This window comes from Sceloporus occidentalis, unplaced genomic scaffold, assembly GCF_023333645.1.
Source record: "Sceloporus occidentalis isolate IW3139 unplaced genomic scaffold, rSceOcc1.0.p SCAF_118, whole genome shotgun sequence".
NCBI lineage: Eukaryota > Metazoa > Chordata > Lepidosauria > Squamata > Phrynosomatidae > Sceloporus > Sceloporus occidentalis.
The window spans coordinates 2,948,529-3,020,617 of NW_028317098.1; the positions used below are offsets into that span (position 1 = coordinate 2,948,529).

General features: G+C 42.6%; 1 protein-coding gene and 1 non-coding gene across 2 annotated transcripts; both read left to right on the plus strand.

The window, feature by feature from the left end:
• The first annotated feature begins 13,974 nt into the window (after positions 1–13,974).
• On the plus strand, positions 13,975–18,053 carry LOC149282368 (uncharacterized). Its single transcript, XM_089498327.1, has 7 exons — positions 13,975–14,215; positions 14,658–14,733; positions 14,986–15,054; positions 15,654–15,743; positions 16,579–16,699; positions 17,335–17,456; positions 17,988–18,053. The coding sequence occupies exons 1-6, from the start codon at positions 13,975–13,977 to the stop codon at positions 17,395–17,397; spliced, it is 660 nt and encodes a 219-aa protein (XP_089354453.1). The 3' UTR covers positions 17,398–17,456; positions 17,988–18,053.
• A 2,873-nt stretch (positions 18,054–20,926) lies between these two features.
• Positions 20,927–21,112, plus strand: LOC149282369 (U2 spliceosomal RNA). Its single transcript, XR_016277974.1, has one exon. It is a non-coding gene; the product is annotated as a U2 spliceosomal RNA (small nuclear RNA).
• The last annotated feature ends 50,977 nt before the right edge of the window (positions 21,113–72,089 follow it).

Consider the following 72,089-nt stretch of genomic DNA (forward strand, 5'->3'; position numbering starts at 1 on the left):
CTGGCCCGCTTCTAATAAGAAACCCTGGTATACATAAGATCTTCGGGAAATGAAGCGGACTAGCGCGCAGCTGCCAGAGACACCATTCTTTCTATGCTGCACATATTGTGTCTGCAGAGTCACGCCCAGCAGAGCTGTTCAGGGTGGTGAGGGAGTTGACTCAGCTTCCTCTCACTCTGAACCCTATCTTAGTACCAACTAAGGCCTGCTGTGACGATTTTAACAACTTTTTCGCAGATAAAATCTCTCGGATAAGGGCTGATCTTGACACCGGCATTACAACAGAAACAATGGGAGAGGCATCCAGAGCTTCCGTGGACTTTATTGAACTGGATCACTTTGAGTTTGTACATACTGAGGAAGTGGACAAGCTTCTTGGAAGTGTTAGGCAGACGACATGCTCTTTCGATCCCTGTCCTTCTTGGCTGACCGCCCACATCATTATTACAACTTATAATTAATGCATCCTTCAGGAAGGGTAAATTTCCATCTAATTTGAAATTGGCAATTGTTAAACCTTTACTTAAGAAACCCTCCCTGGCCCCCCTGGTGAGAAATAACTATAGACCGGTCTCCTTGTTGCCATTCTTAAGTAAGGTGATCAAGAGAGCAGTCACCTTCCAACTCCAAGCAGTCTTGGATGAAACCGATTATCTAGACCCATTTCAAACTGGCTTTAGAGTGGGATACGGAGACTGCCATGGTCGCTTTAGTCTATGATCTCCATCTGGGCATTGACAGGGGAAGTGTGACCCTGTTGGTGCTCTTGTACATCTCAGCGGCTTTCGATACCATTGACCACGGTATCCTTCTGGAACGCCTGGGGGAGTTGGGCATCGGGGGCATTGCACTCCAGTGGTTCCATTCCTACCTCTAGGGCAGATTCCAGATGGTGCAGTTGGGGGACACTTGCTCCTCTAAGAGGGAACTAACATCTGGTGTCCCTCAGGGAGCTATTTTGTACCCCACTTTGTTGAACATTTACATGAAACCGCTGGGAGACATCATCCGGAGACACGGGGCGCGGTGTTATCAGTATGCTGATGACACCCAAATATGTTTCTCTGTGTCTCCGACTGGTGAAGTGACTAAGGATGGCCTGCGTGGAGTCGGTAATGGGCTGGATGAGGGAAAACAATCTCAGTCTGAATCCAGAGAAAACGGAAGTACTTGTGATAGGCTCCCCAGGCTCGGGGAAGGAAATTTGTCCACCTGTCCCTAATAGACAAAGTTTGCAGTTTAGGAGTACTTCTGGACTTGTACCTGCAGTTGACATCTCAAGTAGATGCGATGGCCAGAGGTGCTTGCTATCAACTTCGGCTGATACGCCAACTGCGACCCTACTTGGGCCAAAGGGACCTTGAAACAGTGATACATGCTCTGGTAACCTCTCGTCTAGATTTCTGTAATGTGCTCTACATGGGGCTACCTTTGTATCAAGTCTGAAAGCTTCAGTTAGTACAAAATATGGCAGCCAGTGAAGAGCTTTCATCTTAGGTGTTATATGGTCAAACCTAAATGCAGCCAGACTGGTCACCGGTGCATCTAGTTTGTCCATATAACACCTAAGCTGAAAGCTCTTCACTGGCTGCCTATTCGTTTCCGGGCACAATACAAGGTGTTGGTTATTACCTATAAAGCCCTAAATGGCTTGGGCCCGAGTTATTTGAGGGACCACATCTCTCTCTATGAGCCACCCCACACCCTCAGAACATCTGGTAAGAACTTATTGGAAACACCATCTTCCAAATATGTTTCCTCATCTCAAAGGGCCTTTGCAATAATGGCCCTGTGGATCTGGAATAGTCTTCCCGAGGAGCTCTGTCTCATGAGCCCCTTGGAAACATTTAAAAAGAGACTTAAAACTGTACTCTTTTGTCAAGCTCCCCCCCCCCCCCCAGGAGTGAAGACCAATTTGCCTGTTGACAACGATATTCTGTCTTGCCCCTGGCTGCTGATGCTGATGGATTGTTGTATTGCATAATGTAATGTTGATTTAATATTTTTTTTGCCTTTTTATAGAGTGTTGTATGTATTGATTTTAGTAGTCTGTAACCCCGCTTTGATCCTCGGGAGAGGTTGGGAAACACAAATAAATTATTATTGTTATTATTATTATTAAAGTTGTTGTTTGAGCCTTGCATGTGGGACTCTGGAGACCTGGGTTCACACCTTAATTCTGCCATGGAAACCCACCGGTTGACCTTAGTTGAGCCACATGATCTCAGAGGCAAGCAATGGCAACCCCCCTGAGAAAAATATTGCCAAGAAAACCCACGCTTACATGGTTAGTGGCTTTATATATCTATGTATATATGGGTGTATACATATGTGTGTGTGTGTGTGTGTGTGTGTACAGTGCCCCCGCTCCATATGTGGACACACCACATGTGGCTTCCTGTTTACGTGGAAGCCACCTTGCCATTAAATGAACGGTGTACATGACTGCAGCACACGCACATGGCATGCCACTGCAAGCCCCATTCTATCCAATGGGGCTCAAGCTTATGTGGGATTTGCCTCATGTGGGGGGGGGGTCCGGAATGGATCCCCCGCGTAAGCAAGGCTCCACTGTATATGTTTGTAAATATGTATATATATGGCTGTGTGTATGTGTATATATGTGTGTGTTTGTATATGTATATATGTGTGTGTGTGTATATATATATATATATATATATGGTGTGTGTGTGAGTGCGTATATCTATGTGTGTGTATATATTGAATGAATGGATGGATAGAATTTATGAAATACCTTTTCTTAAAAACGGATGCAATCTCTTTCCTGAAAAGGCAAGGCCTGTTCTGCCCAGCTGCCTCTCCCTTAAACCAAAGAAAGTAATCCCAGAACAGTCCTTTTCCTTTCCCCTTTTTCCTCCTCCTCTCTTTCGCTTCCATTGGCTGACAGCCAAGAATCCTGACATTCCTCCAGGCCTCCAGGCGGCGCTGTTTCCTCCGCCTCCCTCTTTCCCAGCGGCTGAAATAAGCCTTTTTGGGAAGCAGGGGAGGAGGGTAGTCCTTTGAAGCAGAGAGAGCGGAGGGAGGGGCTGCAGTCCTTCGCTTCATATCGTTGTATTCCGTTCTCACAGCTTTTCTTCTCCTGTTGTCTCTCCTTCCTCATCGTCTCTCTCTGGCTTTTCTTCGCGAACGAAGATTCAGGGAGGACTCATGATCTCTCGCTTTCTTCAAGCGCCTTGATGACTGAAAAGGCCGATCCGAGAGAAACAAGTCCGGTTGCAGAAAGCACAGCAGAAGGTCTCCTTGGGTGATGTTTCCAAGTTGTGGGTCTTTCTGCGTTGTCGTTCCTTTCGGCATGAGTTTTCGAAGAAGGCTGCCGCATTGTGGATCGTGCATCTCCATGCCTCCCGATGTGAGGCCAGGGAGGACCATTGTTGGTGATGGATTGGGCCAAGCCTGAGATGTTGTTTCAGAGAGTCCTTGTGTCTCTTCTTTGGGGCGCCCCTCTTACACTGACCCCAGGACAGAGTATTATTTTTTTTGGGGGGGGGGCAATGGTCCTCCATCCTAGAAGTGTGTCCTGCCCAACAGAACAAGATGCAAAAAGGAAGAGATGGGCAGAATATCATAATGAAAAGAGACAACATAATGAAAAGGAGAATGGCAGACCATCCAGAAGTGGAGCCTTTGCCTCCAGATAACAACAGAAAGAATGGACCCTGAAGGGCTTACAAAGCTTCTGCAGCCAAAACACAGGGAAGATAATAAGCATCACTAACAATCAAGAACAACCTCTGTGAAGATATTATAGTATAAAGCACTATACAGAGAGTGGTGGCTGCCCATGAACCCCTTCTTTTGGACGCTCTTTCAAGATACAGTGAGACCAGAGCCTGCCCTGAGTACTCCGCCCACTAGGGCACACTGCCTGCCCTCTGGCCCCAGCAGCACCTTCTCCCCATAACCCTCTCCAGGACCCTGAGCCAAACCCTCCCTGCCCTTCCAGCCTTGCCTCGCAGGGGGACCCTTTGGGCTTCAGGGAGTCTTTGGGGTCCTGCTCTTTTCCCAATGGTCCTAAATTTGCATGGCCCCTCCCCTGGCCCCTCCCACCACCCTTTGTGTTCCAAAGGACCATCCTCCCTTGCTTTCCATAGGGTTCATTTCAGCCGCTGGGAGGGAAGGAGGGAGGGAGACAGCGCCACCATCTGGCCGTAGCGCTGGAATTACAATTTAAAAATTACATTTTCTCCTCGCTCCCAATTGGTCCCATATTTGCATAGCCCCTCCCCCAGCCCCGCCTTCCATGAGGTCTCTGCCTCTGGAAAGGAGAGAGGGGAGAAGCGGTATATTTGAGGCTGGAAGGAGGGAAACAGCGCCACCTGGAGGCAAGGAGGAATGGCAGGATCCCTGGCTGTCAATCAATGGAAGTGAAATAGAGGAGGAAAAAGAAATGATATTAAGTGCCTCAAAAAGGACTGTTCTGGAATGACCTTCTTGGGTTTAAGTTTTTAAGTATCACTTTTTAAGAACATATATTTTATAAATTCCATCCATCCATCCAATATATCCCCCACAGATACACACACGCACACACACACACACTTATATATATATATATATATATATATACACACATACATACACAAAGAGATATACAGTTGGCCCTTGTTAAACAGGATTTTTTTATAGACGGATTCAAGCATCTACGGCTTGAAAATGTTCCAAAAAAGTTTAAATTTCAAATCTCAAACCTTGATTTTCCATTTTTTAATAAAGTGCACCATTTTCTATGTCATTATATTTAGTGGGACGAACATCCACGGATTTTGTTATCCACGGGGATCTTGGAACTAAACCCCAGTGGATAACAAGAGTCCGCTGTGTGTGTATATATTTACATACACACATACTTATAACCACATTTATATACATATGTGCACACAAATATATACATACAAACACACACACACATACACACATATACAATGGGGCAAAAAGTATTTAGTCAGCCACCAACTGTGCAAGTTCCCCGACGTAAAAAGATGAGAGAGGCCTGTCATTGACATCATAGGTAGACTTCAACTATGAGAGACAACATGAAAAAACAAATCCACACAATCACAATGTCTTGATTTGGAAAGAATTTATTTGCAGATTATGGTGGAAAATAAGTTTTTGGCCAATATCAAAAGTTCATCTCAATACTTCGTTTTATTTCCTTCAAGCGATAATTTGACCTGTATATTATTAGTCCAACTACCAAAGGTACCCTAAAGGTTCATACTTTCTTCCCTGGCCACCCAGAGACCCCTCACCTTGAGAGGTCTTTCCAGGACAGAAGGAGACCTTGGCCTGGCCCCAGCCCTCCCTCTTCCTCCTCCACCTACTGCTCCCTCTCCAGCGTCAGAAGCTCCTTTCAACCACAGACCTCTCCACGGCTCCTGACACACTATTCCTCTGAACCTCGGTCACTGTTTGTGTCTGTTCCATGGCTGCTGGGAGGGAGGCAGGGTCTCAATCTCCAGGGAAGGAAACATCGCCACCTGCTGGCCATGGCAATGGAATTGCAAGACAGGCTGAAGAAATTACATTTTCTCCTCTCTCCTCACTGGTCCCAAATTTGCATGGCCCCTCCCCTGGTCCCTCCCACCCCTCTCTGCCCTCTCCCCGCCTTCCATTGGCTCTCTCTGTCTCTGGGAGTTATCTCAGCCTTGAGTCTGGGAGGAAGGAGGAGGGAAGCAGCGCCACCTGGAGGCAGGGAGGCTCTGCGCAGGAGAAATAAGGCAGCCTCATGGAGATTGATTATTCCCCAGAGTTGACCTCCCTTTTGTTGTCCCTTTCCTTTGCATCCTTTCCAGAGAATATACAGAACTGTAAATAATGCATATAGACAGATGGCATATATATATATATATATATATATATATATGGCTACTAACAGTGTAAGCATGAGTTGTCTTGGTTCTTTTGCTCTGGTGCCACAGCAAACTACACTTCCTAGAAATCCTCAGAATTGAGGCATGGCAGTTAAAGTGGTGTCAAACTGGATTCTTTTTGCATTGTGGATACAGCTTCAAATTGGATTATTTCTGTTGTGTGCTTTGGATCACAGCTCCCCAAAACCATATTCAGTTCTCCCCCGACACTCCTATCTCTTAGAGATTATATATATGAGCTCTTACTGTCCGGAGATTCCTCCTAATGTTTAGGTGGAGCCTCTTTTCCTGTAGTTTGCATCCTTTGTTCTGGGTCCTATTCTTTGGAGGGCTATCTGCAGATACCTTTGTAAGACTGTGTTTCTGGTCCCTGAATACCTGAGCTTCCCATTATATCTCTCTCTCTCCGTTCTGCTGTCATCTGTTGTCTTCTCAAAGACTTGTTTTGTGCCTTTTGCCTTTCTTTATTCATCAGTATTGCACAAACATTATTGGAGTAATTTAATTCCTTTTTAATGCACATTTTCTGATTTTAATTGTACTTTTTTTATATATTGTGAAGCCACTCTGAGTCCCAGTTCTTGGAAAACAGCAGGATAGAAATAAATGTAATAATAATAATAATAATAAATACTGCAGAAATAATCCTGTTTGAGACCCCTTTAACAGTCCTGGCTCATTGCTAGGGAACCCTGGGAAACTATGGCGGGTTACAGACCGCCCTCAAGCTGCCGTTTTCCCGCCGCCGTAATTTGCTGCGGAGGGAAGCCCCAGCGGCCAGACCGCGAGGCTTCCCGGTGCAGTGAAAAATGGCGCTCCTTTTCAAAACGCGGAAGTGGCGCCATGAGGGGCGAAGCGCGCCCTCGCGGCGTCCCTTCCACCACAACACGTCTGGACGCTATGTGTCCAAGACGTCAAAATGGCGGCGCCCATGTGGATGGGCACCGCCATTTACGACATGCTCTGCGCATACTAGGATGAAGGGCCGTGAGGAAGATAAGACCGTTCCTAACCCTAATACGGCCCTTCTTAACCCTAGTGCGCACGGAGCGCATACTTTATGGCGGTCTGTAACTCACCTACAGTTTGCTGTGGCCACAGAGCTCTCTCACAGAGAAGGCCCAATGTTTCACCAAACTACATTTCCCAGAATGCCCTAGCATTGAGCCAGGGCACTTAAATCATCAAACTGGATGATTTCTGCCATCTATTTTGGACCACAGCTCCTTGAAACCCTATTCAGTTCTTTACAGCTCCAATCTCTAGGAGACAGACACATATATGAACTTGAGCCACTAACAAAGGAAAGCAAATACGATAAAATAGGCAGCACTGAAACCTGGTCAGATGAGTCTTATGAAGGGAAAGGAGTAATAGAGGGGTATAACCTTGCAAAGAGGAATAGGCCAAAAAGGAAAGGAGGAGGAATAGCTTTATATTCATCAGGGATGTTGACACCTGAGAAAAGATCCAGGACTTAAATCCTGGAAGCCGGATGGAGAGCATCTGGATATAGATTAAAGGGAAAGAAGCAAGAGGGATGTTATTGTGGGAGTCTACTAAAGAGCCCCAAGTCAGACGGAGGAATTGGAGGATGGCTTTCTAGAACAGATGACCATAGACTCAGAAAGGAGAGATGTAGAAGTGAGGATGGGAGACTTCAACTATCCTGATATTTGCTGCAAGTCAGACTCAGCCAAATCCTCACTTGCCTTGGAGACCATTTCATTGTCCAAAAGGAGGAAGAGGCAACAAGGGAATCAGCCGTTTCAGATCTGGGATTTGTAGTTTTGTGAGATGCTTAGCCTTCTCTGAGAGCTCTAGAACCAGAGCCTATGACCCTAAAAAGGATTCTATTCTAGTCTATTCTGGTGCCATAGCAAACTCCACAGAGACCTCCTAAAACAAAAGACAGCTCTTTGCCCATAAGGAAACCATACTTGCTCATAGGGAATCATAGACGGATCTCTTCCGCAAGGTCTTTCCAGACTAAGTCCACCTCTATTTACCTGCCTCCCCCTACTACTCCCCTACTTTCCCCCTACTTTTCCTCTCCTCTTTCTTACAAATTTCTTACAAATCCTCTATTGATTTTAATTGTTATTTTATACTATTGTTTTAATGTTCTCTGGTTTAATCTCTTTTTAATATTACTATGTTTTTATACTGCGGAGGGATAGTGGTTTTAGAGCTTTTAACTGTATCTCATTTTATTGTTGCAATCTGCTTGGATTCCAAGTGATTAAGCAGAATATAAATGACAATTATTATTATTATTATTATTATTATTATTATTATTATTATTGTAGGAGAGCAATTTCCCATACAGAATCATTGGAGAATACTTTCCCAAAAGGAATTGACTGAAATGATTGACATGCCATTTGAAGTGGTGCAAACCCTGCGCATGACTGAGCAACTGTTGCAACGCCCATCATCCACAGAAAGCTCCTCCTTACTCTTGAGGAACTCCTCCAAAGTCCATTGTCCAAGGATGGCCTCTAAAAGAACAGAGAGGAGAACCAAGAGAAAGGGAATGGTTGGGGCCATTGCTCTGCTGATTTCTTCACTCCAACATGATACAAAAAGACCAAGAGGCAATGCTCAGCTGAGAGCCTGCAAACAATTACAAATGAAAGCTTTAATGCTTCTCAGCATTCAGAGTGGAAAACACACCCTAAAAATCCATGCTGACTTAGCTGGCTGCCAGAGGCCCCTCTCCTTGGGACATCTTTCCAGGACAGAGTGAGACCTTGCCTGGCCCTAGCCCTCTCTCCTCCTCCTCGACCTCCGCTCCCCCTCAGACCCCAGAAGCCTCCTTTGCCCAGGGCCCTCTCCACGGCCCCCAAGCCACACCCTCCCTGCCCTCACAGCCTGGCCTCCAGGGGGACTCTGGGGCCCAGGAGAGACTTTGGGGCTATTCTCACATCCGATTGGTCTAAAATTTGCATGGCACCGCCCTAGACCATGCCTACTAGTCCTCTGAGCCAAGGCTGGCTGGTTCTCTCTGGAGTGCTGGGCTTGAGAGAGTGACACAGCGCCACCTCCTGGCCATGGCATTGGAATTACAATACCGGCTGAAGAAATGATATTTTCTCCTCTCTCCCCATTGGTCCTAAGTTTGCATGGCCCCGCCCTTGGCTCCTCCCACCCCTCTCTGCCCTCTCCCCGCCTTCCATTGGGTCTCTGTCTCTGGGAGGGAGGCGGGGCCTCAGTCTTGAGTCTGGGAGGAAGAAGGAGGGAAGCAGCGCCACCTGGAGGCAGGGAGGCTCTGTGCAGAAGAAATAAGGCAGCTTCATGGAGATTGGTTGATGACTCCCAGGAGTTCACCTCCCTTATGCGCTTCCTTTTCCGTTGCATCCTTTCTAGAGAAAACACAGAATTGGAAAACAAACACTTTACCTACAACAAACAACTGGTTTCTTAAGTGACAAGAAATGGCTGAAATGGAGACTTTAACAAATCTGATTCATGGAAAATCAGGAGAAGACATCAATCAGGAATGGGAATTAGTCAATAAATATTGCAAAAACAGGTGCAAATAGAATGGAAACCGAATGATGAAATAACAGGATCAGAGAAACTAAGGAAACCATAGGGAATACTACCTCCCACCCTGAACCCTTTATTAGAACCAATTATAGCCTGCTGTGATGCTTTTAATGACTTTTTTGCCAATAAAATCTCTCAGATAAGGGCTGATCTCAACGCTGGCTTTTTGTCAGAATCAATAGAAGAGGTATCCAGTGACTCTGGAAACAGGATTAAACTGGATCGCTTTGAGTTTGTAAGTACCAATGACGTGGACAAGCTCCTTGGCTGTGTAAAGAGGACTACAAGCCCTCTCAACCCTTGCCCTTCTTGGTTGACCGTTCAGGGAGGAGATGCAATAAAAACTTCACTACATCTGATCATCAATGCCTCTCTTCAGGAGGGCATATGTCCATCTGCCTTAAAACAGGCAATAGTGAAACCACTCCTAAAGAAACCCTCCCTAGATCCCCTGCTGATGAGTAACTATAGACCGGTCTCTCGATTACCATTTTTGAGCAAGGTGATAGAGAGGGCAGCCGCCTTCCAAACCCAAGCCGTCTTGGACAAAACCGATTATCTGGATCCATTTCAAACTGGCTTCCGGGTGGGATACGGAGTTGAGACTGCCACGGTCGCCTTAGTCCATGATCTTCGTCTGGGCATCGACAGGGGAAGTGTGACCTTGTGGGTGTTCTTGGACATCTCTGCAGCCTTCAGTACTATCAACCATGGTATCCTTCTGGAAGGCCTGGGAGAGTTGGTTATCGAGGACAATACTGAGCTCCAGTGGCTCTGATCCTACCTCTCAGGAATGTTCCAGGCGTTGAGGCTGGGGAACAGTTGCTGTCGTAAAAGAGAGCTGGCATCTGGTGTCCCTCAAGGCGACATCCTGTCCCCCATGCTGTTTAACATTTACATGAAGCCGCTGGGTCAGATCATCCTGAAACATGGGGCACGGTGTTATCAGTACGCTGATGACACCCAGATCTATCTCTCCATGTCTCCGACTGATACAGTGACTAAGGAAGGCATCTCTCCGCTGGATGCCTGCCTGGGGTCAGTAATGGACTGGATGAGGGAAAACAAACTCAGGTTGAATCCAGAGAAAACAGAGGTACTCGTGATAGGTACCCCAAGTCTGGGCAGAGAAATTTGCCATCAGTCCTGGACGGGGTCACACTTCCCCTAAAGGACAAAGTTCGCAGCTTGAAGTCTATTTGCTGGAAGTCAGAGTCAACCAAAACCTCAAGGTCTAGCAAATTCCTCACTTGCCTTGGAGACCATTTCATTGTCCAAAAGGAGGAAGAGGCAACAAGGGAACCAGCCGTTTCAGATCTGGGATTTGTAGTTTTGTGAGATGCTTAGCCTTCTCTGTCAGAGAGAGAGAGAGCTCTAGAACCAGTCTATGGCCCTAACAAGGATTATATTCTGTTCTATTCACAGCAAACTCTACAGGGACCTCTTAAAACCAAACAGTCCTTTGCCCATACTTTCCCATAGGGAATGATTGGAGTATATTTACCCATAGAGAATAATAGGAGAACACATGCCCATAGGGAATCATTGGAGAATACCTGCTGTAGGGAATTGATTGAAATGATTGACATATGCCTTTTGAAGTGGTGCAATGTGTCAAAAAAGAAGTGTTTATAAGGGGAGAATGAAAAAATCCAAACTAGTTTAAACTTAAGTGCGAATGAGCCCTAGGTCTGTCTTCCTAAGTGTGCGACTGCCATCATCCTCAGAGGCATCTTTTCCTCCCTTTTGGAACTCCTGCAAAGTCCATTATTGCCCAAGGGTCTCTGAAGACCTATTTCACACACAACAGCAGCCCAGAACATCAAAAAAAGGCCTTGGATAACATCTGCTCCATCTCAGTTTCAAGCAACATTTCATCAGAAGTTGTAATACCCATTACATGACCTTGGAGTATATCTTATCTTCAGATTTAAAATGCATGCTGATCTCTCTGGCTCCCCAGAGACCCCTCTGCTTGGGACATCCTTCCAGGCCACAGTGAGACCTTGCGCTAATGCGAACCCTGCCTCCACCTGCCTTGACCTCTGCTCCCCTTCCAGCCCCAGAAACCTCCTTCTCCCATGGACCTCTCCACGAACCCAAATCACGCCCTCCCTTCCCTCACAGCCTCCCCTCCAGGAGGACTCTTCAGTCCCTGGAGAGGTTTTGGGGCTCTCCTCCCATCCCATTGATCCAAGATTTGCATGTCCCCGCCCTCGACTCCACCCCCATTCCTCTCAGCCAAGGTTTGCTGCTTCTCTCCGGAGAGTCGGCCTTGAGGGAAGAAACAGTGCCACCACCTGGCCATGCCACTGGAATTACAAGACCGGCTGAGGAAATTACATTTTCTCCTCTCTCCCTATTTGTCCCAAATTTGCATGGCCCCGCCCTTGGCCCCTCCCACCCCTCTCTGCCCTCTCCCCGCCTTCCATTGGGTCTCTGTCTCTATGGCCAAATATTCTCCTATTATTCCCAATGGGCAAATATTCTCCAATGATTCCCTAGGGGCAAATATTCTCCAATGATTCCCTTTGGGCAAATATTCTCCAATGATTCCCTTTGGGCAAATATTCTATTCCCTTTGGGCAGATATTCTCCTAATTCCCTATGGGCAGATATTCCCCTATTATTCCCTATGGGCAAATATTCCCCTATTATTCCCTATGGGCAAATATTCTTCAATTATTCCCTATGGGCAAATGTTCTCCTGTTCAGCCTCAGCCCATGAGAGGCAAATAAGGCGGTGGCTCCTTTAAGAGGCAAGCGCTGCTCTTTCTGATAATGGAGTCTTCTGGGCCCTGAGGCCTAGTGCCCCTGGCGGCATACTTCCAGCCTTAACTGTCTGATAAAGGAGCAGTTTTGTGGCCAAGTTACAAAGTGAGCCTTCTTCCTTTAACTAAAATGGCTTCCAGGGCTCTCTTCCCTGCTAAAGCTATGGAAGCCCACTCTGAGAGGCCTTGCCCAAGTCACACTCTCTCAGCCTCAGGGGAAGGCAAGGGCAGACCCGCTCTGAAGGAAGCTAAGGCCTGGAGGCCTCAGGCCTGGCATGAATAAGTCCAAAGTGTGACACACAACAACAACAAAGCCCGGAATGGGGACTCTTTGGGAAGCCAAAATGTATAGGAATTGTGGGGTTTTATCACACAAAAGGGATTGAGTGATTGTACTAGGAAGATGGTTTATATTTATATTTCATATTCATATTTTATAATAATTTAGATTGTTACCTAGATTCATGTGAAGAAGTGGAGTTTTCAAAATTTTGTTTTTTGCTGCTTCTATAAGCATGAGGATAATAATAATAATAATAATAATAATAATAATAGTTTATTTATAGCCCTCCCAATCCCAGGGAATCCGGGCGATTTACAGCAATAAAAATACAAAGAATACAGTAAAATAAAATACAAAAAATACAATACAATACAATACAATACAATAAAAGAGAGTGACGTGAGTTACAGAATTCATACTTAGACCTGATGGAACTGGGCCTGTCTTGAGGATAAATGGGATAATATATATATTTAATAATAATTATACACACACACACATATATACACACACAGTATATATATTCTTTTCCATCACAAAACACAAACACAACAAATGAGTAAGAAAAAGATACTGCGATTTTCTCCTGGACATCTTCTGTGTATTTATATAATTGCCATACATTCCCAATTTTATGTCCTGCCAAAATTTCCCTTTTTTGTTTCCTCCTTTGAAGGCGGTTATAAATAAATAAATAAATAAATACTAATTTTATTCATGTATAAATGCATCTGAGGATGTAGACTTGAGCCTATGAAAGTTCATGCTGCCAATCTCTTTCAGTGAGTCTCAAAGGTGCTGCAAGATCTCCTCAATGCAGACTGATTCTGTTTATTTGTTTAATATTTATAGTATTATATTTATTATATTGATTCTATAGACCCACACAGCTATATTTTTCCAGGTTAGTGGCACAATAGTAGTGTTCCCATACGGAAAACTACAGATAATTAATGAAATGAAAGGATATTTTAAATACTGTTTTTAAATTCTGTTTTTAACCTTCTTTTATTGTCTATCTTCCTTTTTAATCTGTGCTGGTCTATGGCCATAATAAAGCTCCTATTCCATAGTTAATGTACCTTTAGTGGTTGTATAAAAGGGAGAATTTCAGCAGATGTTGCTGGTTCTCTGGTTGCATTGCATGACAAGCAACATCTGAAATTTTGTCATTTACACAACCATTAAAGGTACAGCTGCTCTCTCCAGTTTTAAATCCGGTAATCTTACAGAATGGTGCTTTATTAGACCTAGTCTAGGCCATGAGAAGAATTCATCCCATGGAACCCAGTTGATGAGGATACCACTGTAAGTAAAATGCGTTGTCGTCTTTGGTCTATACATTAGATACTCTAGAAAGAGAATTTCAACTCCTTTGTCAGCAAGAGGTGGGTGAAGCAGCTCTCTGAGAGATGTATAAATATCATGCCCCTTTCTCCCCAGAAAAGAAGCAGCTGTCTCTCATCTTGCAGCAATGGGTAAAGATAAGAAGAAAGACAGCAAAAAGGGAGCGAAGTCTTTGCCTCCGCCAGCACATGATGCTGCTCTTGACGCTGGCAGTTCCATACAGACCATTCTGCCAGCTGCAAATCAAGCGGATGAACAACTGGCAGCTCCCTTGGTTGCCAAGGAAGAACCAAGGGAGCCAGAAGTGCTTCGAGTCCCAGGACCCATTGAGTATGAGGAGCCTGTCCTCACAACTTCATTGTTGAAAGGTAATCTAAGAGGTTAATAGAAAACAGGGCTGGTTTCACTACGACTGGTTTGTGTGATTCCAGTTTGATGTGTCATTTATACTCATACCTCCAGCACTTCCAATTATTTGGGACAATTCCAAATTATAATGATTAATACTTATGATTAATGTAGCAATTAGTAATAATTACTTATTAATCGTTATTAATTCAGGGGTTCTTAACCTGTGGTTTTTGGACAGGTTTCAGGGGGTTTGGCAATAGGTGGCATAAAAGTGTTTTTTCCCTTCAATTTACTTCCTAATGCTTTTAATTTTCCCTTCACAGTGAATTTTAAGGTAAAAAAATAATACTTTCAGGTACTTTCTTTGTTTCAGACTAGTTTATACTAATCGTAATTAGTTTTATTTCTTCACTGCTTTATCACATGTTGGTTTTCATCTTTTGTTTGCTTTCCTTGTAGCTATGAAGGTGAAAAAGTTCATGGATTATATGAGGGAGAAGGAACAGCATGTTTTCAAGGGGGCAATGTTTATAAGGTGGGTAGATTTAATGTTTGGCTTCATGAGCTTCAAAGCACACAATGTGGCAGGCCCCTCTCATCCCCTGACATTGAATGTGGACCCAGAGGGTTGCTTTTCCTGACCCTTTCCCACTGATCTCTTGTCCCATCCCATGCCCAAGTCTTAAGCCACATCCACACACACCCCTGCCTCAAAAAGGATTATTTTGTAGGTATTAAAACACCTTTATTGGTAGATATAGTGATGAACTTCTATTTAATTTTGAAGGGCATGTTTTCGGAGTGCCTCATGCACGGACGAGGAACTTACACTTGGGCTGATGGAGTTAAGTATGAGGTAACACATTGTTAAATGGATCATCATTACAACTCTTTGTAGTGAGGGCCAAAGTTATGAAACCTCTACCTTGCCAGTACCTGCGCTGGACTCTCAGGGCATAGATGGCTTCCTAATTATGATGTCTGACTGTCTAAGAATGACATGCTGGATAACACATCATGCATCTGATGAAGGGAATCTAATTTCCAGAGGAAATAAGAAATCCTTTGTTCTGGCAGTGAATCTCTTCTTCGCGTACGAAATGGTGGCGCCCATCCACACGGGGGCCGCCATTTTGACGTTGTGGACGCATAGTGTCCGGACGTTGCACTGTGGAACTGACGCCGCAAGTGCGCGACTACCGCCTCACGGCACCACTTCCAGGGCGCAGAAAGAAGTGCCATTTGGGCGGTTCTTTTCTGCTGCGTCCGAAAACCGCGCGGTTTGGCCGCTGCGGTTCCCAGATGCAGCAACCCGGCAGCGCTGGCAGACCGCCACTTTTAGGCGGTCTGTAACCCGCCGGAGTTTCAGTAATAATTATACATTTGATCTGTTTTTTAAATGCTGAGGCGTTAAATGCTTAGGTGTTAAAAGTATGCATATAATTTGATTTTCAGGGCACCATTTACTGCATACAACAGGGAAAGTTCTTTTTGGTATGAAGGTGACTTTGTGTACAATGTAAAAAGTGGATGGGGAATAAGATGGTAAGTTTTCCAGTTTGTCTGGTTCAACAAGAATTTGAATATGCTCCTATCGGAAACTTGGAGATTTTCAATTTCATACGTCTGTATTGATGGCATCCTTTCTCCGAGAAGGTCTGAGTGGTATGGTGCCTTTTTGCTAGGGAGCAGTCCTCTCTTTGAAGTGTAGCCAGAAGACATTCCCTTTTTGAAAGCCTTCTTTTCAATAGCCTTCTAGTCTCGCTCTGATTTAAAGATAAGAATCATAAGGAGGGAGAATTTGCCCATCCTAAACATATAATACATAAAGCAGGATTAGACTTGGAGGAAGGAGGCATGAAAATTGGAGGAATGACCATCAACAATTTAAAACATAGAGGGGACACCATACTACTAGTAGAAAATAGCAGACATGGGACAATTGCAGAAGAAAGTCAAGAAAGAAAGTGCAAAAGCAGATTTACAGTTGAACATTCAGGGGAATGAGTAACAGTGTTGTGTTTTGTTGGTTGCTGTTGTTTCAGTTCATGTCTCTAGTTTATGTGCTTTTATGAGTAAACTCAATAAAAATATTGGCCAAAAAGGTCTTTTTTGGAATGCAACTCCTGGAAGCTCCTAGTTAGCAGGGGTTTAATATAGCCAACATCATTAATAGCTATTTATAAACTCAGTCTCATTATCTTTGAATGTTCCCACTCTCCTTTTAAAGCCATTCATAACAGGCAATTTTATGGGACTGAAGTCCACAATTTCATATAGAAAACATTTGGGTCTCTTTTGAAACCCTGTCTTCTGCCATTGGCAATATCTACTTGATTGCTGCATAATTAATTTCCTTGTTCATTTGATTCTCTAATAGTTATAGATCTGGGAATATCTATGAAGGCCAGTGGGAGAGGGATATCCGTCATGGAGAAAGGCGGATGAGGTGGCTGACGACTAACCAGGAATATACTGGGAAATGGGTTAATGGGATACAGGTATGGCATGATCAAGTGTTTGAGTTGTGTTGATTTTGAAACCATAGGCTAAAATAAATCAGTCTCAAACCTGCTGCTAGATCCCTTCCTCCTTTATTTTTTATGTTGATCTTTTATGTAAGAATTTTATTTACCAAGCACTGAAAAGTGACTTTTTGAACTACAACAACTCCCAGTGACCTGCTGCAGTAAAAAGGGGGTTTTAAGATTAGTGGCCTAATAATAATGCCCCAAGTTAACACTACTGTCTTTAATGAAACAACACCATCACTGTTTAAACTTAGACATGGGCAGACTTCAGAACAGAAAGGACTTGATTTCAAAAACTGAAATCCATTGGTCAGAGTTAGGCGCATGTTTGGAAACAGGGATGAGGAAACAGTGGCCTTCCACCATCATCCTTCACCAGTGTTTTAACTGGCTAAGGTTAATTCAACAGGATGGAGCAAGCTTGTTTTCTTCTGCTCCAAAGAGTAGGACCTGAACTAGTGGACTCAAATAGCAAAATATTTTGACTAATTAAAAAAGAGAAGAATTTCTTGACATTAAGAACTGCTGAACAGTTGCTGCTATTTTTGTTTCTTTGTAGTGAGAATTTGTACCGTTGATTTCTTTCTTTGTTTTCCACTGCATAGAGAGCATCAAGGTTGTTGATGGTCCAGGAGATTCATCTACATTGGGATCAAATATCGAAATAGACATTTCAATGTTATTGGCTATATTTCCAGAAAAGGACAGGGAAGAAGAAATCAAGCAGGTATGCAGTGTTTATATTGAGCTGATATTGGTTTTCTTACTCGCCAGGGAAAAGAAGCGAGATAAGGAAAAATACAGTTAAGGTGCTAAAGGAATAAAAAGATATAAAACTGGCTGTATTTAGCCATGAGTGGGCAAAGCTCAACCCCTGAGTCCTTTTTTTTATTTTGCACACTGGGAATCCTCCTTCCCAGAGTTTTAAATCTTGGGCCTATTTATTTCAAGGATTTATATCTTACCTTTCTCCCACAATGGGATTCAAGCTTAGAGTTAACCACTCACACTCCCCAAAACAGGGACGTAGCTAGGATTTTAGGAAGGAGGGAGGGGTTCCAGACCAAATGCCACCATTATAATGGGGCTTGGGCATGGCGGTGTAGCAGCACACACCATTCATTTTTCTAATGGAAGGGGGGGATCCGGACCCCAAGAACCCCCCCCCTTGGCTACGTCCCTGGCCAAAAGCCTCTATGAGGCACAGACGCAAGATCTAGGCCAAAGCAGTAACATAAGCTCTTGACTTTTATACTAGGCTTGATTAATGCAGAGGTTTCATACTGCTGGACAATCTCAGAGGTTTATGTTGCACACTACTACCTTCTTCTGTGCCTGAAGATATTGCCAAGACCGGAGCACATCCCATCCCAAGCACCTTGCACTGATCCCAGCCTTGACCTGTGATATTCTTAGCTCAAAGCCCAGTGTCCTCTCTGATCTGAGATCTACTTGGCTAGTAAGAGAAACATGAGTCTGATTCCATGTTTTTGCCCTTCCATCTTTCCCCCCCAGACAGAATATGCTGTACTGAGATATATCTCAGAACTGAGATGGATCTACACCATTTACAGCAGTTTAGGATACGACCATTTGCTTGACAACACCTTCCTGATAACGAAGCTTCAGTTATGGCGATTTTTAAAGGTTCCATAATTGCAACCTTACGCTTGCTGACATGGATAGGATCCTGAATGGTTTGTATCTCTAACGTAATTCACTGAGTTATGAATAATGAGCTATATGCAATTAATTTCTTTTGTAACAAATTTCTTCCAAGCTCTGCCCATATCTTCAGACTCTGTTCTACACAAATCTGCAAAGTTTCTTTATTGCTGTTGTTGTTTGCGTTTAAGTCAACTCCAGCTTATGGTGACCCTGTGAATGAGAGACCTCTGATACCTTGTCAACAACTGCCTTTCTCAGGTTTTGCAAACTCAGGGTTATAGCTTCCTTTTTGGAATGAATCTACATGTAGTAGCGGCTTCCTCCTTTCCTACTGTCTTGCATTTTGCCAATTATTGTCTTTTCCAGTGAGTCACACGAACACATCATATGTCCAGTTTATCACAACCTTAGTTTAGTCATCTTTGCTTCTAGTGATCTGATGTCTGGTTCTGCTAAATCTAATCCTGCTTTCTGTATGATCTGTTCTGTAGGGTGATAAAATGAAGCCTTGTCTGACTCTCTTGCCAATTGGAGACCATTCTGTTTCTCCATATTGTGTTCTGACAGTGGCCTGTTGCCCAGAGTATAGATTAAGCATCAGGATGATTAGATGTTGTGGCACTCCCTTTTTAGAGTGAACCATAATTTTCCATCAAAGGCTTTGCTATAATCAGAGCATATCTTGAGCCACCGCCACTATGCAAAATCAGCTACAGTTTTGGTAGAGGGAACCATTATACAGTAAATCTGGAAATGATGTTTCATTTTCTCTTTTCCTTTCTCTCTCACCCACCCTCCGCCTTTCCTCTTCTTCTTCCTTTTTGGTGGGCATGCTAATACATTTGCAGCAGAGTCTCCCTGGATAGGAGGTAGCGCTGTTCCTCCTCTCCCTCCTCCCAGGATGAAGGTGGCGGACACTTTGGGGGAAGGGGGAGCAAGGGTTAATGGAGTATAAGGCATGATGGGAGGGGCCTGGGGTGGGGCCATGCAAATCTGGGACCAATGGGAAGGGAGAACTCCGAAGTGGCACTGCGGGCCAAAGGATTCCCCTGGGAGGGTCTCCCTCAGGGACTGTGGAGGAGACCATGGCCAGAGAGCACTGCTAGGGCTGGGTGGAGGCTTCAGGTCAGGCTCAGGTCTCGCTGGAGGCTGGAAGGGCATTGGAAGGAGTGGGTCCGGAGGCAGAGGAAGCGTTCTGCACATTGCTCAACGACATGGAGGAAGAGGAATCCCTAAACTGGGAGATTCAGAGGCTGCTGCAACCATCATCCATGCATATCGTCTTCTCACCTGCCCTGACAAGACTGTAAAATCTATTGCTTTAGGCTCCCTAAAAGAAGTCATCCAAAAACGCATTGCTAGGTCACCAAAGGGAACCCCCCAGAGGTCCAGAGGTTCTCCCACAAAACAAGACATCTGTTAGAAAGTTCATTGAAAGAACTCCTAAGGGAGAAACATACCATCACGCTTCTGAGCAAGCCTGACCAGGGCAAGGTCTTTGAGGTGACATCACAGTGGGACTCAAGTAACCACTTTATTCCACGCGGAGATTTCACCTGTTTTGCCGACTGGTGTTTTGTTCACCGAGCTCGCCTGAATGTTGTGCCTCTCAATGGCGCCATTAAAACTGGCAACCACGATAAATGTTGCCGTCATTGTGGTCATCCAAATGAGATGCTTCCACATGTGCTCTGCAACTGCCCTCCACACTCGACAGCCTGGAAACATCGGCACGATGCTTTCATGAATTGACTGGCTAAAGCTATCCCAGCTTCAATGGGCACCATCTCTCTCAATCGAACTGTGCCTGGGACAGACAGCCAACTGAGACCTGACATAGTAATCACAGATGAAGGCCACAAGAAGATTACTATTGTGGATGTCACCATCCCCTTTGAAAACAGGAAGCCAGCCATGAGGGAGGGCAGAGAACGGAAATATCAAAAGTACACCCCTCTGGCTGAGGTCCTGAGACAAAAGGGGTACGAGATCTCTGTCCATGCATTGCTTGTTGGAGCCCTGGGTGCCTGGGATCCAGCAAATGAACCTGTGTTGAGAGTCTGTGGAGTGGGAAAGCGCTATGCAAAATTCATGCGCAAGCTAACGGTGTCAGACACCATTAGATGGTCCAGAGACATTTACATTGAGCACATTTTGGGCCATCGTCAGTATGAGGAACCAGCTGCGATTTTGGTAGAAAAGGAACGGTGAGGTTTCAGTCTTCTTTTCTCCCTTCCCCTTTCTCCTTCCCCTTCTCTCCCTTCTCCTTCCTTTCTTTTTCTTTTATGGTATGCAACTGTTTGAATATATTAGTGATTGCCATTGGTGATTTACAGTAAAGGATATATATTTAGGTCTCCTTAGTATGCTCTATTTTATTTTAAAACTGTATTAATAATTTAACACATCCTAGGAATGAAATTTGCTTTATATCTAATTTCTTTATATATTATCATACTACTATGTATTTTTATTTGCAATTGCATTCTTTGGACTTGATATGTATTACCTATTGGTTTATGTTAAACTGTATCCTTAAATATTTTCTAATAAAACGTTTAATCTGTTCTTATCAGTTTAATATCTGATACGTCCTCTATTTGAGGACTATATATGAAATGGATTTTTGGAGCTAGGAGATGAAATAGGAGCTTGCTCCATCCAATCCACACATCGACCTTGGATTGCAGTGCCTCCAGGAACGGTGCGCCTCCCCTTTGGGGAGGAATAATTTTGGTTTAAAAACAGACTGATTTGTTGTAGCTGTTTTATGGGATCTTAGAGGTTTCTCTCCCAAGCAGAGTCCTTGTGGGAAGCTTCCCAGGAGAGCCCACATTGCACCCCAGGAGGAGCCCCCCCTCCTGGAGAGGAGTAATATGCTCAATGTAAATTTATCTGGACCATCTGATGACACCATTAGTTTGCACATAAGTTTTGCATAGCGATTTCCTACCCCTCCAAACTCTCCACTCAGGTTTGTTTGCTGGATTCCAGGCACCTAGGGCTTCAACGATACTCCTTTGGTCTCAGAATTCAAAGATATAGCCATGTTACAGTCTATAGAATCAGTATTAGAGAGATGTTGTAGCACCTTAGAGACTAACTGAGAGAAAGTAAGAAGTTGGCAGCATCAGCTTTCGTAGACTTCAGTCTACTTCCTCAGATGCTTTTGGTGGAGTGGAAGCCAGAGACAGACAGGAGGGCAGTTGTTTAATGGAAGTAAACTGAAAAATAATGTTGGCTCCTGCAGATCTGGTTAGCATGAGGAGAACCCATGAGTATTGGGTTGATGAGTGTAGGATGCCCCCCTGAGGATGGGGTCAGATTGTGTTGCAATGTGTGTAGTGAGTGGGTCAGGAAACCATTGTCCTTGTTCAATCCATTGCTGAGGGACTGTAGTTTGAGGATGAACACCAATTCTGCTGTTTCTCTTTCAAATCTACCTTTGTAGTTTTTTTTATTGAAGGACCACTGTTTTGAGGTCTGAGATGGAATGCCCAGGGAGACAGAAACGTTCTGCCACTGGTTTTAGGGTATTTTCATTCCTAATGTCTGATTTATGTGCATTTATCCTCTGGCGTAGGGACTGGCCTGTTTGCCCGATGTAGCATACTGATGGGCATTGATAACATAGTACGGCATGAATCACATTGGAGGATAAGCACATGAAAGCCCCCCTAATATTGTGGGTGATGCCATTAGGTCTTGTGATGACATTACCTGGATAAATGTGCTGGCAGAGTTGGCATCTAGATCTGTGGCAAGTCTTAGTACCTGTGTCACCATCTGTGTCATGTGTCTTCCTATGAGTGAGCATCTGTTTGAGGTTTGGAGGCTGTCTGCAGGCAAGTAAAGGTCTGCCACTCATAGATCTTGAAAGAGTATTATTATTATCCAGAATGGGTTGTAGTTTATTGATGATATGCCTGAGTAGTCCCACTTGGGAGCTGTATGTGACCACTAGCGGGGTTCTGTTATTTTCTCTTTTCATGTTGTTTTGTACTTGTAGCAGTCTGTGGGTTTGCAATATAGCGTGGTGCTTCTGGATTGTGGTGTCCAGAAAGTGAACTTGTTCTGTAGATATTTCCAGACAGAAGTTGATGGTGGGGTGGAAGTTGTTCAAACTCTGGTGAAATGTCTTGAGTGAGTCTTCTCCAGGAGTCCAAATTATGAAGATATCATCAGTGTATCTCAGGTACAGGAGAGGTTTCTGGATGCAGGAGTTAAAGATGTGTTGCTGCAGCTTGGCCATGAAGATACTGGCATATTATGGTGCCATGCGTGTGCCCATGGCGACGCCATTAACTTGGAGGCATATGTTGTTACCAAAGGCGAAGTAATTGTGTGTGAGTGCAGTCGGCCCTCCTTATCCCCTGATTTTTTATCCACGGATTCAAGCATCCACAGCTTGAAAATATTCCCCAAAAGTATAAATTCCAAATAGCAAACCTTGATTTTTCATTTTATATAAGGGGCACCATTTTGCTATGCCAGTGATGGCGACCCTATGGCACGCATGCCAGAGGTAGCACTCAGAGCTCTCTCTGTGGGCACACATGCTGTCGCCCTAGCACAGAGTTTGCCAGAGTTTCTTACTAGAAAGCAAGAGGGACATGGCACTTTGCAATAAATAAGTAGGGTCTGGGTTGCAGTTTGGGCACTCGGTCTGTAAAAGGCTCACCATCACTGAGCTATGCCATTATATTTAATGGGACATGAACATCTATAGATTTTGTTATCCAAAGGAGATCCTGGAACCAAACCCCAACAGATAACAAGGGCCCACTGTACAAAGTGGCAGACCTTGGTGGCTAGGTCTGATAAGGTCTCATCTAGAATGATGTTCCTGACAGCTTGTATTCCATCTTTGTGTGGGATTTTAGTTTATACGGATTCCACATCAAGAGTGGCTAAGATGGTGTTTGCTGGAAGGTTGTGGATGGATTGTAGGAAGTCCTTGGTGGGAGTGTATAGTCATATAGTTGGGAGTGTTGGTGGCATATGGTTTAAGGATACTGTCCGGGAGTTGTCCGTATATTTGGAGGCACTGACTGTAAATGTTCTAATGCTGGAGACGATAGGTCATCCAGGGTTGACCTGTTAATGTATTTTGGGTAATAGGCAGAATGTGTCTGGTCAGGGCTCCTGGGGAGTGTCAATAAGAATTTGGTTTTGTGCCTCCATGTGAAATTCTCTGAGCAGCCTGTGTAACTCCCTCTGGTATTCCTCTATGGGACTGTTAGATAGGATTCTGTAAAATGTGGTGTTGGACAGTTACCTCTCAGCCTCCTGTATGTAGGCAAATCTGTCTGTGATGACTATTGCTCCTCCTTTGTCAGCCTCCAATATTGGAGTTGTTATTGAGACTGTGTGTGGCATCTTGTTCTTTGTGACTGACATTCTGTTGTAAGTTGCATCTCTTGTTGATTATCTGTGTTTGGGCACGGCGGTGGAAATATTCTATGTAGAAGTCTGGTTCTGTGCCATCATGAGGTGTCTATGCAGGGTTCTTCTTTTTCTGGGTCTGAGATATATTGCTCTAATTTCTACAGTTTTCTTGAGGAGACAGGGGTGATCCATGTGTGCTGTTCTCCCGACTGGTGTCATAGTCCTTGAAATATTCTTTGAGGCGTAGGTGTCAGAAGAAGGCCTCTAGATGACTGCCGAAACGTATTGTACGTGGCTTTGGAGGGACAGAAAGATAAGCCCCTTGACAAAACAGACTCTTCTGCCTGACTCAGGTTGTGGCTTAATAAATTTATAATATTGTTGTCTGTCATCATGGTACGACTGTTATTGGTTGTAGAGTCTTTTAGTAGGAAGATAAGTTTATTCTCCTTCTTCTTTCATCAGGGACAAGAATCATAGATGGTTTTCCTGATGTTGGAGAAATTGTTTTCATTGATGGCTTGTGGTTCCTTATCAGTATTTTTACATAGATGTCCTTTATATGGGCTGTATGTCCCAGGAACAGTTCAGTTTAAACAGATGGTGCCCATTGAAGCTGGGACAGCTTGATCTAGTCGATTAATCTGAGCATCATGCCGATGTTTCCAGGATTGAGTGCAGGGGACAGTTGCAGAGCACATGTGGCAGTGTCTCATTTGGATGGCCACAATGGCAACAATGTTTATCATGGCTGCCAGATTTAACCATTGAAAGGCACAACATTCAGACAGCCTCGGTGAACCAATTGCCAGTCGGCAAAAGGAGTGAAATTTCCACAAGGTATAAAGTGATTGATTGAGTCCCATTGCAATGTTAGCGCAAAAACCTTGCCCTGATCAGGCTTGCTCAAAAGTGTAATGGTATATTTCTCCCTTAGAAGTTGTTTCAATGAACTTTCTAGCAAGTGTCTTGTTTTGTCAGAGAAACTTTGTACCACTGTGGGGTTCCCTATGGCGAGTGTGGTTTCCCTATGGGCAAAGAACTGTCATTTCTTTCAGGAGGTCCCTGTGGAGTTTGCTATGGCACCACCAGAATAGAAGAGAATCCGTGTTACGGCCATAGACTCTGGTACTAGAGCTCTCTCTCTGACAGAGAAGGCTAAGCATCTCACGAAACTACAAGTCCCAGATCTAAAGCGGCTGATCCCCTTGTCCCCTCTTCTGCCTTTTGGACTGTGATAATCCAGTTTGACACCACTTTAACTGCCATTCCTCAATGCTATGCAATTCTGGGAGGTGTACTTTGTTGTGGTGCCAGAGCAGAGCCAACACAACTCATGTTTACACTGTTAGTAGCCAATATATATACTGTATTTGTCGATATACTGTAACCTTATCTCCTCCTTTCTCCTTCCAACTCTGTGATTTCTTTAATGTCTTAAATAAATACAGTTGATAGCTCTCCCCACAGTTCTCTCAAAAAATGTAATTATCGGATCCCAATCCTTATTGAATTTCAGGGATTGTGTCAGTTTATCCGTTTCCATGCTGCCATATAACTTCCATGACATAACAGTCCTCTTTTGTGGGCATTGCTTCCTTTTCCCAATCTTGGCCAAAGACCATTCTGGCCACCGCAATCAGATAAAACGACATTTCCCCAATTCCCCCCCCCCCCCTATTTATTCCTCTAATATTCCTAACAGGTCTATTTCTGTTTTCATTTCCATGTCTGTCCCTGATATTTCATTGATTGGGTTATTAGCCGTTCCCCAATATTTTAGGGCAGCCCTCCGCTTCCACCAACGACGTCCGGAGGCTCCAGGCGCATCCTCAGACTTCTAGCAGCCGTTGTCAGTGTTTCTAGACATCTTGGCTGTTTCGTCTGGGGACATCTTCCATCATTATGGGGCCATTATTTTGGACCAGGTTCCTCTCAATCCCTGAGAGGCCGAATATTTCAGTCCCTTGGTCCAGATCCTTCCCCACTCCTCCATTTGTATTTGATCTCCACTTAGTCATTTTCTCTTTCACCACCTCTTTTTCCATCTTCCATCCTAATAATCTTTTTTTATATAATAGACCTATTGTTTTCTTATTTTCTCCGATTTCTTCTGTTTCGGTCTTTCCTTCCGCTATTCCCTGGGTATCTAATGTCTAACTTTACCCTTTCATAAACCTGTCCATAGTGGAGCCACCCAAGTTTGGACCCTTGATCTTCTGATATCTCTTCCTTCGCTGTTTTTTATCTCCTTTCCTTGTTTTCCTATCATGTCTTTGTATGTCTTTGTATTTATCATCTCTGTCCACTTCCTTCCTGTGAAAGGCCTCCTGGGGTGAGAAACTCATAGGGACCTTATTCATTATCCTAGTTTTATTTCTTCCAAATTCTTAAAAGGGGTTTTCTTATACAATGTTTAGTTTTTATTTTGTCTTAAGCAAGAAATGCATGTAGGCCAAATTCATTCCCTTTTCCCTCCAATTCCAAAAGCCTCTTGTCTTCCCATTTTAGCCAGTCTTTGACCCAACTCAAACCAGAGGAATCAGGATATAAACTGAGTTTGGTAAAGCCAGTCCTCCTCCTTCCTTGGCATCTTGGGGCGCTTTGAATCTCACCCTGGGCTTCTTCCCTTGCCATATGGATCTTGAAATATCTCTGGGCCAATTCATAAAGGGCTCTTTGTTACGTATTATTGGGAGCATCTGCTACAGAAACAAGATTTTGGCCAATGCTGCCGTTTTAATTGTCGAAATTCGCAGGATAGTCATTTCTGAAGCATTTTAATATAATACCGTTTCTTCCTTCTCTCTTTAGTTTCCATTGAATGATGGCCAGGAATCTCTTCTTTTCCAGGGGTCCATGGGGATGATGGGCTCCAGGATTGTCCATTATTATTATTATTATTATTAACATACAAATTACTCATCTTGCTTATATACATTTATATACTTATACTCTTATCACCCCGCTATTTGCAATTTCAATACTGAGAGTAAGTAAAATCAATGTTCTTGTTACTGTTTTCTTCTTCTTTTTATACCTCATGTTTTATACTTCCGCTGATAACATTTGCATTGGACGGTTGCTCCTGGAAACTTACCTCTACTTCCGCTTATTGTTGTGTTCCTGGTTAATCTCACTGTTCCCTATGGCTTCCTTAGTTTCTCTGACCCTGTTATTCTTATTCCATCCTTCGTTTCCCATTGTATTTCCAACTATTTGTGCAATATTTATTTATTGACTAATTCCCATTTCTTATTGATCTCTTCTCCTGATTTTCAGCCTTGTCTTGTCACTTAAGAAACCAGTTGTCTGTAGTGGGATTATTTGCTTGTTTTCCAGTTCTGTGTCTTCTCTGGAAAGGATGCAAAGGAAAGGGACCCACAAAAGGGAGGCTAACTCCTGGGAATAAGCAACCAATCTCCTTGGAGCTGCCTTATTTCTTCTGCAAAGAGCCTCCCTGCCTCCAGGTGGCGCTGCTTCCCTCCTTCTTCCTCCCAGACTCAAGGCTGAGGCCCCACCTCCCTCCCAGAGACATTGAGCCAATGGAAGGCAGGGAGAGGGCAGACAAGGTGGGTGGGGCCAAGGGCGGGGCCATGCAAATTTGGGACCAATGAGAAGAGAGGTGAAAATGTAATTTCTTCAGCTGGTCTTGCAATTCCAGTGCCATGGCCAGCAGGTGGCGATGTTTCCTTCCCTCAAGGCTGATGCTCCGCCTCCCTCCCAGCAGCCATGGAACAGACACAAACAATGACAGAGGCTCAGAGGACTAGTGGGTGTGGTTGAGGGCGGTGCCATGCAAATCTTTGACCAATCGGATGAGAGGAGAGCCCTGAAGTCTCTCCTGTTGGGGAAGAGTCCCCCTGGAGGTGAGGCTGTGAGGGCAGGGAGGGCATGGCAGAGGGCCATGGAGAGGGCTGAGGGTGAAGGGGGCTGCCAGGGCTGGAGGGGGAGAGGAGGTAGAGGTAGGCGGAGGGAGGGCTGGGGACAGGCCATGGTCTCACTGTGGCCTGGAAGGACGTCCCAAGGACAGGCGTCTCTGGGCGGCCAGCCACACAGGCAGGCATTCTGAGTTTCTGATCCTTTATTTGAGATTTCTTGATGTTTGAGATAGTGGAGTGGAACTCAAAGATGGAACTTCCAATCTTCTTAAGTTTTGTAACTCCTGCTCTAAAATCCATATTCAGCCTTTTTGTATCTTGTTGCAATGAAGAAGGCAGCAGAGCAGGGCTGCCACCAACCTCCTTCTTTGCCTCTTCTTTCAGGGTTCTGGTGCTTTGAGGGCCATCTTTGGCTCTGAAGGAGCCTTGGGCTTGATGGACCTTGCAGGAGCCCTTCTTAGAGCAGAAGGGAGGAGAAGAAGGGGCCTCTGTGGATGATGGGAGCAAGAGTCGCTCAGCCATATGCCTCCTGCCCTTGGGAGCACACTTAGGAAGACCTAGAGCTCATTGATATTACGTTTAAACCGGTTTGGATCTTTTCATTCTCCCCTTGCAATCGCTGCTTTTTTGGCACTGCTTCAAAAGGCATGTCAATCAGTTCAATCAATTCCCTTTTGGCAAGTATTCCCCAATGATTCCCTTAAAAATGTTTATTATTATTATTATTAAGATTCATACATTGGCTATTGATTATTACACATTACATAATTCTGTGTATATATATTTTCCAGCGATGGAGAGAAGGCATCCTTGATGTATGGGTTAGACCCTGTGGCTCGCTCTAGGTCAGGCAGGAAGTAGACAAAACTTTAGAGGCGTGTCCACAGGATAGGACTAACCCCCAAAGCAAGTTTCAGTTTCGTTTCTGCCTCTGCTCTGGTCAGACGCTTTCAGATCAGCTCTGCTGCTTTTCCTCCTCTATTTCTTTCAACAACAAAAACAACAACTTTATTTCTCTCCTGTTCCTTTTGCCTCTGCCTCCTATCTGTCCCCTCTCCTGTCTCTTTGGACTGCCAGGGGACCAACAACGATGTCAGGGGCTGGGGATCAGGAGGACAGCCCAGGCATGTCCTGTGATTCCCTGAACTTGGCTAGAGAGCAACCCAGTCACTCTCTCAGCCCCTATGAAGACAAAGAGCCTGCTGCTAGGACTGCCAGGGCCAGGTCGGAGGAGGGAGAACCCTCGTCTCCGAACCTACAGGGGCCCCACTGCACCCTCCAGCAAAAGGACCGGACCCAGGCCACATTGGAGGACTCAAGACAGGGTGTGAGTACTACCCCCACCCAACTGGCCCCCCCGCTGCAAGCATTGCCACCGGAGCTCTCCTCCATAATTGCTTCCCTCATCTCCTCCCAAGCTGCAGCTTTATCTGGCCAACAGCCCTGTCCTGCAGCCCTTCCCCTCTCTCTGGGGATGACTGCCACCATTTCAGACCACAGGAGACAGCCTTCCCTCCCTACCTCTCAGCCAGCTCCAGCCCAGTGCATCCCTGCCTCTGCCCAGAGAGCCCCAACCAGGACAAGGTCTTCCTCTTCCTCCTCTCCAGTTGCCCGCTCCTCCCTGGATTCCATCCCTCCCTCTGAAAGGGGAAAATTCACCCCCAGGGAAACTGCCATTAAGCCTCCCAAAAAGGGCAGGAAAAGTCTCCCGGGCTCCTCTTCAGCTGCTGCTAAGACAAAAACTAAGCGACCAGCGCCACCTACTGGCCAACAGCACAAATCAAAAAGGCCCAAAGCCTCCATTATTCTGCATTCTTCTGATGATGAGGATGATGCAGAGGACCTTTCAAACAAATTATCTCACAGTGAAGAGGGCTTACTCACCCTTGACGAATTATCTGTTGATGATGATGATGGAGAAGATCCCACACCCTCCTCCAGCAGACTTTTCCCCCAAGAGGACTTTCAAATCCTGTTGAAAAAAGCAATAAAAACTCTTGAATTGCCTATAAATGCTACCATCCCTCAAACTCAAGACACAGACCTTCCCCAGGGAAAGGGCGACTCCTTCCCACAACCTGGGCCCCCTTCTATCGAGGTTCCCTTTACTTCAGATTTTATGAAGGTTATTAGGGAAGAGTGGTCTAAGCCAGCCACAGCCAGACCAAATCCTCAATCATTCAAAAAATTTTATAACCTTCCCCAATCGGTCATGTCAAAGCTCCAAGTCCCCTTGGTTGATGCTCCCGTTGCAGCTTTGACCACATCCGCGGTCTACTGCAAAGATGGAGACGATGCCCTAAAAAACCACGAAGACAAAAGAGCCGATTCGGCCTTAAGAAAATCATTTGATGCCTCCTCCACAGCCATCAGGGCTGCATCTACTGTCTCCATTCTCTCCAGGGCCGCTTTTACTTGGGCTAGAGACCTTATCCAAGAAGTACCTAAGGGCAACATTAAATTACGCCAGGGCATCAATAAACTTCTCAAGGTGTTGGCTTTTTCTTCTGATGCTTCTCTTGACATCATGCAACTAAGTGCCAGGGCTCAAGCAGCATCTGTCCCAGTAAGGAGACAGATTTGGCTAAAAAATTGGACGGTTGATGCCAAGTCCAAACAAAACCTCACCATGGCCCCCTTCAGCGGACAAAAACTATTTGGAGACGCACTTGAACCCGTCCTCATAGAAACCAAGGACAAGAAAAAAGCCTTACCTTCACTACCCAAAAGAGATGAAAAGCGATCCTTTCGCCAGGGACAGGGTTCCTTTCGCTCATACAAAAACAATCAATCTTCCTTTCGTTCCAGAGACCCTAGGTCCAACAAAAATCAGTGGTCTGACCGAAAGCCATATGGCCGACAACAATACCACTCCCGAGGATTCGGAAGGCCTAACAACTCTTCCAACCAACAACAGGGGCCATCTATCTCCAAACAAAACCGTAATTCCCCCAGAGAATGACTGGCCGCCACACCTAGTGGGCGGCAGACTTCTACACTTCGCCCACATTTGGGAAGCCTCAACTGCAGACAAATGGGTTCTCACCACACTGAGACACGGTTATCTGATAGACTTTTACAACCTTCCTCACGACCACTTTGTTCCATCACCGATGTCTCAACGTCACAAAAAACACAAGTTGATGTTACAAGCCATAGATCACCTACTACAAATTGGAGCGATAGAACAAGTTCCATCTTCAGAAATGTACAAAGGTTGCTACTCTATTTTGTTCATTGTGCCAAAAAAGGACGGGTCATGGAGGGCTGTACTGGACCTAAAATGGGTCAACAAATTTGTCAGAAAACGTCGTTTCCGTATGGAAACTCTAAAGACCATCCTAGAGGCCATCAGACCTCACGACTTTCTTTGTTCTCTAGATTTAACTCAAGCCTACCTTCCTGTTCACCCTCTCCACCGCCGATTTCTGAGATTCTCCTACCACCACAACCATTACCAATACAAGGCCCTTCCATTTGGCCTCTCATCAGCTCCTCGGGTTTTTACAAAGATCATGATATCGCTGGTGGCCCATTGGAGACTACAGGAAATCCACGTCCATCCTTATTTGGACGACATCTTAATTCGCTCACCATCACTCCAACAAGGCCGTCAGGATGTCCATCTGGTCCTATCCTCATTGACAAGACATGGTTTTCTGGTCAATCGTGGGAAGAGCCACCTAGAGCCTTGCCAACATATTCTCCACCTCGGGGCGATCATCGATACCCTACACGGCAAGGTATACCTCTCACCAGAAAGAATAAACAAACTTCGTCAGACCATCAACCTCGTGTCCCGCTCTCACTCGACAAACCTTTTACTCCTGGCGAGATTACAAGGCTTAATGATATCAATGATAGACTGCACACCCTGGGCCCGATTTCACTCAAGGCCTCTTCAGTGGTTTCTCCTTCCTCACCAAAAACACATATCCTCAAAGGTCAACAAACGACTGATACTTCCTCACAGAGTCAGACACTCCCTCCTTTGGTGGACTTCTCCCAATCTCAAAACAGGTCGGCCACTCTGGCCTCCTCAAGAACTACAAATGACGACAGATGCCAGTCTGCGGGGCTGGGGAGCCACACTCAACAACTCCTATACACAGGGAAGATGGTCCATCCAAGAACAAAGCCACAACATAAATCTCCTAGAACTCAGAGCGGTGCGCCTGGCTCTTCTACAATTCTCATCCCTGGTCAAAGGACAACCAGTGTTGATTCGGACAGACAACATGTCAACAAAAGCCCACATAAATCGACAAGGAGGCACAAGATCAAAGTCTCTAATGAGCGAGACAGAGCTTCTTTTCAAGTGGTCACAAACAAATCTCCTCTCGATAAGATCAGAACACATCAAGGGGACTCTAAATACGAGAGCCGACTGGCTCAGCAGACAGGACATAGACCAGTCAGAGTGGCAGCTACATCCCCAAGTCTTTCACATGGTGACACACAAGCTCGGAACGCCCCTGGTAGATCTCTTCGCATCGCCCATAAACAATCAACTGCCACGCTTCTTCTCTCGGTTCCTAACTCAAGGAGCGGAACAAATGGACGCTCTACATGCCCCATGGCCAGACGGGATTCTATATGCCTTCCCTCCAACGTCCATGATCAACAAGTGCCTAAAAAAGGCAAGAAAAGAAAGAGCGACAATAATTCTAATAGCCCCATACTGGCCAAGAAGACCATGGTTCTCAGAGATCCTGACAATGGCTCAAGAGTCTCTCAAGCTCCCGCTTCGCCCAGACCTTCTATCCCAGGGTCAGTTTCACCATCCAGATCCAGCCTGGCTCAACCTTCACGCTTGGAGGTTGAACGCCGAAATATGATAAAAGAAGGGCTCACGTCTAGGGTGATAGACACCATCATCAATGCTAGACGACCTTCCACCAGACGAATATACGAATATTCTTTCAGATCATTTGCCCGTTGGTGTAAGCTAAACAAACTTAACCCACTCAAGGCATCTGTGAGCTCTCTACTTTCTTACCTCCAAGAAGGACTTGATAAAGGTCTTAAGCCCAACACTCTCAAAAGACAGGTCTCTGCCATCACGTCTGCTTTTCCTCAAAAACACGCTAACAAACTGTCCAACAACTACTATGTCAGAAGGTTTCTTCGAGCAGCCACTCTCATCCGACCTCCCACAGTACACAGATACCCTAACTGGGACCTACACAAGGTACTTTCGGCTCTTACCAAAGCTCCGTTTGAACCACTAAAAGACATAGACTTAAAATTCCTTACCTGGAAGGTTCTATTCCTCATAGCCATCACCTCGGCCAAGAGAGTCTCAGAACTTGGCGCCCTGTCCATACGCAAAGAGCTCTGCGTGTTCAGAGAAGACTCTGTGTTGCTAAGACTAGATCCAACGTTTATAACCAAGATAAACTCTACATTCCACAGGTCCCAAGATATCATCCTACCTTCTTTTTGCCCTCAACCCAAAAAAGACTTGGAAAAGACCTGGCATACACTGGATGTTCGGAGGGCTCTCCGCACTTATATTAATAGAACTAAAAGGTTCCGTTTGACTGACAGCCTTTTTATCTCGTTCCACAAAAATTCCATGGGAAAAAAGGTGTCCGTTTCTACACTTTCTCGATGGATCAGGTCCTGCATATCCATGTGTTATACAGATTCTACAAAGCCTCTTCCTGGAACTGTTTTCGCTCATTCTACACGTAGTGCTTCAACCTCGGCGGCACTCTCCACTAATGCCTCTCTAGAAGAGATCTGCAGGGCAGCTACATGGTCCTCGACATCTACCTTTGTCCGACATTACCGCCTGGACTCCTTCCAGTCATCTGAGGCGGCTTTTGGAAGAAGGGTACTACAGGCTGTAGTACCTCATTAACTCAATCTTCTTCTACCCACCCTTATTTTTGGGGAGCTATGCCATATCCCATACATCAAGGATGCCTTCTCTCCATCGCTGGAAAAATAAACATTGGCTTACCTGGTGAGATGTTTGTTTTAAGCGATGGAGACGAAGGCATCCTCCCCTCCCTCTGATTGGTCTTGATCTCCTGGCACCCAGTTTTTGAGGTCAACCATTAGTGTTTTTTCTCGTCACATTGGACGTTTACAGTTTTTTGGTTACTGGGTCTTTTTCAGATGCCCTAAAATTTGGTTCTTAGTTGTTTGAGAGTTCTTAGAAACTTTCCTTCTCTAGGCTGTTACATTAACTGAAACTTGCTTTGGGGGTTAGTCCTATCCTGTGGACACGCCTCTAAAGTTTTGTCTACTTCCTGCCTGACCTAGAGCGAGCCACAGGGTCTAACCCATACATCAAGGATGCCTTCGTCTCCATCGCTTAAAACAAACATCTCACCAGGTAAGCCAATGTTTATTTTCCTACCTTCCCTTACAATTTGTCTGAATATCTTTCATATCCCGCCTCAGTGCTCCTCTTCCCTGCAGCCATTTTCACCCTTGTATTCCACCCAAAATCTCAATTCCTTTCGTGGAGGTAATCTTCCATCTTCTTTCCTCAATACTTCCAATTTGCATGTCAATTTATCATCAGTTGCTAATTTCCATACCTCTTTATACCAGTCCTCCAGTTCTACATCTATTTTCGTTTTCCATCATCTTGCTATAATTAATCTCACTGCCATAATCAAGTTTGTTACCAAATCTTTTCCTTCTTTTCCCCCTATTTCTTTGAGTTATATAATGATGATAATACCATATTTGGACTTTTGTCTGTTTTTATATTCATAATACTTTCTATTTCTTTATATTCTTTATACTCTTTTTCTCTACCCTTACATCCATCCAATTTTCTATTCTATCTATTTTTTCTTTCCTTTAACTCCTTATCGAAGAATCCTCTTAAATTCTTTGGAAATTCCTTTTCCATTATTATTGGTGTTACTAATGAATCTTCAGTCTTTAACTCTTTTTTTATATTTACTCCTTATTTCTAATATATTTTCTTAAGTGGATTTCCAATTATCTTAATTCCTTCCTTAGGAAACTCCCTAATATTCTATATTCTCATATCAACTTCCTCTGTATTTAATTCTAGCCTTTCTAAATCTATCGCACCCAACATACTTTCTGTTACAGATCTCAGTTGATTAGCATCTTAATATCCTCTTATATTGGGAAGGCCCAACCCTCCCTCTTTTTGTGGATTATACAAAATTGTTTGTGTACTATAGCTCTTTTCCCTCCGTTTCAATACGTATTCAATAATAGTTGCCGTTTCTTCAGTTTGTTTTCCAACACTTTTAATGCATCAGCTCTGTTTCTGCGATTGGGAGTTCCTGCATGGCAGAATGGGGCCGGACTGAATGGCCCTTGGGGTCTATTCCTACTCTTGGGGTCTATTCCAGCTCTGGTTCTGTGAGTGTGAGTTCCTGCATGGCAGAATGGGGCCAGACTGAATGGCCCTTGGGGTCTATTCCTACTCTTGGGGTCTATTCCAGCTCTGGTTCTGTGAGTGTGAGTTCCTGCATGGCAGAATGGGGCCGGACTGAATGGCCCTTGGGGTCTATTCCTACTCTTGGGGTCTATTCCACCTCTGGTTCTGTGAGTGTGAGTTCCTGCATGGCAGAATGGGGCCGGACTGAATGGCCCTTGGGGTCTATTCCTACTCTTGGGGTCTATTCCAGCTCTGGTTCTGTGTTTGAGAGTTCCTGCATGGCACAATGGGGCCGGACTGAATGGCCCTCGAGGTCTATTCCTACTCTTGGGGTCTATTCCAGCTCTGGTTCTGTGAGTGTGAGTTCCTGCATGGCAGAATGGGGCTGGATTGAATGGCCCTCGGGGTCTATTCCTACACTTGGGGTCTATTCCAGCTCTGGTTCTGTGAGTGTGAGTTCCTGCATGGCAGAATGGGGCCGGACTGAATGGCCCTCGGGGTCTATTCCTACTCTTGGGGTCTATTCCAGCTCTGGTTCTGTGAGTGTGAGTTCCTGCATGGCAGAATGGGGCCGGACTGAATGGCCCTCGGGGTCTATTCCTACTCTTGGGGTCTATTCCAGCTCTGGTTCTGTGAGTGTGAGTTCCTGCACGGCAGAATGGGGGCGGACTGAATGGCCCTCGAGGTCTATTCCTACTCTTGGGGTCTATTCCAGCTCTGGTTCTGTGAGTGTGAGTTCCTGCATGGCAGAATGGGGCCGGACTGAATGGCCCTTGGGGTCTATTCCTACTCTTGGGGTCTATTCCAGCTCTGGTTCTGTGATTGAGAGTTCCTGCACGGCAGAATGGGGCCGGACTGAATGGCCCTCGGGGTCTATTCCTACTCTTGGGGTCTATTCCAGCTCTGGTTCTGCGATTGAGAGTTCCTACATGGCAGAATGGGGCCGGACTGAATGGCCCTCGGGGTCTATTCCTACTCTTGGGGTCTATTCCAGCTCTGGTTCTGCGATTGAGAGTTCCTGCATGGCAGAATGGGGCCGGACTGAATGGCCCTCGGGGTCTATTCCTACTCTTGGGGTCTATTCCACCTCTGGTTCTGTGAGTGTGAATTCCTGCATGGCAGAATGGGGCCGGACTGAATGGCCATTGGGGTCTATTCCTACTCTTGGGGTCTATTCCAGCTCTGGTTCTGTGAGTGTGAATTCCTGCATGGCAGAATGGGGCCGGACTGAATGGCCCTTGGGGTCTATTCCTACTCTTGGGGTCTATTCCAGCTCTGGTTCTGTGGGTGTGAGTTCCTGCATGGCAGAATGGCCCTCGGGGTCTATTCCTACTCTTGGGGTCTATTCCACCTCTGGTTCTGTGAGTGTGAATTCCTGCATGGCAGAATGGGGCCGGACTGAATGGCCCTTGGGGTCTATTCCTACTCTTGGGGTCTATTCCAGCTCTGGTTCTGTGATTGAGAGTTCCTGCATGGCAGAATGGGGCCGGACTGAATGGCCCTTGGGGTCTATTCCTACTCTTGGGGTCTGTTCCTACTCTTGTGATCCTCTCAGGATCTTCCTCCATTATTACTTTCTCCCATCTTAGCTGTCTAGCTGATGCTTATGTCCTCTGGTCTCCTTCATGGATGGCTTCCTGGTTTTATTCATATTATATCCATTAAAACACTGTTATATCAGTTTTTTACCCCAAAAAGCAGTCTGATACAATCATTAACCTCAAAATGCAAATGTCTATAGTATACCATAGACTTCATTCAGTGATCACTCCTCTATTTCCCTTTCGCTTCCAAACTCTTTATCAAAATACTTGAATTATAACATTTTCACCAGTTTCCTGGAATGATATTTTGAGGTTTATCTCTGTTCACACTAATAAGATACAGTTATACATAATATAAACCCTCTTTTCTTATCCTGTATTTTATTTTCAAATCCTTTTACAATAATCTACTATGGGAATCCACTCCTCCTCGATCACTTCAACATGGTTATTATTTAATCTATCAGTCTGCTCATCCATTTCCATTAATCCTATAGTCTTTTTTATTAACCACTCATCAATTTTAGGTGGTTTGTGGCTTTTCCAACTCTGAATAATAATCAGTCTAGCAGAAAGTAACCAAATACAGACTGATTCTCCAATGTTTCCTTTCAATCTGTGAAGGGGATAACATTCAGCATATTCAACAAGTAAATTTCAGATCCCATCTTGAATTTAATTTGTAACATCTTTTCTAACGTGAAATGTACATTCTTCCAATATTTTAGTAATTTTGGACAGTGCCACAAAACACAAAACCATGGACCGATTGCTGCGTTACATTTCCAACTATTCCCAAGAGGTGATCTGATAGCCCTGTTTAAATACTTGAAGGGATGCCATATTGAGGAGGGAGGAAGCTTGTTTTCTGCTGCTCCAGAGACTAGGCCCCAATGGAGCAATGGATGCAAGCTCCAGGAAAAGAGATTCCACCTCAACATTAGGAGGAACGTCCTGAGAGTAAGGGCTGTTCGACAGTGGAACAAACTCTTTCCTTGGAGTGTAGTGGAGTCTCCATCCTTGGAGGTCTTTAAGCAGAGGATGGATGGCCATCTGTCGGGGATGCTTTGATCAAGAGTTCCTGCATGGCAGAATGGGGTTGGACTGGATTGCCCTTGGGGTCTCTTCCAACTCTATGATTCTATGATGTTTAAACTCCCTGGGTATTGAAGCATTAACATGCCATAGGTATGCATGCCATGGCTGGCTTCCTATAATCAAAGGGGATGGTGATGACATCCACAATGGTTATCTCCTTGTGGTCTTTGAGAGTGCTATGTCTGGTCTTTAGCTGGCTTATCTGTCCCAGGCATGGTTTGGTTTAAAGAGATGGTGCCCATTGAAGCTGGGACAGTTTTAGCCAGCTGCTTCCACATATCCAGGGTGTTGAATGCGAGGGACAGTTACAGAACACACAAGGCAGTGTCTCCTTTGGATGGCCACAAGAACCGTTTATCACAGTTACCAGGATTAGCAGCACCTTTGAGAGGAAAGACATTCAGCCGGTGTGATGACTAGGTCATCCTGTCATTTGGAAACTTCTCCTGACTACGAAGGGTTAATCTAAGGGGAGGTACATGCTAATGAGAGCTGACATCACATTCTAATGAACTGTGACATCATAGCTGATGCAAGGTCTAACTGACCAGTCAGAGAGTAGGACCGTGAGATTCAAGATCATTGGATGGGAAATCCTTAAAAAGGCTTGTGCGGCCATGCGGTCCTTTGTCTCTCTCCCTCTCTCCTCTTGGGGGGGGGGGGGGAAACCATGCTTTCTCTTTGTTCTCCATCTTGGCTTTGTTTGGGGAAACCAGCTGTGTGCTTGCATGGAGGTAGGCAAAGCGATGCCAGTGGAGCTAGGCCATGAGGGCAGCTCCTGGTATCTGAAAAACTCAACATGGACTACAAATCCCATCACTGCGCGAGTAGTTAGGAAAATGTGTTAGATAGCGCATCTAGGCTTTTATTATTATGTATCCAAATAGCTTGCCTGAAATGAATACTTTGTAGCTATGCTTTCTGACCTGCAAGGTAAGGAGGCCTTGCACGAGTGATACCTCTATATTCTATGCTATTCCTTTAAAATAAACTTTTTTCCTTTTAAAAGCATCTGCTGTCTCTCTACTCCTGTACACGTGCCTTAACTCGGCTACTGATTGCTCTGGGTTAGCAAGAAAGGAAACTAGAGATCTCTCTTCCAAGCAAGTCTCAGTGTGTTCTTGGAAAAAAGAAATATAGTTCATTGGAATTCACTGAGTGGTGGCAGCTAGACTATAGGACCTCCAGGGGTCTCATTCCGCTCAGCAGGGAGTGAGAATGGAGACCTAGGAGATCCAGGAAGGGAAGTTCTTTAAGGGGCTCCCTGGGAATAAGAGCCACGCACAGGGCATTGCTCCCAGGGATCACCACAGCCGGAGAACAAGAAGTCTCCACAGAAACACAAAGCGATTGCTTGAGCCCCATTGCAGTGTTGCCTCCAAGGCCCCTTTCTCAACAAAGGTCTGTTTCTCCCTTAGAAGTCCTTTCAATGAAGTTTCTGGCAAGGGCCTTGTCTTTGTATCTGCTGCTTCAGGATCCATTCCCTCTGTTGGGGCCTTGTTATCCGGAGGCTGAGAAGGACTGGGCATTACCCAAGCCTTTGCTTCCATGCTCCAGTTGTAGAGAATGCTTTTTTACTTTTATTGTTCTCTTTCTGTAGCTTGATTCTGCTGCTTCTCTTTTTCTGCCTATTTCAGCCCTTTTGTATCTTGATCCAAAGAAGAAGCCAACAGAATATGAAACAGGAACACTGAGAAATGCAAAAGAATACAAATCATAAGTTAAGCAAGTCATTACAGGAGGACTGAGGGGTGCCCATGAACCCACTCTTTCCGACTCTCTTCCAGGATACAGTGAGACCAGAGCCTGCACTGAGGCCTCTGCCCACTAGGCACATCTGCCTGTCCTCTGGCCCAGCAGCACCTTCCCCCCATGGCCCCCTCCAGGACCCCTGAGCCAAACCCTCCCTGCCCTTCTAGTCTTGCCTGGCAGGGGACCCTTTGGCCCTCAGGGAGATTTTGGGGTGCACCTCTCTTTCCATTGGTCCCAAATTTGCATGGCTCCACTCACAGCCCCTCCCACCACTCTTTGTGCTTCAATCCTCCTCCACTTTCCATAGGATTCATTTCAGCTGCTGGGAGAGAGGGAGGCAGAGCATCAGTTTGAGGGAAAGAAACAGCGCCACCATCTGGCTGTTACACTGGAGTTACAATACAGAAATTTAGTTTTCTTCTTCGTGGTCTCTGCGAATCATACAAATGGGTTTTACTGCGCCTGCGCAGTGCTGTTCGGAACCTTCTGGAATCACTGGGCAAAGTTCACTTTGCAACATATAGAAACTTTTTGGCGGTAACTCCGCCCACCCGTTATAAGGCCCCTGCCTTCCCGCTCTTTTCCCCAGTTCCGCAATTTTTCCGCCAAGCAGGCGATGGAAGAGAGCCAAAGTGAGCAGGACACTGAGGGGACGGACGGGTGGGATTTGTATGTATTCGCAGATGACCACTCGAAGAAATACCGTTACAGGTAAGCAACCTGTCCTTCTTCTTCGTGGTCTCTGCGAATCATACAAATGGGTTTAGACTGACAAGCTTAGGTATGCGGCGGAGGGAGTGTCCTGAGACCAAAGCTATGGTAAACCAAAGGTATATTTATTACAATAACACCTTGAACCATAAAAGTCAGTCCTTTAGTTCATGCATAGAGCAAATTGAAGGAAAATAGGAATGAATTAAGGGGGGATATGCAAAAAATAAGGGAGGACGTCCAGAAGGAGTTGGACGGATTGGGGAAAAAGATTGATAATTTAACTAAGGACATTTCGGGAGTTAAAGTAGAAATCGAGGAGGTGATAGAGAGGACGGAAAATTTGGAAAAACGAACGGAAGATTTGGAAAGGGCTCAGATAAAAGAACAGCAGAATGGTTTGCTACAAGAGGTTCGTTAGAGGGAAAGAGCTATTAAGATATGGGGTTTAAAGGAAGAGCAGGATGAGAAGCTATATGACAAGGTTATCCCAATACTAGCAAACTATATTGATATAGATGAAGATCTGTTGGAGGCACAGGTGGATAAAATCTTTAGGGTCAGTTCCAGAGTAGCAAGAGAGCGAAAATTGGGTAGGGACATTACTGTTTGTTTTACAAGCTCTAGAATAAGAGAACTGATCCTACAAAGAAATTATGAAAATTATGAAAATTGTTGACGATAAAATTATTGAAATTTATAAGGACTTGCCTCTGCAGGTAATTCGGAAAAGACAAGAATACAAGTTCCTGACAGTGTTATTGCAGAAAAATGAGATATTCTACAGATGGGATAAAATAGAGGGAATAATTTTTAATTACCGCCAGAAGAGATACAAGATAAATTCGGTAGAACAAGCAAAAATATTTTTTGAAACACTGAGCAGGGAAAGCAGGGAGCAAGAGGAAAAGGATAGAGAAAGACAAAAGAGAGAGGAAAAAGAGAAAAGGGAAGGAGAAAGTGTAAATAAGCAAAGAGAAGAAAATTATCAGAAAAAACTTAAAGAAAGAAAAGAGAATCAGGAGACAGAAGAGATAGCTGGTGATAGTCAGGAGGAAGGTGCAGTAGGAGGAGTAGGTTAGTTGACTAAACAAGCTTGTAGAAAATTTTTGGATTTAGATAAAGCAACGTAGAGAAAATGGGATTTAAACTGATTTCCTGGAATGTGAAGGGAATAAGTCAAGAGAAGAGGAGGCAGGTGATGCATTATTTGGAGAAAAAGAATTTTGATTTATTATGTTTACAAGAAACTAAAATGAAAAATGGGGACATTAAATATTTGCGTCACAATAAAATTGGAAATTTATTTTGTGCAACGATAAATAAAAGAAAAAGAGGTGCAGCCATCTTTGTAAATAAAAAATATGAGGCGAAATTGGTTGGGAAAGACAATGATGGTAGATGGGTGTGTGTAGAAATCATAGTGGATAATTTGAAATATTTGGTATGTAATGTTTATGGACCACTGGAGAGGAAAGAGGAGTTCTATAAAAAAAACTGGCTGAAAATATAAGAGAATTTGACAATGACAATTTGATTTTGATTGGAGATTTTAATGGGGCACTAAACCCGGTTAAGGATAGGAAATCTCAAAAGAAGAAACCTCAAAAATATAAAGGGAAACTTCCTAAGAGTTTCTTTAATCTAGTAGAGGAATTTAACTTGATGGATGCTTGGATGCATCATAATGGGGATAGGGAAGGATATACCTTCTATTCGGAAGTGCACAAGTCATACTCCAGAATAGACTTAATAATGTTATCCAAACCAATAATAGCAAAGGTTAAAAAATGGATATATGGCCGAGAGTACTATCTGATCACAACATGATTGAATTAGAATTAAACATTTATAAGAAGGGGAACAGAGGTTGGAGAATAGATGAGGATATTCTGGAGGATGAGGTTTTTGTAAGTAAGATTAGGAAAGAATTAAAATTCTTTTTTGAAGAAAATAGTGGAAAGGGAAATAAAATGAAAGTCGTATGGGATGCTAGTAAAGCATTTGTAAGAGGGTTATTTATACAGAGAATGGTGCAAATAAGAAGGGAAGAAAGACAAAAGGAGGAATGGATTAGAACAGAACTTAAAAGAAAGAGCAAGAACAACAAATAAAGGGAAACAAGAAATTGGAAAATGAAATAAAAATACTAAAAGTATAGTTGGAAGCGAAGTTAATGCGAGAAATAGCTATAAATCTTAAAAAACTAAAACAATCATTTTGATAACGCTAATAAAATCAGTAAATGGATGGCTAATAGGTTAAGAAATGAAAGAGGGAAAAAGATAATAACAAAAATTAATCAGAATGATAAAATAATAACAAATTGGGGAAATAAGGAGTGCTTTTGTAGCATATTTTGAAAATTTATTTGAGGAAAAAGGAAGTTTATTAGAGGGGGAACAAATGTTAGAGCTATTAAGGGGTAATGAATTAAAACTGAACTTGGAACAAAAAAAGAAACTGAATGTGGAAATATCTCTAGAAGAGATTAAGGAAGCTATAGGGAGGCTTAAAAATGCGAAAGCCCCAGGGGTGGATGGCCTCACCTCAAAATATTATAAAATCTTTGAACCAGAACTGCGGGCTTCTATGAGAGAAGTATTTAATCTGGTTCCAAAGGAAGGGAAACCGGACTCCTGGGGAAAGACAATGATATCCCTAATACCAAAGGAGGGCAAAGATGAGACGATAATGTACAACTACAGGCCGATTTCATTAATGAATAATGATTATAAGATCTTCGCATTCATCATGGCAAATAGGCTTAAGATAATCTTAGATGAAATAATTAAGAAAGACCAGAGCGGCTTTTTGCCAGGAAGGAAAATTAAAAACAACATAAGAAACATAATTAATGTATTGGATTATTATAACACCCATAATGAGAAGAAGGCTGCGTTGCTATTTGTGGATGCGGAAAAAGCATTTGACAGCGTTAGCTGGAAGTTTATGTTTAATTTACTTAGAACAATGGACATGGGAGATAATTTTGTTAAAAATGTGGAGGAAATATATAAAAATCAAACGGCTCAGCTAATAGTTAACGGGGAACTGACAAAGGAATTCAGCATTAAAAGAGGGACAAGACAGGGGTGTCCACTGTCCCACCTACTATTTATAACAATTTTGGAATTTCTATTAAATAATATAAGAAGGAATCAGAAAATTAAAGGAATAAGAATAAAAGGTGAGGAGCTTAAAGTCCAAGCCTATGCGGACGACCTTGTGATAGTATTGGAAAATCCCACGGAGAATATTGAAATGTTGATGGCGGAATTAAACCAATTTGGGAAGTTATCTGGATTTAAGGTAAATAAAGGGAAATCGATAATAATAATAACCAAGAATATGAATAATACAGAAAAAGAAATATTGAAGAGAAAAACAGGATGTGAGATACAAAATAAGTTAAAATACTCAGGAATAACTATATCGAATAATAATATGAATTTGTTTGATAACAATTATAAGACCATTTGGAATAATATAAAAAAGGATTTGGGAAGGTGGACAAATTTGAATCTGTCTATATTAGGAAGGATAAATGCTATAAAAATGTCCATTCTACCCAAACTCTTATTTCTCTTCTCTAACCTACCAATTAGTATTAATAATAGTATAATAGAACAGTGGAATAAAGAACTCAAAAAATTTATATGGAAAGGCGGGAAAGCAAGGATTAGATGGACGTATATAAAAGAGAAAAAAGAAAATGGAGGTTGTGCGATGACAGATATTAAACTATATAGACAGGCATGCAATATGACTTGGCTGGAGGATTGGATCAGATTAAAGGATAAAAGTATTTTGAATCTGGAAGGAGCAAATCCTCATTTTGGTTGGCACGGTTACCTCTGGTACAACAAGGATAGGATACACAAGGATTTTTATAACAATCCAATTCGGAGGGCATTAATGGAGACATGGAAAATAATCAAAGCAAAGTTTTATTTTAAGATTCCAGGATGGGTGTCAACCCAGGAGACATACAAGAAAACTGGTTAAGATATTATGATTTAATAAAGAATAATGTAGGACAGGGGATGCTTATTAAAACCAGAGAGGAATTAGCCAAAGAGGGTAGAGAAATAAATTGGTACAGTTATTATCAAGTAATAAAAAGATTTAAGGAGGATATGAAGACAGTTGGGATAGAAACGAAATTATTGGAATTGGACAAATTACTATTGGAGAATGAAGGTAAAAAAGTTACAAAGTATTATAATATACTAAGAGAAAGAGACCTGGAAAGAAAACCCGTGAAACAATATATGATCGACTGGGCAAAAGATTTAGGACGAGAGATATCTTTGGAAGCTTGGGAAAACTCTTGGAAGAAAACAAATGCATTTACTAGGTGTCAGAATCTGAAAGAAAATTTTATAAAAACTAGTACTAGATGGTATTATACCCCTGCTAGATTAAAAAAGATGCGTAAAATTGAAAATGATGATTGCTGGAATTGTAAGGAGCAAAAGACAACGATGATCCACATGTGGTGGAAATGTGAAAGAGTAAAGGCTTTTTGGAACGAAGTGCATAATATAATCCAACAGGTATTTGATATAAGTTATAAAAAAAGACCGGAAATTTATTTGTTAAACATGACGTCCTTTTTGAAATTAGAAGATGAGAGAAGACTGTGGAAGGTTATACTATATATGATCACTATTGCTAGACTGATTATTGCTAAGCATTGGAAAGAGAGCCATAAACTGCAGATTGATGAATGGTTAAGTGAATTAAATGATATTAGACAACTAGATTTGCTTTTGTGTAAATTGGAAGATAAGAGGAAAGATAAATTGGCAAGGGAATGGGGTCAAATACTGATGTTTCTGAAAAGGAGATGGTGTCTAGATGATAACCTGGTGGAGATGGTTATATAAATATATAAAGGGAATAAAGATATGTTAAACCAGGAAATGTAAATAAGTTAAATTCAAAACAAGGTTATTGGTATTTGGGGTTAATGGAGAACATGTTGGTTCTATGCAACCCAGGGGGAGGGGGAAGTATTATTATTTTTCTTAATTTATAATGGAATAAGTATAGGCTAAATGGTTTGGCTCTGTAATTGAGGGGTTGTATATGCTCGATGGCAAGATTGCAAATGGTATGGATTAAGCAGCACGAATGAAGACATAGAAAGACAGGAAGTAATGGCATGAAGAACATCTGTGTTGTAAATGATTATTTTTATTGTGATAAAAGTATTAAGTTTGTATGTTTCCAAATTATGAAACTTCAATAAAGATATTTAAACACATAAATTCTATCCATCCTCTCTGGCTTTTCTTCACAAATGAAGATTCAGGAAGGACTCATGATCCCATGCTTACTACAAGCGTGTTGATGACTAAAAAGACCAAGTCCGGTTGCAGAAAGCACAGCGGAAAGCCTCCTTGGGTGATGTTTCTGGGTTGCAGTTCTTTCTGCGTTGTCGTTTCTCTTTGAGACTCATTCGGCATGAGCTTTCAAAAAAGGCTGCAGCATCGTGGATAGTGCATCTCCATGCCTCCCGATGCGAGGCCAGGGCAGACCATTGTTGGTGATCAATTTGGCCAAGCCTGAGACGTTGTTTCAGGGAGTCCTTGTATCTCTTCTTTGGGGTGCCCCTCTTACGCTGACCCCTGGAGAGATCACCGTAGAATACTATTTTTGGGAGCCGATGGGCCTCCATCCTGGAAACATGTTCTGCAAGTGGGCAAACCTGCAGTGATGTGCAATAACATGGGATGTAATAATAATAATAATAATAATAGAATATTGTAAATATTCATTCAGTATACACACACATATATATAAACAAATATATATATACACACACATATATATAAACAAATATATATATACATGCATATATAAACACAAATATATATATATATACACACACACACACACACACACAGATATATATAAACACACACATACATATATAAACACAAACACACACACACACACACGTATTGATGTTGCCAGCAGGTGCATGTTACTGGCAATGAAAGATAAGAAGGGACATGTATAGTGCACACTGCATTTTTCTTGTGTGTAAGTGTGTGCTTTGTTCCTTAGTGCCATGTTCCATACCATTTAGAAGCCTACACAGTTGGCAGAGCTTGGACAGTTATGTTTTCAGTAGCTCCACAAGAGGCAAAATGCTTCACAAGAGGCAACTCTTTTTAAGAGTGAGGCACATAATACCAGCCTAGACGAAGAAGAAAAAACCAAAAGATATGTCATACGTGGTTATCTGTTCGAGAAAGACATGGCCAATTGGAGCTTCCGTGTATGTAAGTGCAACAAATTGCAGTTATGAAGGATTGCACCAGATTTTCATGGGAGGTTGATTTCCGTGTAGAAATTTACTAAGTGTTGTGGCCTCAAAGAGTAGCAAGAGGGCAAACTGACTAGCTCACTTCTCTTTAAAAGTTACTGTGCAGGAGAAAGTACCATATAAACTTGACTATAAGTGGATCTCATATACAAGTTGACTCCATGTTTTGGATTCAAAATTATGGAATTTGGTATGACCAGAAGGTAAGACAAGGGTAAGACTTAGAAGCATGTAACAAAGAATGTACGGGGCAAAGGAAAACGATGCAAAAACACTTACAAAATTTGGGCAGGACAAACTGTGCTCACCCTAAGGACTGGATGGATGAGTAGGAAACTACAGTAAACTGGAGACTGTGTGATGTGTGGGGGAAGCAACTTGGCATAGGGTTAAGAAAACACACAGTGATCATAGCCTTTAACTTTAACGTGATAACTTTGCCTGCTTTTAATCCAGAAAAGCTGTCAAACCTACCTTTGGTGCTTTACAGACCGCCCAAAAAGGGTGGTCTGCCGGCATCGTCATTTGCTGCGCGGAGGAGCCCCAGCAGCCAAACCGTGCGACTCCTCCGCGCACCAAAAAGAAGCTGCATTGCAGCAGCTTCTTGTGGTGCCCTTATGACGCTGCAAGGCACCAATGATGCACTTACGGCGTCATAATGGTGCTGAGATGTGCGGACGCTAAGTGTCCACTACGTCAAAATGGCGGCGCCCATGTAGAACGGAAAGGACATCCCTTCCTAACCCTAGTAAATGCTGCGCACGTACTTTCCGCCCGTGCGGAACGGGCCATATATATTCGACTATAAGTCGACCTCATATATAAATCGAGGACAAGTTCTGGGGCCATAATTATGGATTTTGATATGACCCATGGATAAGTTGAGGATAAAACTTAGGGGCATGTAATGAAGGATGTAAAGGACTAAGCAAAGGAAAACAATGCCAAAGAACTTACAAAATTCCAGCAGGTATAACTATTTGCGCTCATACTAAAGGCTGGATGGATGAGAGAGTAGACAGGGGTCAGTGCTTCCAGGGCAGATTAAACTCTTGCTTTCACCACAAATGACTTAAAATACAGTACTTACATTGACCCATGGATAAATTGACTCAGGTTTTTGGGGTCAATTTTTTAACCTAAATTTCTAGATTTATACATGAGTATGTACAGTACACAAATGTCTTATTCAAACCTTCAAAGCCCGATTTCTCCCAGCGTCCTTTGAAGGTATGTGCCAAAGAGCTGCTGCCGCCACTGTTTTCCCACCCAGGCATTCAAAAAGGTTAGAGGTGGTGTAGCAGCTTGTTGCTTCTTTTAGTTGCTCCTGGGATGGACTAAGCTCTTGCCTTTTGCCACTCTACTCAGAGAAGGGAATACAGTTCCTTTTTTTGATAAGAGTTACAGTATAGTACTTTCATTGACCTGTGGATAAGCTGATCCAGGACTTATGTCTAGACTTATGCATGGGTATACACAGTAAACCATCCCAAAGAGGACCTTTAAGGTCCCTGTAGATTTTTAGACCTTAAAATGCTGTTTGTCCTTCTGTTGTTGACTAAAACGTCATCCACTGATCTTGTTTTGAAAGGATTCTCACCTTTCCTCAGTCACCTGAGAAAGAGCTGTATGAATAGAGACAGACTGCAAAGTTCTCAGAGTTCCCTTAGGATGAAAGGTGCTAAGAAGAATCTGATGTGCCATTTCCAAAGAGCATGGAACCTGCTTCTTAATGGGCAGAAGTTCCTTCAGGTGACCTCTAATATGTACCACAGTAATTCTCCCTCCTCATGTCTCTCTGGAATTTGACACTCTTCAGGCCTACTAAGAACATTTAGCCACTACAACCAAACCCAGTTTGAACATAACTTTGAGTCAACATTTCGGTTATCCTAAGTCAGGCCTCTAGAATTAAGTCTGGTAATGCAAGTACAGAAAAAAAGCAGTATAGATGAGCCAGTCTTTGCACCATTTCTTTAACTTAGCCACGGAGAAGGTGAAAAAGTATATGCACATGCCTCCCATAACCATGGTGCAGGAGCAAAATGAGTCTTGCGGGAGGGGAAGATAGGGAATAGTTCTTCTTAGTGGAACTGTATGCTATGTCACCCATCTTGGACCTCAGCTGTGGATGTCTACATACGCTGGAAATGATGCATAATTCTCTGAAGTGGGTAACAAAAAATGCAACAGCATTGTACTTTCTGCCATGGAAACACTGCCTAAACTTAAATGAACAAAATGAACACTGATTATTTGTATGATTAAAAAAGAATAAGCTCACAAAATTTACTGCGCAGAACTACACTCAACAAAACAGATGCATAAGAATGATAATGACATTATTTAAATGCAGAGGGAATTGTTGCTTTGTAAATGTTACCTAAGTTACTAATTCAGTACGCTAATTTTAGTGGATAGTTAGCTTGCAATAAGTGATTAAAGGCAGAGAAAGTGTTTTTGGCCCACATAGTTCAGGCACTGATCTGAAATTTTTCAGTATCCAGTATATGTTGACAGTCTGTGACTTCAGACTGTTTCTGTAAGGAAATGTAAACATTTTCCAATTTCCCCCCTATTTCCTCAGAACATATACTGTACACATGTCCGTGTCACATTCTTCTGCTCTGCTAATAAGATTGTGATATGCCATTTCCATGCAAACAAATGAGGCATCCATCTGCAATGTCCTTATCTCTCTTTTTCTCCCCCTCCCCATACCTGATGCTATAGCAATGGTGGAAAATTACCCCAAGTCCAAGATCATTTTTCAGTTTGATCAAATGCTTGAGGACCTCATGGGGGGAAGGGGAAGAGTTTTTAATATATAAAAATTAGTTACTTTTAAAAAAATAGATTAAAATAGCTAAAATTAATTAATAACTAAATTTCCAATAAATATTATTATATATTACATTCTTTAATTGATTAAAATTACCCCAGCCCATTATTAACAATACATCCCTCCTCATTATTAACAAGTTAATTCTCCACTCTCACTAGGTTAATTATTTAGTATTTAGTATTTAGTTAATATTTAGTATGCAAAGGGATCTTGTATCACCTTTGAGATCACATCTGAGGAAGTAGATCAAGTCTACAAAAGCTAATTCTGCAACTTGTTTTGCACAGATATCCTCACAGCCGATACAAGATCCTTTGCATACTGATATTCTAGACTAACACAGCTATGTCTCTTAATTTTGGGTTAACTATTATTATATTTAAATTTATGTATAAGGGAAATTTAGGTTCCATTGATTTTAGTGGGTCTCCTCATTCTTCAGTTGTTCATATGCAATGCTGCCAATGAAGCAAGCTAAAATTCTGAATCCAGAAAGCTGAAAAGCAGAAAGTAGGTGACAAGGGGAAAGATGAAACATTAACAGAAAGGGCAAAGCAATTTTTAACTTTGAGCCAGAATAAAAATAGGTGACTAATTAGCAGCCTGTCTCTAAGGAGAATATATTTAGCACTTTAAAAAACTCATTATTAGACCTTCTTCAAATCGTCTGAAGGCTAACAAGAGAAAACTGCTTCCCATGTTATAAACTCTGAGAATATTTGCAAAGAGTTGCAGGTGTAGGCAAGCTGACATAGTACTCTGTTTCTACTTTACATACTGCTTTAGCTACGGTATGGTATTTTTACTTTGTCCTCATATTTATATATTAATATGCATATTCCGTATTTGCAAACATGTACTTACTTACTCAAATGCTTTATGCTTAATGTTGTTACATCTCAGGCTGGTCTTTTTAGACATCTCTCACAACAGATGACTCACAATAGATTTTAGACAAGGAACTGAGGACTAATAGCCACCAAGTTCAGTTCAATATGGGTGACGGTAAAGGACTATGGAAGATGTATTCAAAAACATCCAGAGAGACAAAGGTTTTCCTCACCTGCTTTACACAATGTAGCAGCTGCCAGGTCATCTGAGGCTGAGATCCTGAGATGTAAGGGCAGAGCCTGGGAGTACACACTTGTTACCTGTTGGAGATGAGGGATAAGAAGATGACATTGCTACACAATGCCTTTTGATTAGAATCTGCCCTGGAATGAGAACCGTATGGTACTGATATGGAGTAAAAGAAGACCCAAACAGAGCGAAGCTATTAAAAATAGCACAGGAGAGACTCCAGTACGGATTCGGTTCTTAAGAAGATTTGTATGCTTGCCACAGAAGTTGGAAAAGTTATTTTGAGTGGCACAGCTCATGAAATTCCCAAGCCAACTTCCTTCATCGGGATTCTGCAAGCTGTAGTTTTTCATCCACATAACTTTTCAAACTTTGGTTCATCAGTGCCAGAACAGGGACATAGCCAAAGGGGGGGGGGGATCTTGGGTCCGGACCCCCCCTTCTGTTAGATAAAATGAATGGTGTGTGCTGCCGCGCCGCCCCCCCAAGCCCCATTATAATGGTGGGACTTAGTCTGGACCCCTCCCTTCCCAAAAACCTGGCTATGTCCCTGGCCAGAATCTACATTCGCATGTGCCTATTATGGTATGACAGCCAGAAAAGTATAGTGCTTTTAGTATTGGACTAGGACTCCAGGAGGCCAGGATTCAAATCTCTGCTCAGCCATGGAAACCCATTTATAGAGTTTGAGCAAGTCACACTATCACATCCTCATAGGAAGGCAGTGACACATCTTCTCTTATTAAATTTTATCAAGAAAACCCTACATTAGGGACACTATAATTCACAGGCGACTTGAAGACACATACCAACAAAAGATAATCGCAATGCTAAACAAGGCAGATTCTGCCTTGTTATGTGGCGTGGACAGCTCAGTCCTCCAACAAGGAAGTGGAGGGACAGCAAGGGACACCTATGTATTATAGTTATTACTATTACACTTTAAGGTCAAACATGTGCTGCAGCTTCTCACATTTACATAACCACAAGATCAGGTTTGCAACTCAAATGTACAGTGAGCCTTTGATATCCACTGGGGTTTGGTTCCAGGACCCACCGTGGATACCAAAATCCATGGAGGCTCAGGCCCCATTAAATACAACGGTGTAGTAAAATGGTATGCCTTATAGAAAATAACAAAATCAAGGTTTACTTTTTTGAATTTATACTTTTTGGGAATATTTTCAAGCTGTGGATGATTGAATCTGTGGATGAAGAATGTGTGGCTATAGAGGACTGACTGAATATTCTACTGAGAAATGCAGCCAATCTTGGCTGCCTGAAACATTTTTAAAAATTCAAAATATTCAAAATTTTCCATCTTTTGAAGTGTACACTGCCAAAATTTTAGTATTCATTAAACCAGGGGCCTAAAGATATCACTGAGTTCCATGGAATTTGCTTCCATGTAAGCAGGCTTACTTTTGTGAAGGTGCAGTTTTACAAATGAGCCATGTAATGACAGGATAATGACAGGATCAGTGCTATGTTAGGAAAGGCTTTTGCGCAATCGCTGTTATGGACAGGATAAGGACAGGGGAGCGGTCCCATCCCTATCCTGTCTGTGTGCGATAATCTCCTCTGGCGCAGGAAGCAGAAATCCTACAACTACCTCTCTCAATTCCTCCCAGTAAAAATGTAATAATGATATTTTGTTGCCCTTTCATCGCACCCAAAATCTGCTGCCTCAGGTGACCACATACTGTGCCTAACATAGTAGGCCAGCTATTAATTATTTTATATTTTGGCTTTCTTTTCTCACTCAGCTTGGCTTTGAATGGCATTATGTTTTCAACAGTAAAAAAAATGAAAGACCAATCAACCTTCAGTGCGCTCACTGTGAGACCCAAATATCTGTTTTCCTCTGCAGTCCTTTTCAAAATGGCAACCAAAAGTGATATGTCTCTTCCTGTCGCCATTTTGGGAGGGACTTCAGATAAAACTGGAGGTACTGGAGTTTTTTAAACAGGGTTTTGAGGTAGTTGTGAATAGAGTAGGGTGGGTTAATTTTAACGTTTTCGTGCATTTGGAGAGCAGCCTGCATGATTCTGGGGCAAAAAAAAAATCTTTAATGATTGTGATGACAAGGTAATTTCAGCAGATGTTGTTTGTCATGCAAATTCTGCAGAGCTATACAGGTTTGCAGCCATGTTGTTTTAATATGCTTGCTTGTATAATTGTGTTTTAGGTTTTTTATAATCTCCTTTTTTGGTCTGCCTTGTTTCAACCTTGTAAACTGCCTTGAGTTCCATGTCAGGATATAATTAAATATACAAACAAAAAATAAAGCTATTATCCACAATTCCTTTTGTCTGCTTGGAGGGCAGCAGCGTTAGGAGTTTTCTCTCCATCGTACAATTATATACTCAGTAATTTTCATTTTCTTTGATTTCTTTTAGTTGGGCATTTAGCTTCTGATTGTTGTATAAGAAAAAAGCTTTTCCTAATGTGACACTTTTGAATTTGGCTTTTGAACCAGTGTTTCAAATGGTTTGAATTAAATAGGCAGCTTAATATTCTTTTAATCACAACTTGTGTGTGTGTTTAGCTTCATGCTTTTTTATTATTTATCTTTCTTTTTGTCCTGAAAGCCACTTTGAGTCCCAGTTTTGGGGGAAAGACATGATATAAATGAAATGAGAGAGAAATTCAGAAATTCTGCCAAGGCCACCATCAAACATGAGGGTTCCTCAGCCCTATAGGGTCGTCAAATTAGACCTGAAAGGTGACTCATTTACTTTTAATCCTTAACAGATCTTCAAATTGGAAGATGCTCTCTACCCCCTAAACAGCATTTGGGGTACTTAAAAAAAATCTTTTGATGCCTGAGTGGGTGCTGTGAGTCACATAATGGATCCACAGCTCATACTTAGTCTGGCCCAGTTTAACATGGAGTGGGATCCATTAAAAACCACAGGTGAATCTCTGGCTGCTTTTGATTTTGCTTCAGGTTATTCTGGCATTTTTGCCATTCTGTCAGTGGCATCACTAGGGGTGTGCTGTGGTATGGCTTGCACCAGGTGACACCCCAGAAGAGGGGTGACACCTGATCGGACCCTCTTCTCACTTCCCTACCACGTTGGTGGTTCCTCATGAGAAAAATAAGACCAAGCGCCCCCAGCCCTGCATCTCTGCCATGATGGTGGTCTCCTTGTGAGGAGGCCACAGCAGCAGCAGCAGCAGCAGCAGCAGCAGCAGCAAAGAAGGGCTGAGCACAGCCTTCTCACCATATTCCTTGGCAACAGGAGGAGAAGGAAGAGGAGAGTTTACAAATGGCAGTGATGCATCCAAGTCTTTTACTCCAAGTTACCCGGAAACCCTGTCCCCCGCACCTGGGTGACACCCAGGATAGCAATGCCATTGCACTCTGTGTGATTGCTAGAGCATCACAGGGACAGAAAATTGGTCCTCAAACCCCTCCACTTATGGCCAAATGAAATATAGTAGCTGGAATGCTGGACTAAGACGTGAGAGATCCCTCGTTCACTGCCTGAGAATAGAAACAGTTCCAGTAATGATCCCCCCCCTCTCTCTCTCTCTCTCTGTGTGTGTGTGTGTGAGTGAGAGAGAGAGAGAGAGAGAGAGAGAGAGAGAGAGAGAGAGAGAGAACCCAAGTTAGCCAAGTTTATAATATGGTTCTTGCTGTTGTGTGCCTTCAAGCTGTTTCCAGCTTTTACCCTTCTTATACAGCCACCTTATTACTTAGCCTTGCATACCCTTCTGCTAGATATACAGTGGGCCCTTCCCTTACGCAGAGGGTCCGTTCCAGATCCCCCCACATAAGGAGAATTCTGTGTATGCATGAGTCCCATTCAAAAGAGTATACTCACCCCTTTGCTGCAAGAGAAGGAGGACTCCACCAGATGTCACCCCTCCTGTGGGATGTCACCTGGTGCTCCCCGCACCCCTGCACCCACCCAGTGATGTCACTGCCAATCTCTTGCAAGCCTTTGAGCTAATTAATTCACAATTTTAAAGAGACACTGGCATTGTTGGTGGGGTTCTTCAAGCCTTCCCATCTTTTGGGGCACACACACACACACACACCCCTTATCAACGGAATTACAGAATTACAGAACAGTCTACAAATATGTGACTAATGGACATCTGAAGGAACTACAAATTACTCAGAGAATTCTCCACTGATGTTGAATTGAATTCAAATGGACACATTCCAGGAGCTCAAAGCAGATACCTTCTGTCTACTACCTAAAATGCACAAGTAAGGCAATCCAGGAAGACCCACTGTCCGATGTATTAGAACCTAGATAGTTAGGATATCTGGATATATGGGCTCAGTACTCAGGCCATATGCAATAAACAATCTAAGCTACATACAGGATATAACTGATGTCTTGAAGAAGAAAAATACAGTCCATCCACAACCTCACAGAGAATGCCATACTAGCGTCAAGAATACCATCCTGAATGAGGCTATTGCAGACCTAGCCACTAAACTCTGCAATTCTATGTTTATTCATAATTTCTTCAGTTTGTGGAGTGATACCTCCAAGTCAGTGGCACTTCCATGGACACCTGCATGGCAGTGCATTATGCAAATATCTTCATGGCTGACTTGGAGCAACACTTCTTCAACACTTGCATCCAAAAAACTATCTTAATGACATCTTTGTAATTTGGTCACATGGAAAACAACCACTTGAGAAGTTCCACCAACATTTCAGCCACCTCCACCTTACCATCAACCTGAGCTTGGAAAAATCCACACAACAAATTCACTTTCTTGATACCACTATGCAACTGCACAATGAACTTCTAAGCACCACTCTCTATCAAAAACCTACTGATCACTACACATACTTATATGCCTCCAGTTTCTACCCATGGTGTGTATTTCTATTGCTTTGTAAAAAGTTCTTGGAAGATAGGGGGTGACAGAGGGAAAACACATTGTTTTCCCCCCAGAAAATACAATTCTGAAGCAGAGTAGCAGTTACATATTTGTGCTCACAAACTTTGACAAAAGGAAGGCAAAATACTAGCCATGCCTTATGAGGTCAGTTGGAAATGGAAGGGAGAACTTGAAAGTTTACCCACTATTTTATGGCATTTTGCTCAGCCTAATGAAGGTATTACTTTCATACAGATTTTAGAACAAATTCTTATGGCTAAAGACATTTGCTTTTAGTCAACAAAAGAGCAACATATTCCTGGCTTCCTTACAGATTCAATTCATCTCTTGAAAGCAACAGCATCTTCCCAGTTCTGCTTACACACTTTCTACAAGCATGCTATTAGACTCCTGCAAAAACCAATTAATTCCTGGAGGAATTCATAAGGCAATAAAAGGAAGCACCTGCACATGTGAATGGGCAACTGAGAACTCTTTTTTTCAGTCCCTGCAGGAAGAAGACAGGTTGCCATTCTTCATAATCATCTTTTGACTGATGGAATCTCAGCAAGGAATCTAATTACGTTGAACTTCACCTGCCCTTCCCCATACACTTGTGTCAGCTCCAACTATGGTTGACTGATTTATGTGGCAATTTACATGGCAATACAGTGGTACCCCGGGATACGAATGCGCCGCCTTACGAAATTTCCGGGTTACGAAAAAAATCTACTTAAAAAAACTGTTCCGCGTTACGAATGTTTTTTCGGGTTACGAAAAAACTTTTGGTGCTTTTCGGCGCTATTTCGCACCAAATCGCGGCTTTTCCCCATTAGCGCCTATGGCTTTTCGGCTTGCGAAAGCCTTTCGGGTTACGAAAGCGGCGGCGGAACGAATTATTTTCGTAACCCGGGGTACCACTGTACATATATTTTAAAGTACATATATCTTTCCTCGTGTGCTATCACTGAATAGTGTAGAGTGAAAACTGGAGAAGGCTCCTGTACCTTTAATGGTTGTGTCAAACAGAGTTCAGAAGGTCTTACTTGTCACAAAATCAGGAAACAAACAACAACTGAATTTCTCTCTTCTATACAAATGTTAAAAGTATAAGACCCGTCTCCAGTTTTCATTCTGGCAACTGTGCCATTAAATCTTCAGGTGTGTATAAAATCTAAGAGAAACTCTAAAATATTGTTTTGTAGTGCCACAAAAAGTTCTTTTACACTGGTGCTCCTAGTACCACCAGTCAACAGTTATTGCACAGCTTTTTTCCTTCTGTCTAACTAATGGCATTTTCCTGGTAACAAAAAGACAGAATAATTTTTATTTATTTATTTTTAGGATTTATCGTTCACCTTTCTCCCAAAATGGAATTCAACGCAGATTAAAGGTAATGCATCTTACAATAATTCAAAAGGATAAAACTAAAACATTAATTACATAAGTTAAAAAAATAATTAAATTAAAAATGCAGAGTACACTTGGACTCAGAGGCAAAAGGAATGAAGACAGAAGGAAGGATCATCAACCATTCTAAGATGTCCAGATGACACCATACTACTAGTGGAAAATATCAGAGACTTGGAACAATTACTGAAGAAGGTCAAGAAGGAAATTGCCAAGGTTGGATTAATTCTGAACATTGAAAAAAAAACAACAACAACCAACTATGGAAGATCTACAGGAATTCATCCTAGATAATGAGAAAATTGAAATTGTCAAAGAGTTTCCATACCTGGGTTCAAATATTATCGGAACGAAGACTGCAGCCAAGAAATCTGAAGACTAGGAGTGGGTAGAGCAGCTATTAAAGAACTGGAAAAGATCCTAAAATGTAAAGACATTACTCTGAACACTAATTTGCCATCTCCATGTATGGATGTGAGAGTAAAAAAAGCTGATAGGGAAAAAAAATCAACTCATTTATGATATGGTGCTGGAGGACAGTGCTGAGGATACCATGGACAGCCAAGACAACAAACATTTTATAGAACAAAGCAAGCATGAACTCTCTTTGGAATCTCAGATGACTAAACTGAGGCTGTTGTACTTTGGACACATCATGATGAAAACTGAATCATGAGAAAAAACAATGGTGCTAGGAAAAATGGAAGGCTATAGAAAGAAAGGAAGACCACACACCAGGGGGTTAAATTCAGTCACAGAGGCCTATGCCTGCATAACCTGAGCAGAGAGGTAGAGAACAGAAAGTCTTGGAGATGTCTCATCCACAGAGTCACCATGAGTAGAAGTTGAGTCAAAGGCAGCTAACAACAAACAACAATACAAATTGTCTGTAAATGTCATACTGTGAGCTGCCTAATGAGCCATGCAGATGTCAAATACAACAGTATAACAACATCAACAACAGGTCAGATACAAGTTTCTGTGAGTTAAGAGGTTGATACTGTAGTAAATGATCCTGGCCATGGAATAGCTGTCTGTAGAAAAAGGTCCTACAATTGAACATCATGTTCATAATATTTACATGGGATGCTCTTTAATACTATACAATGATAGCACTAGGATTCCACTTTAACTGCTATGGAATCCTGGGATTTGCAGTTTAAGGAGGGGTGTTTAGAATTCTCAGCCAGAGAGCCCCTGTAGTGGATACACCTGTCACACAATTACATAGGATGTAGCCATGACAATCAAAGCAAAATCATAGCTCTATAATTGGGTAGTGTGAAGGAGTGAGCCCTGGGCTGGACTACACTATTGGTAAATCACCAAACTGAACACAGTTCACCATTGTTTTAGTATTCAAAGACATAGCTGTGCTAGCATGTTTGACAAGGGGAAGATATAAAGGAAATCTGTGGCACCTTTCAGACTGACCAACAAAAAGAAACATAAGCTTTCATGGACTCCAGTCCATTTCATCAGATGTTCACCAGTTCTGTTTTGCAGCTCATCATGGCCAGCTCCATCTTTGAGAAGGCTTTCACAAAATGCTTTGTGGTGGGCACCTTCACAAAATTATAATGGTGGCTTGTGGACCCAGCCAACAAATGCAAAGATTTGTGGCAGACATCAATACTAGTGGGTCGTGTCTGTGAATTGGGACTCTGACAGTTGCCCAAGAGTGCCAGGTGGTAATGATGTATCCCACCTTGATCAAATACAGGGAGAGGAGGGATACAAATAATAATAATAATAATAATAATAATAATAATTATTATTATTATTATTATTATTATTATTATTAACCAAGGATGTAATAAATCCCTTGGTTTTTTGGTTGCACAGGTCTGCATGATAGTCTGCAGGCACAATTTCCAGTGTAGAGAGAGCATACTTGGGTGACTATATTCCATGCAGCTATGCCTTGGTAAAGAAATGAGTTGCCGTTTTCTTGGTGTTACCAACTGCACCCTTTAAAGGATGGTAATGCAAGGCAGTATGGAATAAGGAGAGGCTCCATTTTCGGTATTATCAGGCTTTTTAACGACTCTGAAGCGAGAAGCAGAGCAAGAAGAAGAGAAAGGGATTTATTCCCCGAGGTTAACTGGTGTTTTCATTTAGTACACTTTTTAAATGGAAACCCCAAAACAAAACTCAGACTGATTCAAAAGTGTTCTGAGATGAAATTAACTGAAATTCTTGGAGATGATGGGAAGTTTTTGCATGCTCAGTCAAGTGATTGCTGAATTCATCCCACAGTAAATTGTCCAATTCTGTGGTGAAGATAGGGCAACTATATTATGCTGCACACATGAGATCTATAATCAGAGGCCTGGCCAAGTGGTTTCAAGAGATGACAAAGCCATTAGTGAGGATAAACTGCAGTTGCTACTGTGGAATTCTTAAATAACTCCCAGCAAGAAGGAGAGAAGCCGTTGGTACCAGGCATCTTTATTAAAAAATGCCACAGTAATCTATATTAACACCGTGTCTCTTCCTGTAGCAATTAACATTTGTTTGTTTTGAAAAAAGATAAAATAATAAAAATAATACCGAGAGTAAGTACAGTCCTTAGCCACAAATTCAACCATCCATCAATTGAAAAGATCTAAATACCTATCAATTCAAAAAAGCAAAGCTTGATTTTGCCATTTTATATAAGGGACAACTTTTTACTATGCCATTTTATTTAAGGAGATTTGAGCATAGATGGATTTTGGTATCCCCAGGGGTTCCTGGAACTTATAGTTAATTAAACAAACCTACACACACAAACACACATACACTGCTATAAAGAAAAAAAAACAAGGTCAACTGACAAATTATTTCAGTCGAAATACACATTAGTGCCCTGGTAGGAATTATTAGGAAGTGGAGGGGAGAGGAACCCTGTCTGAGAATGTATAGTTGTATTAGTTTGATATCACTTGAATTGCCATGTTTCCATCCTATCGTATCCTGGGATTTGTAGTATGATACTTGGAATTTAAGAGCCAGTATGACATAGTGTTTGAGCACTAAAATGCAGCTGGAGATCAGTGTTCAAATCCCTCCTCAGCCATGGCAACCCACTGGGTGACCTCGAGTGAGTCACATACTCACAGCCCCAGAAATCCCTGTGATAGGTTTGCTATTTTCATCATAAATCAGAAATGACTTGAAGACACACAGCAACAACAACAAACTTGAAATCGTCTGCCAGAGAGACCAAATGCAGTAATTCTATTGAGTGCAGTAGATATTTTAGCAGAAAATTCTAAATACTTCACTAAACAACAGATCTTAGGATTCCATAAGAAGATGGAGCTATTTCTGTTCAAGTGGGACCAAACTGATGTAACTGAGGAATGTGGATGCACACCATATCTGCAAAGAGGAAGCATTTTGATTGAAGGCAGTAGAGCCACGAATACCTTTAACAGTGCCTTTCTATCCATGCCATATTGTAATCATATTTTATCATTGAAAGAAAGAAAAATGAAAAACAAAAATTGGAGCTGAAAAAAGAAAATACCAGAGAACACAGAAACTACCAAGAGAGTCTAAGGCCAGACCGCAAAGGAGTCATTCAGCAGAGATTTTTCCTTTCATCAGCAGACCTAGAACTAAAGCAATACCCCTTTCTCACTGCTTCAGTGCACCCTACTCAAATGGTAGTAAGACTCCAGCAACCACTAGTTCTTCTATGCCACTGACAAGCTGGGTGGGATATCTGGATGCCCTGTAAGAAGTGAGTGAACAGAACATGGCCAGGCTGGATAAAATAAAACTAGTAGTCCAAGAAGGTATCCTTAGCATGTAATGACAGCAAAAAAGTAAAGTATGAGGCTGCATAATTTAGCAGGAAGAGTCTCCATCATCATCATCATCATCATCATCATCATCATCATCACCACCACCACCACCTAAATAAATATTTGTTTCTTACCTGCTTCTACCCATGGATTGATTGTCCTCTCCCACTATACAGCAGCTTTTAAAGCGTCCCAGTTTCATTCTTCTCTTCCCGCATTTCCCTCTTCCTTCAATTGCTGCAAACCAAGATCAAAGTGCAAAAGTCATTTATGTTCAGTTAATCAGCAGGAGGGAGAAGATAGGAAGATGTGGAATCTTCCCCTTCCCACCAAGCTGAGGCAAAAGCAAACTGCTGCAGCCTCTCCCAGTACATGCATTCTTCTTCAATAAATTTTGCCCTCTTGACCACATACTGTACTGATTTTGCTTGGTCACATGTGTCCTGGTTTTCATCTGTGAGATGTTGAAGGGTATGACTTTGATCCTCCATGGTCTGAGGGCAGGGAAACATGCCCCTTTCCTCCTAGGGAGCACCCAGAATCCACCCATTGGAACAGATTGTGCAGGAAAAGTGTTTCCTCATAAAGCCGGCCAGCCAGAGCCTTACCCACCAATAAGTTAATAATGTGAATGTATTTAGGACCCATTCAAGGTATGCTGAGTTTAATCTGGGTCTTTTTGCATCATTATTCACACTGCCGACAATGCAATTTTAAAAAAAAAACTCGGAAAAAATCCCAGGTTCATTTGCTCTGGGTTAAGTGGGTCTTTTGGTACCCCCCTCAAACTGATTTGGGTGCATTCAGAGTGTGTGTGAACAACAGGGATTTAACCCAAATTCAACCTGGATTATTTTCATTGTGTAAATAAAACCTTTTTGTATAAGAAGTATAACCCAGATTATTTTGTCAATAAAGATTCAGCCAAGGTCATGACATTTTCAAGACCCAGGAAGATTTCAATTTTGTTTAAGTCTCAACATGAATGAAATGGTCTCATGTTCTGATATCCCTCACTCCTTTCTTTAATCTTTTCTTTTTAATCACTAAGAAAGCAATGTTTGCTTGAAATGAATGTTTAATTATTCACTGACTGTGGAGCCAAGACTTTCACATAAATAGACTTTATGTAACATTGGCAAAATTGACAATGTAATTGCCTGGGTCTGTTTGATCCTGGTACCAGGTGCTCTTTGCTGATGGAGGATGCTGATTCTCTTCATCAGTATAATAACTGTGAAGACTGCTCGCAGTTCACTGGAGTTCAAAATTGCTGACATTTTATATGACCCTTTCTTGGTGAATAATGGGAAGAAGTTGCTCCTCTTCACAGCTAGAGAGAAGGGATAATTTCAGAAGATTGTGGTGCTGTTCACAAGGAAGGCTGCCCTCCTTTGACCTCTGGAACTCTGAGCAAGAAAATTAGATTCATCATTTCCCCAGTTTCGAAAAATAAAAACTAGTTGGTTACAGAGAACTACACGTATTTCAGATTATTCAACAATACTTACTACACTGTTTTCAGAAAACTTTAACTCTTAAGATACATTTTTTTTCAAGTGAGTGAAAACTTAGGCAAATAATAATCTCAAGGAAAATGTGCCGTACTTCTGATGTTGGCCATAATATTTACATATATAACATATACTGGCCACATGCTGAATTTTTCAGATGAAGAATTAAGCTAAGGAGATTATCACACACCTCTTTTTGCCCAATGGACTTAAACAGGTTTTATTGCACACCTCCGTGCCCAACTCGGCTGCATCGTGAACCTGATCTGGACGCCTGGTATACTTTTCAAAGAATGATGCTTTCCTGTTCTTTGGAAAGTACGCCAGGAGTCCGGATCGGGTACGCAATGCGGCCAAGTTGGGTATGGAGGCATGCAATAAGATCATTTTCACCTGTTTAAGCCTGTGCCCGGATCAGGTGAAAAGAGGCATGCAATAATCTCCTAAATTAACACGGAGTAGGGAAGTAGGAGGAGTAGGGAAGATAACCTTAGCTACGCTGTCAATTCAAAATTGAAAATAGTAAAAATAACCTTCCTGTTTAGGACAGTTTTATTTTTCTAACTCATGCAGGCCCTCTTGTGAATCTGTTATAAAATAATCAGTAATTACAGTCAGATTAATGTAGCCAGCTCACACCTACAATCTCCATTAGCTATATAAACATGGTGGCAAAGTAGGAACATAGCACTGATAAAACTGGTTATCTCTCCCTTGTCCCACAAATTTTGCTTTGGCATGCATTTACTGAAATGAGCTCCTACTCAGTGCTTTCCAATTAATTCAATGTTTTAAAGTCAAACTAGATTTTTTGGGGGATGCATATTTGCATGAATTTTAGTCAGTGGTAGCAAATGAATTCCATGTAATTAAGATCAGTTAATCTGCTCTGTATTTTACTCCGAATTTCAGAGGATCTATCCAAAGATGCTGAACCCTGTCTCTCAAATAGCCCATAACCTTTGATAAGTCCTTTAAAGTTCAGGCTAAAATCCAGAGCAGATTCAGTATCCCACTGACATGGAAACCACCCACCACTACTAGTTGCAGTCTGAAAAAGTAACTTTCCAAACTTTTCTTTTTTTGCTTTGCAAATTTAGCATGGAAGCTAGAATGCCTCAGGGACATAGCTAGGATTTTAGGAAGGGGGGAGGGTTCCAGACTAAGTGCCAACATTATAATGGGGTTTGGATGTGGCGGCGCAGCAGCACACACCATTCATTTTTCTAAAGGAAGGGGGGGGTCCGGACCCCAAGAACCCCCCCCCCTTGGCTACGTCCCTGAATGCCTGCTGAAATTGAACTGTCTCAAGCGGCTTCCACAAAGAGAGGTGGATGTTCTGTTTGAACATGGTGTCAAAGTATATGAGCTTTAAGTATTTGCATCTTCCTTGCCAACTATGCTGTTCTTCCCCAGAAGTTTCAGTTTACCCTTGGAGGAGATCCAGAGTCCTGCTACAGCTGAAAATGGATATTTCCTCTTCAGGATTAAATTACGCATCCATTAATCATGTGAAATATGAATCAGACTCCTTTTTAAAATGGCATGTTATACTAGTAAGTCTCTTTCTATTGTGTAACTCACTCTGTCTCCAACAACTCCTTTTGTGTTAGATACATCCCGCATTCAAACAGTACTCATCTAACACAGTATTTTTCAACAGCTGAGATACTATGATATTGTGTTTTCAGAACTTGGAAAAGCCTTCTTCTTTTTAATCACAATTCCTAGATTCCCCCAGTCAGCATAACCATGAGTTACTAAATTAATTACTTTTCAGGAGTAACTTTTGAATGCCTCCTTTAAGCAACAATAGAAATCATAGCCTCAAAGTACTGTAGTATAATCAATCCATTAAAAAAAGCTAATTTTAAATGTCACAAAATCAATTACTCTCTAGGTATGCTACCTTGAGACATCTTTTGTCTGAATTGCAAGAACTTGGGAGGTGATGGGCTCTCCTCTGGAGCCAAAGTTCAAGCCAAATATTAACATTGGCAGCCTGAGAGCCACCTTGGCTAGCCTTTCTGACATGGCAGCTGTGAAGAAAAATCAGTCACACTTTATTCTGGAGTAATGAAATCATGCCACAATACATCCATCTGAACCCAATTGACCCCATTAGGTTTTTAAGTAGACCTATGAAACAATACAGGAATTTCAGTTGACTGAACATTTCTGTCTTTCAATCAATCAATCAATCAATCAATCAGCCAGCCAGTTCATCAAGCCATTAAACTAAATTTTCATATTCTAGAAATTTCAAAATAAGGTACTTCTGGACTCTTGAAGGAAGTGTAAAGATGGCTTACAAATATTTCATTTTACAGATGTATTCTTCTGCCTTGCATTTGTACATAATCTGCAAACCATTAGGATGAAACAAAGTTTAGAATTTTTTAAAGGACATTTGATGTGGTTAACAGGTTATAGCTGGAATCAGGAGACATATGTGTGGCAAGTAGCTATGTCTTCATAGCTAAGGACACACCTGTTCTCAGGTCAACTTGTCTACATGATACAGAACCAAACCCGGATTCAAGTGTGGATTGTCTTCACAACATAAGGCCAGTTCCACACCAAATCTGCCTTATACTTCCCTTAAAATGGTGTTTTTTTTAAAAGTATCTATTGCTCCAGATTTTGCAGGAAATCATGGAGCACTCTGTAATAATGCTAGATGGCTGTGTACACGTGTTGCCTGATGCCCTCGTTGCTGGTGTGACTTGATCCTCCATTGTTAGGAGCAGCTGCAATATTAAAGTCACATAAATTGGTTGATGGCAATTTTACCATGCCATCCCTTTTAAAATAATCTTGTATATATGTTGAATGAAGATTAGAATTCACTTAGGAATCACAGATGAGTGTAATTCTAGATTTGTGGAAATCTTATAAAGATTAGAAGAAACCTGGGTTTTCTTAGGCAAGTGGTTTCTAGTTCTAATAAGTCATTATAAACTGACTTTCCTTCTTATGTCGCTTTTCTGTATGTTCCTGCCATTGTGTCCCATTTATACCAGTGGGTGTTGGGGACAGTCCATTTAATGCTAGTTTCTACTGACACTGATCATTACTTAGCACCAAGGAGTTTTCATTTAATCATGGTTACTCATTACTACCCATGAAATGTCCAAACAATAACAGCATGTTTACATAATGTTTTGGATGGAAAGTATAAGAGTTGCATTGTTTAATTAGGTGAAAAACTACATTATTGTAATGCCACTGGTGATAAATTCAAATTAGCATTAGAATAATACAGCACACTCTCATTTAAACCTGTCAGGAAATGACTCTTTCAGCTTGCCTGCCATAGTTCATAGGGTTCTGCTTTGTCGGCTTACAACATGTTATATTGTACTAATACTGGATGATGGGAGACATAGTCATAAGATAATTGCTAAATCTGGTACTTACATGCCTTTGGTGGTTAATGAGCCAATGGGAAAGGAAGCAAAGGCTGTGCTAGGAGTCTCAAGATCAGCTCCATGAGAACGGATGGTATGGAATAAAAGGAGGAGCACCTATGGGAAAGAGATGAGTTTGTTTAGTTTTATGAGTGAATGGGGTGTCAGCCCATGCAAAATTTGAATTACTGTCTGTTTTAATTATACAGTGTTGATCCTGGCCTCTCACTCCTGACAACATATGTCTATGGAAAAGATCTATAGATTCTGAATAAAGGTTTTCTGGGCAAAGTCTAGTTACTAATGGACTGCCGCTCCCAGCACTCCTGACTACTTCCTATATCCTGACTACTGGCTATGAAGGGAAATGCTGTTCAACCACAGCTGTGGTGAGGTGGGATGGCCCCCTCAATATAACCAATATTTTGGTAGTTTTTTAGTTAATATTTTAATTGCTTTTTAGTGGGAAACATTGATGACAGCACTGATTTTTTTAAAAAATTCAATTATAACATAATGCACACCACAAACATTATAGAGAACATGAGCTGAACTGTGGTTAAATTCACCAGCTGGATCACTCTTGCCAATGTGAAAACCATAGCTCTTTTAAGAACTGTGGAAGAGGAGCATTGAGGCAACTGTGGCGATGGGAGAACTCATTTGTCCATTTACAAAGAACTGATGTTTCAACAGTAAGCAAGAAGTTGCGGAACAGTATTAGGAAAAAAATGAAGAATTTAAAAAGTATAGTAACATTGTCCCCACTACCCCATCTGCCCATATATTGTGAGTGAAAGAAGCATAGGGATCAGTGTAGAGGCAGCTCCACTACAAACCTGTTGCGATGCTCTTGTTTCTGCCTTGTTCCCATAAATGGCATGCTTTTGAAACATCCTGCTTCAAAAATGAGGGGTAGCGGTTGGCGAGTGAAAAGTTTCAGGGTCACTGATAATGTTTTTGTTCTCAGCAGACAATTTTGTTTTTAGCAGTCTTGTCACGTTACTGATTTTTGTAGCCTAACAAATGACACTTCCAGATAATAATTACACCCTTGTTAACTAATGGGAAGATTATTTTTAATGTTCAGCACCTTTTGTTCTTAAAGCATTTATTTGAAAGTCCCATCGATGCGGAAGAACTCATAAACTATGCAGGCAGGAAAATCATGCTATGCAACTCTTAGTGAACTGCACCCACCCAGGGAGGATAATGATGATATTGCCCCCCAAATAAAAGTTCTGCTCACCCCCTATGAAATTTTCCTTCAGCTCCCAAATATCTGGCATTCCAGAAAGTGACAGAACAAAAACCTGAAAAGCACGTATTCAAAGCAAAAGAATGAAAGGAGACAAAGTCCCACGTGCTGTGCAATGGCTCTTCCTTCTGATACTCAGACAGTCCACTTCGATAGCAAGTGCAGATTGCAACTCCTGAAATTTCTGAGACTTGCCCCTGAAAAGGCCAATTGGTGATAAGGCCAAAACATATTGAGCTTTTAAACACACACACACACACACACACACACACACACCATTGCACAGCACGTGGGATTTTGTCTCCTTTCTTTCTACCATTCCAAAGAGTGAGGCATTGAACATTGTTCACACCAAGAACTCTTCTATTTGCTGTGTTAGTATCACTTTAGGAACTAAACTGTGGTCGGCATTCTCTATCAACTATCAACTCTATCAACTATGTAATTATATAAACACCTTAGTGGGTAGTCATGTTAGTCTGGAATATCAGTATGAAAAGGGATCTTGTAGCACCTTTGAAACTAAGGGGCTGAACAAACTGCCCCTGCAGCCGTCCCTTTCAGTGCTGGATCTGGGCCACGGCAACTATATGCCGCAGCCCCAACCCGGCCTTTCCACAGCACAAAAAGCAGCTCCTTTTTGCACTGTGGAAAGGGCACCATAGCTGCTGGCGCCATGGCTTTTTGGCGTTCCTTTGGCACTGGGTCATCTGGACACAGCACCAGAGGAGTGCCATGATGCTGTCTGCCATGTGGTGGGGCGTTCAGCATCACATTGGCATGGGGGAAGATTTGGGGCATATGTTGTGTGGACACCACGCCCCCACTCTGCCCTGATGCCAGCCTTTATGGCCGGTCTGTCAAGGCTGTGACTGAGTGAAAGACATTGTAGCACAAGCTTTCATAGACTTGCTCTACTTCTGCATGCATCTGAAGAAGCAGACCAAGAGCCTTATGACATTACAAATAAACCTGGAAGGCAAGCAGAGAGAAGCATGTTTCTCCTTGTCTCTGCATAAGGTCAAACCACTTTCTTCTCTTCTGGTTGTAAAAGTGCAGAAAAGAGTCGTAAAAGCATCCCTTTTGCCAAACAGATTTTTCCAGCTTGGCAAAAGGGACACTTTTATGACTCTCCCATGCTTTTATGACTAGAAGGAAACAAAAGTGCTTCAAAGTTGGGTAGAGACAGAATCAGAAACATGCTTCTCTCCGCTTGCCTGCCGGGTTTGTCATGCGATAAAACTCAAGCCTACAAAAGCTTATGCTACAATTTCACAGTTAATCTCAAAGGTGCTACAAGATCCCTTTGCATAACGATCGTAATTATGTAGCTACTTAGTGTCTTCCAGCCTTACCTCCTATCCCTGTTTACAGGGCAGTGACCACTGCAAGGAACAGGAATCTGTCCCATGTTGATCAAGAAGCATCTGACTAGCATTCCCACCCCTTCCTGTGAACAATCTCCATTGCCACAGAAAGACGTGGGGTCCCTGTTGTAATTCCTCCTCACACCCAAGATTGCTCATGTCAAGGGGAGACGTCAGTCAGTTGTTTCCTGATGAACTGGGGAAGAGACCACCCCTTAGTCACTTATTGGATAGCTGCTGCCAAGTAAGTGGGAACTGAAGGACTTTCACAGTCCCTTTGTATCCCCTAATGCAGTGGATACATATTATTATTATTATTATTATTATTATTATTATTATTATTATTATTATTATTATTACCTTATATCCTGCCTTTCTCCCAATATAGAGATTATGAATATGAAGCAGTCAGAAATGCGTAACTCTAGATTATGCATCTGTAACTGCCTTAGTGAATTCCAGTCTATATTTTTCAATGGTCAACTAAAGTTTGCAGCTGCTGCAATGCTAGAAATTTGAGAAAATTTTCATTTGGAGGGGCAGAAGTCTTATTTTGGAGTGGAAGAGAATGATCTCAGGTTGTACTCACCCTTGTAGGTACGCCCCTGATAAATGTCCTTTTATTCTTAAAACATGTATTTAAAGGACCCATTTATCTGTCTTATTTTAAAGGAAGAACTCATGAACTACAGTTGCATATACACTGCAGAAATAATGCAGTTTGACACCACTTTTAGGTGCTGTGGCTCCATTCTATAGAATACTAGGACTTGTGGTTTTACAAGATCTTTAGCCTTCCCTGCCCAAGAATGCTAGTGCTTCACAAAACTACAAATCCTAGGATTCTGTTGGATGGAACCACAGCGGTTAAAGTGGTGTCAAACTGCAGCCTATGCAATCAACAGAATAACACAGTGCAACTTGGGCTGGACTGCCCCACTTCTCACTCCAGCTGGTGGAGATCATATATTTTTCTTCTCCTTGATAGGTGTGTTTTCTGTAGCAAAGAAGGCTTTTTTAAGGGAGCAGAGTGAAACTGTCCTCCATCGCCCACCCCATATAGGTAATGTGAAACAGCACAGTCCAGCAAGCACTACATCACCATTTGCTGAGGATGTAGTCTTTTTCTTGGCAGGATAAAGCCATTGCTCGCAGGCTTACCTTCTAATTTGGGAGGTGCATGGTATGAGACCAAACAAGCCTACTTGAAAGAACTGTTTGTCTTTGTTTATACAAGCCTTTCACTACCATAGCAGTTATTGCTAATAATGCCTGTGGTATTTGCTCACATAAAGGCTTGACAAAAAGCAGTTGCCATTTCTATCACGGTCTAAAAGTGCAAGTTAAATCATCTGCAGAGACCGTAGATGGGGAATGTGGTAATATATCCCATGGCCTCAGGAACCTGACAGAACAACAGAGAAGCCGTCTATATAGCTAATCCTGGCTGCAATTCTACACATGCTAATTTGGGCATAGGCCCCACTGAATTCATTGGGGCTTACGCCTGCATAGACTGTGAGTGTATTATGAGCTGATCTTGGGAAAAGTAGGATTTTCTGTTTGTTGGATGATTGCTCCCAGAATTGCAGCAGTCAACATGGTCACTAGATGTGTTGCTGGCTAAGGGATTCTGGGAGGTGTAGTCCAAAAAGCTAACTTTTCCAATATCTGATTATGAGACTCCCTCTCTTGACTGTACAGTGTAATCCAACCTGGAATGACACTAACTTTTAGACAGGATGGATTCTAAAGCCCTCTGTCGTTCCAAGCAAGGTCATGCTGCTGAGGTTTGATGTTGGTTGGCCATAAATGAAACAGCTGTTGCTGATGCCTTGGTGAAAAGCCGCAGATGCCTGGCTTGGGCCAGAGGAGGCAATATGCCCTTATGATGAAGGCAGGGGCCCAGCAGGGTTGGTGTGTACGCTTGAGACACCCTTTCAAAAATGTTAGTTTATCTCAGTGAAGAGAATGAGACAGAGACAGAGAGAAGGTCTATATGAGAAATGGGCAAAGCAGAGCCCTGGGGCCCCATGTGGCCCCCAAGCTGTTTCAGAGACCTTTGATTCCATTAGACCCCTAAGTTATTTATTTTATTCATTTCATTTCATAGATTACCATTTCTCAAGGTAAAAATGGTGAATGGCTTCTCCAAGAAGCCTCCATGAGTGATAATACACTTTGTAAAAAGCTTGCAGATGCTCACCAGCTTGCTTCCCTGCCACAATCGTGCTAGGTTAAGAATGGAAGCATATCGGTTTGGCATACTCTCTTATCACACTTTCCCTCATGATAGCATTTTGGTGATCCATGTTCATGTGGTCGGTTTTCTGCACTGTCAAATGCTGCCTTCTGGGAGGAAGTGGGAGAATGAGTGACTGCAAGTGCCAACCACCTCCTGAAGCTGGCTCCTGTATGAATGTGCACACAGCAGCCAGCTTTGGGATGGTATTGGTATCTGTGTCCTCCTCCCCCTCCCAAAGCATGGGGCAACTGTGTGCACATTCACACAGCAGTCCTGTGATCATGGATTCCAACCACCTCCTGAAACCGCCTGCTGTATGAACATAGAAGCTGCCTTCAGTAAGCTGTTGGTGATGCAATTGTTACAACAAGGCGGGGAGAGAGGAGCAGAATCATTCCCATTCACACCATGCTAAATTCCCCAGAAGAGGAACTGCAGCAGAAGGGACCTCATCACACAAAGGCAGCAATGGAATAGCAGCAAGCTTGAGAGCCTATTGACAAGTTTGGCTGGTCAGTGAAAAGGTACACTGCAGTGAGAATGGCAATGAAGGGCATCAGCAGGATGAACATGACACCATGGCACTTTTATCCTGTTAAAACCCCACTTTTCTAGAGTCCTGTGATAAAGTCCTATGACACATAAAAATATACCCGTTTTTCAAAACCAGATGCACCTTGTACTAGACACAGGTTGTGCACTGTGCAAAGATATACACTCTCCCTGGCACAGTTGCTTTATCTTCTTGTGGTATGGTTACAAATGTGAACTCAGGAGACAGAAATTGGCAAACAAAAACTCTGGCTAATTAGGTACTTATTGGACTGTAACTCAAAGGATAGTTTATTCTTTCATGCCATTCATCACATTACAAGGAACTTCAACTTTACATTTCCCAAAAGATTGACTTTCCGACATCTGTCCAGGGCTGTTTTGTTTGTCAAATTAATCTTCAATGATGACATTCATAACTGTTTCACAGTCAGACAGAAGGAAACCACCATCACATGCTATGTATTCATTAGTAAAATATAGGCTGGTAGCCAGAACATTTGCTTGTTGTGGAAAAATGTTTAATGAGGGGCAACAAAAAGGAAAGATAAATGTGAACAATGGAAACGAACCAGGCTGTCCAAATTTATTAAAGGCTTAGATTGCCACTGGGATCCTTTGTGAGTTTTATACCATGTCCCTATGCTTATTGGGATACAGCTGGTGGCCTTGCTGGTTTTGTAGTGCAAAACAATAATTTTGGACAACACCAAGGTGTTTGCATGTTGTTACATATTTAAAAAAATCCCATCTCCATCAGAGTGAGTGACAATACTAAAGAAAACAGAAGTAAAATGGATGGTCATCAGTGACAAAGGGTGCATCTACACAGTAGAAGTAAAGCTGTTTGACACCACTTTAAGTATTGTAACTCCACCCTATGGACTCCTGGGATTTGTCATTTCACAAGGATTTTAGTCTTCTCTGCCAAAGAGTGTGGGTGCCTCACAAAACTACAGTGAGATGGATCTATGGCAGTTGAACTGGTGTCAGAGTGCCTTATTTCTACAGTGTAGATGCACTCAAAGTCAGAGATCATAAACCTCAAAGACTGGAACCCCAAGGCACAAAATTCAGGCTAAGGCACATTTAGGAGACCCAGCTATGACAGGAAGGCGCCTCTATGCAATTTGGTGGGGAGCTCCGGACTCCAAAACCTTCTTGTTGATCATTTTTGTAGTCAGCATGGTCCTCTCTGTGTTTTGTTATCGTTTTAATCAGTTCATGTTTTAAATACTTTGTGGGAATCCGATTAAATCTTTCTGCTGAT

What these genes read in the sequence shown, in the direction of transcription:
- LOC149282368 (XM_089498327.1), top strand. Translation starts at nt 13,975, where the DNA reads ATGGGTAAAGATAAGAAGAAAGACAGCAAAAAGGGAGCGAAGTCTTTG. An exon ending in AAGGGGGCAATGTTTATAAG is followed by an intron (nt 14,734 to 14,985) that starts GTGGGTAGATTT and finishes TTAATTTTGAAG; the next exon opens with GGCATGTTTTCGGAGTGCCT. An exon ending in CTGATGGAGTTAAGTATGAG is followed by an intron (nt 15,055 to 15,653) that starts GTAACACATTGT and finishes TTTGATTTTCAG; the next exon opens with GGCACCATTTACTGCATACA.